Source organism: Gossypium arboreum, chromosome 12, assembly GCF_025698485.1.
Source record: "Gossypium arboreum isolate Shixiya-1 chromosome 12, ASM2569848v2, whole genome shotgun sequence".
Taxonomy (NCBI): Eukaryota; Viridiplantae; Streptophyta; class Magnoliopsida; order Malvales; family Malvaceae; genus Gossypium; species Gossypium arboreum.
The window spans coordinates 102,642,242-102,706,223 of NC_069081.1; the positions used below are offsets into that span (position 1 = coordinate 102,642,242).

Here is a 63,982-nt window from a genome sequence, read left to right on the forward strand (position 1 = left end):
CCCTTGAGAGTTATTGATATTCCCACTAAGTATAAATAAAATTTTCGTTGTGATAATTGGTTTTTGAGTCAGTGTCCACATTCTAAGCCAATCATGATTCGAGAATAGTAAAAAAGATTGTGTTGGTCAAAAACTAAAAAACGACTTATATTGTCTATTCTAAAATATAGGTACTAATATATAACAATTCACTTATTCGAGGTCAACTTTAAAGAAGCAAATGGTAAGAAGAGAACAATATATTTTTCTAAGTATAATATGATTATAGATGCTTTTAATTCGTTTAAAATTTTACTGGCTTAATGGTGCAAAAAGCCTTCAATTTTTTTCAAAAAAAGTAATTAAGTCCTTTTTTTTTCACTCATTTGGGTACTTGAACTTTCAAAATACATAAAAGAGGTCCTCAAGCCTTTTTAACAAAAGCAATTAAGCCTCTACTTTTTTTTTTACACTCAATTAGTATTTGAACTTTCAAAATGCATCAAAAGACCCTCAAACTTTAAAAAAAACAATAAAGCCCACCTTTTATTAAAAATTAGAAATATATAGAAATATAAAAAATTATAAAATTTTATAAAGTCGTAAGGAAATTATACAAATGTAAAGAAATATAAATTTAAGTAAATATTTTTATAAAAATTATCATACAAAAGAAGCATTTTATAATATTTCTATAACTTTTATTGAATTTTTTATCATTTTTTGCCACATGTCACGTTGTGTTGCGACACGTGATAACTTTAATTAAAAAATAGGGTTTGTTATTTTTTATGATTTTTATAAAATTTTACAATTTTTATACGATTTTTATAAAAAATCTAATTTTTATATTTTATTAAAATTTAATAATTTTTCTAAAATTTATTATTTAGTATATTTTTTCTAATTTTTAATAAGAGTAGGGGCTTAATTGGTTTTTGAAAAATTTTGAGGGTCTTTTTATGCATTTTGAAGTTCAAGTACCTAACCGAGTGAAAAAGTATGGGCTTAATTGTTTTTTTGAAAAAGTTTGAGGGCCTTTTTGATGTTTTTTGAAAGTTCAAGTGTTCAATTAAGTGCAAAAAAAAAAGGAGTGACTTAATTACTTTTCTTGAAAAAATTTGAGGATTTTTTACACCTTTAAGCCAAATTTAATTCATTGGCTTTGAGTTTGAACTTTTAGAAATTGTAATTAAGTTTAATTTTATTGATTGAACTTGAGTAATTTACTTAAATTTATCTATTAAAATAAAGTTATATTAATCAATTAAATTTTAGTTTGGTAGGCATTGATATTATTACCGATGCAGGTTCGGACGCTCTAACGTATGTGCAAATTGGTAGGGATATGAATAGTTGTATTAAATTTTTAAAGCAAATTTATTGTTAAATTTTTAGTTTCTTGTTGCAATGATATTTTCCTAAATAATAATATTGTTATTCATAATTTTTTATTTTAATTAATAATGGTTTTAATATTTAATTAATAATTTTTTTATTTTAATTAATAATTTTTATTTTAATTAATAATTTCATTTTTACTGTCACTATTTATATAGTAACTATGGCATACAAGCTTATGGTGTAGTGTTATAACTAAAAAAAGATATTTTACATTTTAATTTTTTCTAAATTAGAAATAATTTTATAAATATTAAATTTATAATTGATTAACAAACAGAGCAGGGTTTAATAGTTAAATATCCAAACAGAGGATTAGTTTTAAAAATAGCACATTTAAAGTTTTTTTTTATCTTTTTTGGCCAGAGTACATATACAGTTGAGAAAAAAACAAAGCACATATAAATATAAATAGTCAGCCATGCAAAACATCACTTTCGTTAAAAATTGTTTCGCCGTTTATTATCGTCCTCTCTCTCTCTCTCTCTGAATCAAAACTTCCATTTCCAAGTTTTGTAATCCGACGTAGGAGCATCCATTTCGATCCCACATTGTCTTCTCCAATCCAAATCCCTCTATTATTTTGGGTAAAAAATGGCGACGATGACGAGCTTGATTGGGTTGATAAACAAGATCCAAAGAGCCTGCACCCTCCTTGGCGATCATGGTGGCCAAGGAATGTCTCTCTGGGAAATTCTCCCTTCTGTTGCTGTTGTTGGTGGCCAGGTCAAAATTCCTTTTTAATCCATTTATTTATTTATTCACGTTTTGTTTTTACACAATTGTCTTCTTTTTCTTTTTTTTTTCAAATGGAAAATCAGAGTTCTGGGAAATCTTCGGTTTTGGAGAGTGTTGTAGGGAGAGATTTCTTGCCTCGTGGATCTGGTAATTTTTTTTTATTTCTTTTCCTGGAATTTGGAATTTTAATAATAGAATTTAAAAAAAAAAGGAAAAATAGAACACTTAAATGTTGGTTCTTGGTACTTAAAAGATCTTTTTTTTTTTAAGTAAACAATTATAATGCAGTTTTATCACTTATTAGTTTAGCTAAATATATCATTTGAAAGGTGTTATGGATCATGACTAAATTGGAAAGGATCCACCACGATCTGTATTCTAGATTCCATATCATGCTTATGCTGTGATTTATGATTAAAAATGACATCCACCCATATACCATGCGAAGTTGGTTATGATGAAGAACGTACTCCTTTCAAAATCTAACTTCTTGTTCTTGCTCTATAAGGCATTGTTACTCGGAGGCCATTGGTATTGCAACTTCATAAGACAGAATCTGGGACTGAATATGCAGAGTTTCTTCATGCACCAAAGAAGAGATTCACTGATTTCGGTATTTCCATCATGGTGCTCGATATTCATTTAAACTTTTGAATTTGTTATCTATCCATCTTCTCGAAATTATTAACTTACTTTTTGGTGTTTATGTTGCTTTCTTGGGTGATCCATGCATGAAATTCATTAACTTCTTTCTGGGGATGGGATAAGTTTATATGTACCAGAGACCGAATAATAGGACTTCTTTGATACAGAAGTGCAACATTTTTTTTATGCTGGGACAGAGTTCTATCCTGTGATTTATAGGATATAGACTGAGTTTGAGATTTGTGTTCTTCTGGATTAATCTTCAGATGCAATGTATATGTCAAGTATTGCATTATGTTACTATAGACAGCTTCTTTTTCCATCACTTTTTGAAGTAACAGTGCTTGCCCAGGAATCCAGTTATTTGATAAAAAGAAAAGAGAACAAAAATCCTTCCATTCCATGATTGAGGTATAATTTATAAAAAGAATTTTTCAGTTGAGTAGAAGAAACAATCATGGCATTCTTGTAAGAGGCTCTGCAGTTGTAGCTCTGAAGGAGTGACATTAATTCGGAATCTTCTATAAAGTCTACCAGCGTAAACCATATTGCGTTGGCTTCATAAATGTTAGGTTTGATTGTTGCAAACCATGACAAGTGTTGCGTTGGTATCCTATTTTGGGTAATAATCAGAGATTGATGGTCATCCCATGCAACAAAGCACTTAATAAGCCTCGAACAACCATGCAAGTAGCTGTGTAATGGTAAATTCAGACTGCAGAGTAATAAGCTTGAACAATTTCCTCCAAGATGAAACTGTTTTCTTTCATTTCCTCACCAACATTATTGTTGCCAGTTTCTAGTTCCTTAATATATCTTCTCCATATATCCATATAATGACTGTTTACTTTAAAAATGATTTTGCTGCCCCATACTTGGTCAGATTTTTTTTTCCATTACTCATTTCTTTTCATGTTCTTGGTTTATCAAAATTCAGGTGATTTTATTATTAATAACGAAAATACTGTTTATGCAGTTGCTGTTCGTAAGGAGATTGCAGATGAAACAGATCGAATAACTGGGAAGACAAAGCAAATCTCTAATATTCCAATTCACTTGAGCATATATTCTCCAAATGGTCTGCACTTATGCCACCCTCTTAACTATACAATGAACGAAGTTTTTCTTTTCTTTTATCAGATAACCAGATACAATAATGCATATCTACTTCCATTATCAACTTGAGCATATATTCTAGTGGATCATTCTACTGAGCACACTAAATTGTGCTCTTATTATAAGATTGTTCCATTATCAACTTTGATGATTTAGTCATCGAAAAATGGAACATGGGTGAATTTTTTTGTTTACAATTATACAGGAACTGAACACATTTGTGGAAATTATGATTCTACTGTCTCCATCCCATTTGTATTGTGATCCCCTTCTCTCTCTCTCTCTCTTGTTAAATATTGCTCAATCAGTTGTTTGCTCATTCCTTTGTTGTTCCTCTGAGGAAAGTAAAATTGGGGACAAGTACGCCAGGTTTTCAAGTTTTAAGGGCCAAATATAACTGGATGTTTTCCTCTCTAAATATATACATGAAATAGAGAATAAAACTGTTTGTCTAAATCATAAATGTAATTTCCATAAATATGACTCTCTTCATCGATTGTTGCTCATCATACACTTTTGAGTACGATCATGTCATGAGGATCATTACCTGTTAACAGATAAAAGTGCATTGCGTCAAAACTCATACCAAGTACTTCCATCAGGAGTTTCTTTGAAGGAAACCCGGTAATGGTGGTGTTCTGCACCTCTTGGTAGTACCTCTTTGCCTGGAACTTATATATGGCTTTGCCACTGTTTCATTTTAACTGTGTGACAGTGTGTATTGTTGCATTATGATTTGGTTTTTGATGAGATTTTGTTCCTATGCTTATTCTTTTAGTTCTTGTTTTCTTAAGTCCCCCGTGGTAAAGTCTTGATTTCCTTTTGGTTGATCATTACGTCTTTGGTTAAGCCTTTTAAGGTGTTTACTGGTTCGATTTCTATGACTATAATGTGTCTGGTTTTATTTGGCAGTTGTCAACTTAACACTTATAGATCTTCCTGGGTTGACAAAAGTTGCTGTAGGTAATAACAATAGTTTTTATTTTTTAACAAACTAAGATTTGATCTCCCTCTAAGCACGCAACACAGAATCATTAATCGTGAAGGACGTGTCTATGGTTTTTGCAGAAGGACAGTCGGAGACTATAGTCGAAGATATTGAAAACATGGTGCGTACTTACGTTGAAAAGGTGAGTTACTTGACTTTCTGATATCTTGAAGGGTGACGTAGTCTTTTCAATGCTAGATGTATTTGGCTCGGATATACGATAATCTTACAACGAACAAGAAAGATGAACTCAATCAAAAGTACGAACCTGTAAGTCTGGGAAACAAGTGATCATTGTAGTCCATTATTTATCCCAATTTGAGAGAATACGATGATTATCTAACACACGATGAAAAGATGGATAGACACAGAATTTGACCAATTAACCCAGGATGGATTAAACTGCTATGTCCTAATTAGTACATTCACAATGATAAAATGGATAGATTAACCTGCTATGTTTAATTAGGAACATATGCACAATGAAAAGATGGATAGACACAGAACTTTTTGTAACCATTTGATTCAGGATAGATTAAACTGGTACATTTCAATTAGGAATAGATGCACAACTATACAATAGATGATTATTAGACTGGTTTAGGCTTCCACATTTCACAGACATTGTTTAACGATCAATTTTCATTAATAAAAGGGTTAAGTCATTATTTGGGGCTTGAATTTGGCAATTTTTTTACATTGGTGTCTGAAATTTTTTTTTGTCCAAGTCCAGATCTTGACAATTGTTTCTACTTGGGATTTGAACTTGACAAATTTTCCCACATTGGGACTTGAACCTTTTTCTTGTTCAAGTTAAACCCTAAACATGGTAATTATTCTCATATTGGGTCCTAAACTTTAGGTTTTCAAGGACTAAAAAAAATTTAAGTCCCAATATGGGAACATTTGCCAAATTCAAGGTCTAACTTGACCAAAAATAGTTAAAAAATTTCAAGCCCCAGTGTGAGAAAAGTTACCAAATTCAAGCCTCAAAATGTGATTTAACCCTTAATAAAATTGTCAACGTGTGATATGTCTCTCTACCATGGAGCAGTGATGGAACTTCTATATCATTCAATCTTCGGGTCTAATAGGTGCCACTTCGCTAAATAACTCATCCTTACAGGGAATATGGCCATTATTATGATATTATAGGATTACTATGTTTTCACCATAAATTTTCTCTGTTTAGATTTATCTATAGGTAATAGGAGCCATTGCTGACTAAGATCGATCAATTATAATCACAAGTTTACCTCCTTAGTTGCTATCAAATTTTCAAATCTGTTTAAAGTGTCTTTAAAGTTCCTAGCATGGTGCCAACCAAGGCTGGTTCTTCTAAAATGGATTAAGATGATAACAAACTTGTTGATCATCCTATCTAAAACCAAACTGAGAATAGATAGATAGTCCATAAACGTTGGTTGATACCGCTTAATACTTCTCCCCATTTATAGGACCAATACTAATAATTGAAACAAATTGGCATCACCTAAATATAATAAGATTATGAGAAACCTCAAACTTAAGTGGTACAATTTACAGTTTTCTCACGTTTAGGCATTGTTGAGCATCCAACCTCAATCCAATTGGAAATAGAAGAGGCACAACTATAATATACGACTTCATGAAACCTAATACTTAAGAGAATTACATAACATTCCCCATTTATAGCTCATATTGCCTACATGTGAACAACCACACTAGGGGTCGTGTACCTTACATACGATTAGGCGAGAAGAACAACATTACAAAACCTAGGTTTTTATACCAACAACCACACCAGAGGCCGTGCACCTTAAATAGGATTAGGCAGGAAGAGTAACATTACAAAACTTGGGTTTAGATACCATGTTCAGCATCTGACCTTAACTCAATTGGTAATAGGTGAAATGAAGGAATGAGAGGGACGCGTGTGGAATAGGATCGCAAAATTGTTCAAGTCGCAGCTCTGGCCTAGGACTCTAAACGAACAGAAAAACACTTAGCTCAACTCAACTTGAAATGCAAACAATCCAAGTCAGAATTAGAAGAGCAGCAACAAAAATCAAGTAACAAAAGAATAGGGAGACCGAATTAAGAATTAAAGCTCTTGAAGGAATCCAAGTCAATTAAGGAAACACTTGTTCTTGATGAATGTCAAACGAAATCAAACTGCCAATTAAGTGAAAACAAACGGTTAGAACATATTTGAAGAATAAAGACTAAAACCGAATGAAATCACAAGAAAGATTAAAGGGAAAGTTCAGATAGCCAAGAACAATTGAAACCCCAGTATTCGAAGTGATTCAGGCGTCATTGATGAAGAAAAAGTTGTCGAATTGATATCTAAATAAAAGAAACAAAACAAATTAGAACTTAAATGAAAACAAATGGAAAAAGAAACCCAACAGCAAAGAAAGGTAGGAGCAGCCAAAAAAAGTCCAAGAATGAGTAGAACAAGGTTTCTCAGAAGAGAATAAATCGTTCTTGAACTCTAAAGAAGCCTCTAAGCATACTGAAACAAAAATAACAAAGCAATTTAGTAGAATGAAAAATTAAGCCGAAACCAAAGTGTTTTGTAACAAAAGATTTCAAACAACAAGAAAAGCAAAAGAACTCTTATTTTTGGATGATTTTCTATAAGAGAAGATAAGAGAATGCCCTCTTGATTGAAACAAGACTTAGAATTAAGTAAATTCAAATATTAGATTCAAAACAACAAGATCGAAATGGAAAAACAAAGAAAAGAAAAGCGATGGAAAAGGTGAGATTGGCCTATAGAAGCCCTAGTAAGCATAGGAAACAAGGTGAATCTTGTAACACCCCAAACCCATCTCCGTCACCGGATTAGAGTTACAGAGTATTACGACACATATTGAAACATTTAACATCATTAAACCATTCATATATTAATCTAAATATCAATAATCAAAACTAAATATTATTCATAGCATAAATACATTTAAGGGCCTAAAATCGAATTTACGGGACCCTAAAAATAATTTGAAAACAACCAATGACTAATTTGAATCAAAACAGAAAAACATAACAAATTTTGAAAATTTTGTTAACAGGGGTCACACGGCTATGTGACAGAGCTCAGACCGTGTGGCTTAGGGACATAGCTGTGTGGCTACCTCACACGTCTGTATGCTCAAACCGTGTAACTAACTGTGGTCGTGTGAAAAATCCTGCACCTATTAATAAGGCACACAGCTGTGTGACAGTCTGTGCTCTAAGCCGTGTGCACCTTAAAAAGCTTCCAAAACAAGACAAACTTTCATCCTAAACTTAGGTACTGAACCAAATCAAAATTAAACATTTCCATGCTTTAAAGACACATTTAAACAAACTTAAAATATGTCAAAACATTCAACCTAAGTGCCTAACCAATATATCATCATTGAAACCACAATTCAATTATCAACCTCAATTCACATGTCACACCAAACTAATTTGCATTCAAGTTCATAAGATCATACATATAGCTAATGTCAAACTTACTATTTCTTATTATTCATTCACATTCATTCATACCATTATTCAAACATTTATATAAGTTTTATATCAAATGACCAAAACAACTTTATATGAACATATTCACACCAAGATTAAAGGCATATACACAAGCAAGCTAATACTAATCTTAAGCATCTTTGCATCAATCTCATATGTAACACATGTAGTAAATATTTAAAACATATAAAAAATACACCTATTACATGTCATATAACCTAAAATAAGCATACCAAAATCTATCAAAATGTATCTAGATAGTGTGATCTTCAAGTTGATCCAATCACCCAACTCCACAAAAAATTATCTACAAGGAACATGAAAAATGACACGAGTAAGCTTCAATAGAGCTTAGTAAGTTCAACGGTTGATTAAATAAAACTTACCGTATAAATATAGCTATTTCATTAACAAGATTAAAAAATAATAAATCATGTCAATCACAATCACTCAACAGGTGAGTTTATACACATAAATATATACAAGTTGCAAAATATATTTATTCACATGAGATCATTCAATATAAAGTCACGATATACATTCAGAAGACCATGTAAACACTTATAAGATTTAATAACATGTCATATAACCATTGGAAAGTTGCTCGATGAACGGTATAAACAGGTTCGGATATGCGGTTAACCATTAAAACACACTAGAACGCTCAAATGAGCCAAGCCAACCAAAAACATACATGAGCACCAAGTGCCAAGCCAGTAGGCTTTACATCTGCTCTCAAAAACACACCAGAATCACTATAAATATAACATGATAGTCCGCAAAAAAAGTTGGACATCGGTATATTCAATAGTAAGTATCAAATCAAAAGTCATTATCTCATCGCAAGTCAACCTCGTACTGCGCGCAATATAACCTATTGGCATGCCAATTGTATCCTATCCGATGTTCAATTTATTGTCTTGCCTTGTATCAGTTTATAACAATTCCAACATATAAAGATATATTTAACATATCACAACTCAAAATTCAATATAATATTGCAAATTATATCTTATAAAACCATATAAACTTACTAGGGCTAAAGCGTAGAATTAGTAAAAGTTTAAGAACTAATCAACAACTTTCCTTTTCCTTAATTATCAACTTGATCTTGATATATAAAATAGTTTATTTCATTTTATTAGCTTCAATTTCATATTTTATTAAATTTAGTACATAGTCCTTTTATTTATAATTTTTATAATTGTCTCAAATTTTTATATTTTATTCAATTTAATCCTTAATATTAAAATAAGCTAATTTTCACAATTAGCTCGTATACTCGTTTTTGCCAAACGTTCAACCCTATATAAACAGCCCTTAAATTATGAATTTTTTTCAATAAAATCCTTCCAATTTCACATTTTATCTATTCAATCCCTAAACTTAAAACGATACAAATTTACTTTACAAAATAGTTCAAATCCATCATTAGGCTCAAGCATAAACATTAAGAAAACTCCAAAAACAATAATAGTGAATTTTTAAAACTTTAACAGTATTACAAATTAGTCCCTAAACTAGCTAAATATTATTACAACGATCCTAAAAATGTAAAATTCATGAAAAATGAATGTCAAATAAACTTACATGCAAAGAAAATAGCAATACCGAAGCGACTTAAAATCTATGGATTTTCGGTGGAGAGACTTAAAATGGAAGAGGTGACAACCTGTTCTTTTCTTTTTTACTTTTATTATTTTAATTATTTTAACTTTATTTTAATTAAAATTCCTTACAAAACTTACTAATGCGGGCCACTATCACCACTTATGGTATATTTGCCATTAAGATCTCCTATTTAACTATTTAAACCTTTTAACTAATAATAATCAATATTGATTAATTTTTACATCCTTTATAATTTAGTCCTTTTTTAATTAACCTATCAAACATCAAAGTTTCTTAACCAAATTTTAATACTATACTAATGATCTCGTAAATATTAAATAATTAATATTTACACACTAACACGTCAGAATTGTGATCTCGAAACCACTATTTCTGACACTATTAAAAATTAAGTTGTTACAAATAGACAATTCCCAACTCTAATTTCCCCTTCGAAGCTTGAAAATGATTTAAAAGTGGATGATCAATGAATGAATAAATGGGGGGAGGGAGGAGATTTGGAGTGTGTCAACTAAGCATGACAACTTATCAAATAACAAACTATTAATATGTGAAAGTAAATCTAAGTGTGAAATTGAGTGAGAAATTTGTCCAAGGGTCTAAATGGGTCCTTCGGTCGAATTTTTACATGTTGATCCACTAATTAATTAAAATTGGATAAAAATTTTAAAATATTTACAAATTGGTCACTTTGATAATTTGATAATTTGATTTGATATTCAAATAAGTCTTTCTTGAAACTTCATTATGGCTTTTGGATATCCCATTGATTGGTTTTCAAGAACTTGGACTTATGATTCATTCACTTCCGAAATTGGCTCTCGTACATGTAATTCATCACACACAAGTTTTAAGATTCGGTTTCTTGAGTGAAGAATTTCAAGATTTGAAATCTTGATTTTCTTGATTCTTGAAATCTCCAAAACTGTATAATTGGACCGAGACTCGTTCCTTGATTTTTTGGAAAACAAGAAAGTGAATTTTGATTTTTTTTTTCTTTTGTATGCGCGTCTAGGGCCTTTGTAATCCCGTTCACTCTTACTTTTAATTTGTTTGACCTTTAATCTCATTATTGAGCCTTGAGGTAGTATAAACTAATTACGTTCATGAATCTAAAATTGGATGTTGAGACACGCATAATGTAGTGAGTCATCTTTAATACAAGCCCACAAGAAACCTGATAGTTTATAGCTGAAGTATAACCCCACTTAACATGCGTGACCCAGACAGTTAAAAAAAAGCGTTTTACACGTGGAGAAAAAGACTGGATCATAAACATCAAAGGACAAACAACATAAAAAATTGTGCAAGAAACAACATTTTGCTTTGACAACATATTATGCCATCAGACTGAGAACAACTGATCTTAGTTTTGGCCCTAATGTCTTCAAAAAACAACATTTAGATTGTCTTTTGGCCCTAATATAACATCTCTTGCACCTTCATTATGTTTCTTACAGAGTTTCAGTTTGAAATTTTCAATTTTGTAGCCTAACTGCATCATATTGGCCATTTCTCCTGCTAATCAAGACATTGCCACTTCAGATGCCATAAAGCTTGCAAGAGATGTTGATCCGTCAGGTATTCTAAAAATTAGCTTTATGCATGTATACTCCTCTGAAGCATTGCTATGCAATAGGAATTGTCCAATGAGCGAGGAGATTAACATTTTTTCATAATATTTTCAGGTGAACGAACTTTTGGTGTGCTAACAAAACTTGATCTTATGGATAAGGGAACAAATGCCGTGGACGTATGTATTTAACCATACATACCGCATCAGTTCCTTGATCATAGAAAGCATGCATAATATCTACTGCAAATGTTATATCTACATAGCAGTTTAGACAAAATCATCCTCAATGGCATGGAACATTATTACCACCTAAGTCCATGGTTTATGCCATCTCTTCTTATTTTCTAAGACATTCCTCTTGGAACTATTTCTTTCATTTTATTTTTCTTTTGAATGTAGTATATACTTGTGTATGGTTGTGTGGCATTGGTGCATCATGATACTAAGATGTAACATCAGTTAGAAAAACTCCCATGTAGATGTTAAACCCATAAACATTATAATTACTCGATATAAGTCTTTCAGGTTCTAGAAGGAAGGGCATACAGGCTTCAACATCCTTGGGTTGGAATTGTTAATCGTTCTCAAGCTGACATAAATAAGAATGTTGATATGATTCTTGCTCGTCGAAAAGAGCGTGAATATTTTGAAACAAGCCCTGATTATGGGCACTTAGCAAGTAGGATGGGATCAGAGTATCTTGCAAAACTATTGTCTGAGGTCCTTTTCAACTTTTTATTTTAATTATTTGAATTAATTTTAATATTAATAACTCACAAAAGCTTGTACATCTCTCTAAATGAGTCCTTATCTTTATTTTTTTATACTCTTCTATTGCAGCATTTAGAGCTTGTTATCAGGCAGCGCATACCAAGCATCATTGCTTTGATAAATAAGACCATTGATGAGCTCAATGCAGAGTTGGACCGTATTGGCAGGCCTATTGCAACTGATGGAGGGGTAAACAGTTTAGATCTTTCAGAACCGGCTTGCTTAGTTTTGAACGGGATACTTCCTCAGTCTAGTTCACTTTAGTTATATTAAATGTATGTACAGGCCCAGTTATACATGATTTTAGAACTCTGTCGTGCATTTGACCGTGTCTTCAAGGAGCACCTGGATGGAGGGTAAGGGTAAAGTACATAATTTTTAGCTTTTTAGTACTCAGCATTGAAACTTCTATACTAGTTCGTCTTGATTTATTTTTTTCCAGTTTACACCCGTAGTTCTTATCTCAAAATTTCTACTTGCTAATTTCAATCTCTAAGTAATGAGAATGAGACGTAATTCTTTAGAACATTCCCGTATTGGGATGTGTCTAGTGATTTATAAGACTTGCAATTAAGGAAACATATCATGCAATCAAATAAAGCTTCAGTTCTGACCTATGACTATCGACTATACTTAGGAATTAGAAAGTCTTTCTACGGTTACTAGTCGGTGTTGTCTGTTTGGCTCTTGTATGGAGTATCTCCAACTCTTAGAGACAGTCAACTATAAAAATTAACATACATAAAAAGTTCTATGACATTACTGTCTTATCTTATGAAGTATATTTTCTATTAATGTGGTTAGCTGTGCCAGTTCCTGTAGTATAATTCTAAAAACAGTAAGTAATTGGTTCAGGCGACCTGGTGGGGATCGGATATTTGGAGTTTTTGACAACCAATTGCCAGCTGCTTTGAAGAAACTACCCTTTGATCGTTATCTTTCATTAAAAAATGTCCAAAAAGTTGTCACAGAGGCTGATGGCTATCAGCCACATTTGATAGCTCCAGAACAAGGATACAGAAGGCTGATTGATGGTGCTATCAGCTATTTCAAAGGGCCCGCTGAAGCCTCCGTGGATGCCGTAATGTTCTTACTTGTGTTGTAGTTGGGATAACTTTCAATTCAGAGTCATGAACTTATGATAGATGCAAACAGAAATTACTTTTACATCGAATAAACACGCTCAAACAGACACATTGTTATTACATTTGGTTCTGCTAAAATAGTCAAGTGATTCCTTTGTAGGGGTAAACGGTGAGCATTTGTGAGTTTTTTTCCCTTGGACTCTTCAAAAGTTCAATCATATGTGTTTCTAGTTGCACACAAAATGCTAGAGAAACTTGAAGGAAATAAGTAGTTACTGAAACTACAAGGTATTATCTACTTGTTCTTACTTTCTCGCTAGGGATGGCAAAGGAAACTACAGATTGAACTTATTATTATTACTGTAGAGATTAAAAAAAGAATAAGACTATATCCGTCAGAGAACTTCCAAGAGGGGAAAAGGTCAAAACCTCTTAGACATGAGAGGGCTTATGCTTTGGCATCCTCTATGAAGGTAGATTTGTAGTAAAGGGTTTTCAAATATTTGAGGTTTGTGTTTCTAAGCTTTTTTTCCCCTCTCCCTCCTATTTGAAATGGTGTAGCTTCTTGAAAAGAGTATCAAACTTGAATAAGGGGACCTATTTAGGATCACATTGTATGGTGTTGGTTTGTCATGTAGACGACCAGGAAGATTTATTAGAACTCTTGACGCATGCTATTTGTGGATGTGGAAATCAAGGGATGAAGACTAGTATTTGGTAAAAAGTTTTTGGGAGTAATTATGTTGATTGAGGTTTGTTACAAATATTTTAGTAATAATTTATTGACTAATGGTTGGTAGAGATAATTTATAAGTATTGCATCTTGTAATAATGCCCATTATTAGGATCTAATAATATCATGCTTTGTGATAATTCCCTGTCTTTAGGAATTTAGCAAGTATAAATAAGATTCTTTTTTTTTCTCTCTCTAAAAAATTCTCTTTCATCCTCTTTCTCAACAAACTCGTTTTCTCCCAAATTTCTCTTTCTTATAGGATTGGTCCTCACAAGTCTAGCTCTAATAAGAGGGTCATTTGAGCCTTTGTTTCTATTTGTGTGTTGCTACTTTTTATTATCAATGTCTATTGATTCTTTTCTAAGTTTGTTAAAAGTGAAATTATTATATGACTCTTATTCTGACTGTTGAATGCCATGTGCTTTGATCTTTAGGTGCACTATGTATTGAAAGAACTTGTAAGAAAGTCGATAGCTGAAACACAGGTAGACAAATCTTGCTGCAGTATTTCTTGTTTTGTGCTGTCAGTGTGAAAGCAGTAGAACTTAATCCCACTGGCATTTTTATATATTTTTTGTCATATACTTTGAAGTCGCAGCAAGCTGTTGAATTTACAAGAAATCTTGCATCTCGTTCACTTCATATTAAAGCGGATTACTATAGGCTTATCATCCGAGGTTAAACAAAATATTTTACCTTAACGAATACACAAGTAATTCTTCTAATTATGACATTTTTCTTGAGTTGGAAGAAAAGAATCTAGATAACGAGGACAATAAAAATGAATTCAGCTACAATGATAATCTACTGCTTCCTTTCAATAAAAATAAAAAGATGATTTCTAAAGTTTCTTTCTGAAATGATTCTAACTACTTATTGGATTACTGTAGATAACATGCAACTTCAATTTAAATGCAGGAATTGAAGCGATTTCCATCGCTTCAAACTGACATAGCTACTGCTGCAAATGAATCTTTGGAAAAATTCCGTGATGAAAGTCGTAAGACAGTTTTACGGCTAGTGGAGATGGAGTCCAGTTACTTGACAGCCGATTTTTTCCGGAAGCTTAATGCTGAACCAGAGAAGAACCTAAACCCATCTGACAAGAAAAAAAATGCAGAACCAGACAAGAATCCAAACCAATCTCACACTGGTGACCGTTTAAATGAAAGTTATCTCAGAAGGATTGGTATATGAACTTTTATATGTTGATCTTTTTTTAGCTCAAATTGACATATATGGTGATCTACGATCCACTAACACTTAATTTAGACAAATATTTCAACAGGATATGACCTTCCAAATACAATTAAAAACTTGGAAAATGTCGAGCCTGCCTGTGTCAAGTTATAGTTCCTAAATTCAAGCTATTCTTGGAATTAAGGAAATTCCTTGATTCTAACATTATCAGTCCATTTTAGTGGTGATGGTTTCTCCTTAAGATGTTGAATTGCTGACTTAAACTTTGTTGCTTGGTACAGGATCAAATGTTAATGCTTATATAGCCATGGTTTGTGATACATTGAGGAATACTATACCGAAGGCGGTGGTTTATTGCCAAGTCAAGGAGGCCAAGAGGTCACTGCTGACCAACTTTTATGCCCAAGTCGGAAGTAGAGAGGTAAATTATTTTAAAATATATTACACTTTCAACTATGTTGCACTAACTTTGTTTGAAGAGGTATCAATGTCTTGACATATTTGAATATATACTCCAACCATCTTTTAAATATGTGAAAAAATCTACAAAAATTGATACCTAAATTCAAGTAACATTCGAGAAATTTGAATTTAAGACTATACTAGTTATTTGTGGGGTCTGGATTCAACTTATATGTTGCTTATTTTGGTATACTTGATTAAGAAATTTAAGGTATACTTTATTGAGAAATTTAAGGTGAGTAAAACTTGATTTGATTCAAAAAATAAATTTATATTTCGAGTTAATCGAATTGAGCTATTCGAGTTAACTCGAATAAATAATTCGAGTTTCGAATTCGAATCGAGTTGAATTTTACAACTCGAATCATTCAAATAACAAATTGGTGTAAATACCTCTTTGTCCCTGCCAATTTTGAAAATGAATAAATTGGTTTCTCTCAAGTCTCCACAAAATTATAAAAAAATTCAAAGTAATTTTAAAATATTTAAAATATTTATAAAATTTCCAAAAAATTATATTTTTTAAAAAATTATAATAATTTTAAAAAATTCTAAAGAATATACAAAGAAAGTTAAATTTTAAAAAAATTAAAATAATAATTTTGAGACCTAAATAAGTTAATTAAGATCATAATAAAGTATCTTCTTTTTTTTTGAAAAATTTTTCAAATATATATAATTTCAAATTTATATGCTCTAACATGGAATTAGTTATATTGTAATATGACTTTAATTTAACATGTTTAATTTTTATAACTCGAATAATTTTATTTGATTCAAAAAAATTCATATCAAGTTAAGATGACAAAATAGGACTCATCAACTCTATTAATACAAAAAATTCCTTAGAGAAATCAAGTTAGTTTCAATGTTATTTAGACCGTTCATTTTTCCCTGAGTATGAAAATATGATCATTTAAATATATGAAAAAGCTTTAAATAGATTAAGGAGACGTCAAATATGAAAAATTAGATTAATTCTCCATTTAGATTGCATTGATTTCTAGAGAACAAACTCATGAATACATATAGATCAATTGCCATGTAGAACGAGGTTGAACCTCAAAAATTATCAAACATACAAAATTTGTCTTTATATAAAAGATCTAACTTAAGAAAATAGTGGGTGAACTAATAGCTACATTACTTGAATTTAGATATGAGTGTTAGAAACTGAGTATGTGGTGAGATGAGTTTGATTAAAATATTTTAAATTTCTAGAAAGATCCTTTGAGTTGTTAGATTTGACTATTCATGCTTGTATTGTGATTGCATATTTTCTCGCTTAAAATATTTCATGATTTTTTTATGGGTTACTATAAATTTTACCATTTCGTATGTATTGGTGTGATGTTGTTATGCTAAAAAAGGTGTGGGGTGCAGAAGGAAAGACTGAGTGCAATGTTGGATGAAGACCCTCAACTGATGGATAGGCGAATTCAGATTGCCAAACGTCTGGAGCTTTACATATCCGCAAGAGATGACATTGATGCTGTCTGTTGGAAGTGATTCCCTTTTCTTCTCTCTATTATTCCCATAGATTTTCTTTTTCTTTTTCTTTTTGGTCTAATTTCTAAATCATAGCAATCTTTTAAAAAAATAAAATTCAAACTGCTCTGCTTCATTTGAATGATAATTGAGATTGATTTGAATATGATAAAAGAATAGTTTTTCAATTGGAAATCGATTAGTGTTATTTTTTTGATATGATAATATCAACTTCGACCGATCCAAAATGCATAAAAAAAAATTTAAACCCAAATAAGTTGAAAAAACAAATCTTCCAAATAAAATGGCCCATGCATATTTCAAATATGCCACCTTCGCGTTATTTATTTTATATCAAGGTAAATTACGCCAATAGTCATCTAGGTTTCATTTCAATCACTCAATTTTAGAAAAATAATAAAATATCACTAACGTTATCAAAAATTGACAAATCAACCATTTATTAACATTTTCTGTTACTATCTTAACTGGACCGCTGATGTGGCAAGTTAACTAGCTGATATGGCCAAGTAACTTGCCACGTTGAAAACCTAATTAACCCAATTAGCTAACGTGGCAAATTGACATGGAATTTACCCAAAATTTACCTAAAATAGGGCCCTGAAAGGGGAAAAAAATTTGGCAAATGGAACCTAGAAAAGCTCTTAGCTATTATGAAGCTTGATTTTTTCCATAGTAGGAAAATTGAAAATCGACAGTGAAAATATTGAGATTGGTATCAAAACTGTTGATTGGGCTAACATCAAGGGAGATCTCATCACGGTCCATTCATCGGCATCGGTTTGGTCGGAGCTCCTGCTTGTGGCGATGTTATGAAGCATCAAATAAAAATTGACGACAAGTCAGCAAAAACAAAAATACCAAATAGTAAGCATCCAAAATCAAACCAACAAAAAAAGAACAAGAATCCCAAATTGGCTTGCATCAAAAGGGAGAAGAAAAAAAATTAAATTAAAAAGAAGAGAATCAAAAGAGAAGAAACCCACACCCATTTCAGGTTTTGTGAGTTGGAGAACTCAAGCCAGTTTGATAATCCGAGTGGTCAAGAGTCATGGTTGGTCGATGAAAAGCTGTGGCCGAAATATGGTGGTGATCAGACGATGGACAGCGAAGATTTGTTGAAGCCTTGTTCGAAGCTTTAAGGTTTTAATCTTGGTATTTTAAAGGCCTATTGGGAAATCTGAAGTGAGATTTGAGAAGAGACAAAGAGGAGCCATTTGGTGATGACAATTGGCCAGATAAGGTCATGAATGACTGCGGCTAGAGTTAAAAAAAAAAAAGAAGAAGAAGAGAAGAAAAAAATGGATAGAGATTCAACAAATAGAAGTGAACTGAGTGATGGCTCTACCTTGGAGGAACAAAACGGTCGTAGCTAAGATATGTCCATTTCTTCTTTTTCTTCTCCTCTCTTTTTTTTTCTGCTACCCAGCTAGGGCTATAAGGTTGTTTAAATGACAGCTAACACTCCATTAAATGTCATGTCACTTTTTCGTTAGGTCTATAATGAAAAATAGTTAAAAGGACAATTTTTTTATTTTTCGAAAGTAATTTTTTGTCAGCTACATCAAAATTGAGTGAATGTTAGTATAATTTACCTTTTATATTATTTGGGTAAAAACCCCTAACCAACTAAGCAAATAATAAAATATTATTATTTCTACAACCCTTTCCTTGTATCATTTTAAATTGTTAATCAAATATCAAATGCACAAAAACTATCAAAAATATATTACTCAATTGAATTTTCAAAAAATATTGTTCAATTAAAATAAATCACAAAAAAACTATTAATTAAATATTATTCAATTGAAATAAATTAAAATATAATGAAGATTGATATCCTTTATCAATGCAAATAAAAATTGTTATTAATATATTCAATTGGAATGTGCATAAAATTAGTTTAATGATTTTAATAAATAGTGATAATTATATCTATTAGTTATGGTCAAGAACAGTAGTGCTACACCTGTAAGAAAACAATTTGGATAAATTCACACTTACTCTAATAATTTGGATACATTTGTACTTTTTAAAGAAAAATAGCTTTTAAATATATTTTTTTAGATATATGCATTTCTTTTTATTTCCTGTTATTCTCACATCTAAATTTTAAAACTACAGTAATAGATAAAATAATTTCTCATTTTAAAATACCAAAATGTATAATCATCTCGAATCCTCCCTTAAATGAGTAAGAAAACTCTATACATATAAAAGGCAGATTAATGTGTATAATCATTTTAAATATATTTTAATCTATGCATTCAAAACATTTTTATATAATATAATCATCTTAAATCCATTAATATAAATAATAATATTTTAATAATTCAATTACAATGAAGAATGATTAAATTCATCACGCAAAAAAATTATCAAAGCATATAAAGTTACTTTATTACACATATAAAGTTTTATTGATTGAGAAAAAAATATGAAGGTGGATGCTAGTAATGCGCCTAAAAAGACATAAAGGGTCATAAAAACTTTTATGTAATGTTATCCGGAAAACACTGAATATAAAAATCAAAATGAAATGGAATATATACAGGCATTAAAAACACACACACAATGCACCAAGAACAAACAAGGCAAACATGGAAGGCGTCCAGTAAAAAATTGTGGAAGAAATCACCTCACATACAGTTGTGTTCGGTAATGGTGATGACCCATGAGTTTTAAGTTCTAAATCATGAATCCAAGTCTTGCCTGCTTGCTAAGCGCAACTCGTGCAGTTCGTTGAGTAGCCATTCCTCCCCCGTCTGTCCGCCTAATACCATGACCCTAGTCCCTCCAACCACACACGTACTATGACCCCAAGCAAATTTCGGTGGTTGCCCAGGAACATTCAGTGTCCTCCATGGTGGTTTCTCCTCTGAAGGATCAAGAAGGAAGAGCTGAGAAGGAGAGTGCAACCCAGCGACTGAACCACCAAATATAATTATCCTCCCACAAGGCATGCTTACTGCAACATGATCAAGTCGAGGAGGAGGTATGATGGCATTTTGGTTACCAACGCTGGTGAAGGCACTACAGTCTAGTTGCCTCCATTGTGGTTCTTCATCCTCCAAATCAATAGTGTAGGCCTCACCTGATCGCAGTTGCAAGTTCCCACTCTTTGCCAACCCTCCGAACATAAGAATTTTAGTTCGACTGTAAACCGAAAGTGAATGACCTAACCTAGAAGGAGGTGTCCATGATGATGGAATCTCTTTCCATGTTGGTTTTTCAGTAGTGAGATCCAGAAGGTATGTGTCACTTAGAAGCACCCCAGCATCCGTACACCCACCAGAAACAACCAACTTAGAACCATCGACCGTACACGAGCTATGCCAAGATCTCGGGAGAGGGGGGGTTCCACCAGATACTTCTCTCCATGTAGGTTGCTTGGCATCCAAGTCAAGAACAAAAACATCATTGAGCAACCCTTGCCTTCCACATCCTCCGAATACCACCAACCATGAACCATTCAGGCACGAGAGAGTGTGGCCCCAGCGCCCAGGAGGAGATGATTCCACACTCACCCGTTGCCACTCCGGATTTGCAGCTTCAAGATTGAGAACAAATGTGTCGTTCATTGGCTGCATGTCGACTCCCTCCCCTCCAAAAAGGACAAGACGGTTCCCTGCGGCACATGCACTAAAGTTGCAACGAGAAGGCTCTACTGCTCCTCCAACAGTCAGTTTCCTCCAACAAACAGCCTCGAGAGTGGTCAGTTCTCGGGCAAGACGTCCCCACCCCAACTTCCTGGTCATCATATCCAGTGTACCAGTGACTTCCTTTCCCCAGGCATTCTGACATACCATCTCCCTCACATGCTCATTTTTAGTTAGTTGACGTATCCTTCTGCAGACGGATCCAATAGAAGCAACATCCCTTGGTGTCAATCGTGATAAAATGTTATAAGCCAAGACTTCATCAGAGAGTTGGAGTATCCCACATATTTCTTGATGATGATTAAACAGTGGATTTCTACTCAAATAAGAGTATTTAGATGACTGATCCAACTGCTGCTTACAAGTCTCTTTGAAAACCGGATATGAAACATGGTTCAGATCCAGTTTTGCTTCGGAATAAACTTGAATACCGATAACATGTGTAACAATTCCATCATCATCACGTATAGGTGCAAGTTTTAACCTGTTCACCAATGGAGTGCCATCCTTCCTGAAATTCAGAAGCTCCCCTTCAAATTCAATACCTTCCTCAAGACATCTTCTTATCTCGGAAACAACAATAGGATCAACCAAAGGGTGCCGTCTTTGAGCACGTCTGTCTCTATACTGTAAGAAACGACTAAAAGAAAACAAAAGAATAAAATCCAAAAAAGGGTCAATTTATATCTTCTGAAATAGGAGCTTTCTAAGAGATGAGAAAAACAACACACAATAAGGAAACATGAAAGGAGTATGCTTTAGGGCATATAGAACAAATCAACAATATTAAACGAATCGGCTAATATTCATGATCATTGAAGAATAGACAATTATTGCAATTTTATCAAAATGATAATTTAATGGAGCAATAAAACTTGTTAAAAATAGCTTCAGTTTCTATATATGATCTATTAGAGTTTAATTAGATCAAATACTCCAATTCAGTTGACGCCTATGTTTCCTGAGAGTATCTCAAGTTGTCTATATATTTACATACTCATAAAATGTAGGATGCTTTTAAAAAAATGAAACATGCATTATTAATGATATTATATAGTGATGAATAAGAACTAGTTTTATGTTAATTTACTAAAATTTTAGCTTCATACCATCAAATGAGTAGAATTAACTCTATTAGATAAACAGTCACTGTCTACATATTCTGATCAAGTTTGGATATTGAAACTTAGAGTAACAAATTAAAAACTCCATAAATAATAAACTTTCATTTAAATTCACTCCAAAAACAGATCCGTGAACTTTATGTTTAAACCCAAAAAACAGAAAAATTTACTTGAGATAAAAAAAAAAATTAAAAGTATCTTACCAGTTGCGACCAAGGACTTCGTCCGCTCGGTAACCCGTGAAAACCTCAAAGACTTTGTTGACATAAATGACGGGAAAATCAGGTTCAAGAGCATCGGAAACAACGAAAGAAGTCGGAACTGTAGGGTAATACATCAGCCTTGGCTTCAAAGGAAGCTCGCTCTTTGCTTCATCTTCATCGTCGCCTTCTTCTTCCCTTCGTTTAAGCTTGTGGTCTTCATCTTTCGATAAACGCTGCCGTTTTCCACTGCTTGGCGTCACTTCTTCTCCTTTAGACATTATTTGCTTTCTTTTTTCCCTCTGTTTTCCTATGGGAATGTTGTGGGCTTTACTTCTCCCATTCTTCGAGATTTGTTTTGCTTTGTTGGAGATATTTTTGGAGATATTTATGTGTATAACTTTTATTACCCATAATGCCCTTCTTTACCCTATACTTTTTGCAAATCTTGCCTTCATTTGAATCGAAAATACAAATTAATATTTTTAAGAACTAGGAACATCCCAACTCTGGATATTTGCCCCTTTATTTTAGAAAAAAGAAACTGCGGATACACCTATTTCAAGCCTACCTAAATAAACTGATTTGAAATTTTGATACACCAAGAAATTTTACAAAATTTTTAAACGTATTTAAATCTTTAATTCGTTGAGATGAAAAATAAATTAAATAACGAGACTTTAATTTAATAAAAATGTTGAAATCTGAGACTATATGTATATTCTCGTAACTCTAAATTTATTATTTTTATTTTTCAATTTTTAATTTCGTTATTACAGTTATTCAAATAACTTTATATACATCTATTTTTTCAAAATATTAAATTAGAAAATGACTAAATTAGAGATTATAGTTTATATATTATTTATACGATGGATGAGATTATAATGTTAAATTGTTTTGAATCATCATTCTGTTTATTTTTATTAAAAATCTCTTTTAAAAAATTACCTTTTATTAGTATTCAATATGGAGTTTTTTATTTATCAAAAACTATTGAGTTTTTTAGTGTTACTGAATAATTATAAGATCAAATTATTACAGTATAGTCGGATTAAAATTTGTAAATCTAAACTAAAATATTAAAAAAAAAACTAAATAGACTAAAATCTATACATAGTAAAAATTGAAGGCTCGCGTATATAATTTCATATGATTAGTCTCAAATTTAAAATGAATAATAATTTTATATTTTACCGGTGGAATAAAAAGCTCACAAGCAGATTTAGAATATTATTATATATGTCTTTATAAAATAAAAATAAAAACGCATGATATCTTAAAACTTAATTTTGGAGCTTTTTTATTCCCTAGCATTGTATAGGGTAATTACTCTTTTCAAATATCAATTAAAAATTGTGATAATTTCTTAATCCCACTTATGAGATTAAAAATTCATCACCAATTATCAAATAATTTGTTTAAAATTCTTTTAATTTTATGTAAATGATGACGTTAAATTTTAGTGACCATGCATTTGGAATTTGTTTTTCTATTTATTTCTTAAAATTACTATAACTATATTGTTTTGGCATAAAAATTGTTTTATCTTGAATTTTTTGGAATTAATAAGTTGTAATAATTATTTTCAATAAAAACCGTGATTTTGAATTAAACACCGAGAGTAGCAATTTGGTAATTAAACGATACCTAAGTGCTAAGAGATAAGAGGGAGAGTCCTCGTCTGTGTAGTGACAAACACGTGGCGAAGTGAAATCCAAGAGAAAAATATCACGCCGACCCTGCCACATCATCAATCTCAACAGAAGAAGATATTTATTTTAACCACGGTTCTTTCCTCGGTTGACTAAATGAATTAATATATAATTTCAACTTGAGTTTCATAAAAAAATTAACTCAGTAGCTGTAAACGGCAAATTTTTTATTTTTATTTATCAATTTTAATCTTTTAATATTTAATTTAAATTCTAAAATTGATTTCATCAAACTTTATAATTTGAACAATTAATTTTGTCAAATTAAGTCTATAAAAAATACAAACAATCATCAAAATATATTTAACAATCACAGTTAACACTAAATTTATTTTATCAAAAACTAATGAAAATTTAAATCTATTAATATTAGTAATCAACTTTTATCAAATCAATTATAGATTTGAATTAAACATTAAAAATAACAATGTTATCTTTATGTACCAACATATATAATTTTACCAAACACGTGAGGCTAAAAAAATATAGTCATCACATTAAAAAAAATCATACTTAAATACCAAATGATGTATTGAAATAATACATACACTTGTTTTACTCTGCATGTAATATAATCATATATTCCATACAATACATTATACTAGGAACCATCACGTACAATACATCATACGTCAATTCGCCAAATTCTCAATTATATAATAGTTAATGACCACACTTGCAACATTATATGCACACACAATTCGCTTAATCTCCATGTTCATTCACAATCATGATTATAGACACAACGTAAAGTAGACACAAATATGGTTTAAGTAAGCAACACATATCAGCAATCACCCAAAAGGTTGAGTACAAAAGCTCACCTTACTTCATTTGTTCTCAATAACTTAGCTTATCCAAACGCCTGAGCGTCTTTTGTCCTGTCAACTAAACATAACAACCATTTATCGATTAATTTGAAAGTATTCAAATCTTAAGACCCATAAGTATACAAAAACTTTTTCAAGAACTCTTACTCCTTTTCCCTCTAATTTATGAGTACAAAGAGGCTTGGGGCTTACCAACTTATTGAATTCTTGACTTCCCAAACTTTTCAGAGCAACTAAAGAAGACGTTACAAACTAGAAGGAGATTACTAGCTAGCTTCCGGAGAATTCTTTCTTCTCCACACACATAGTCAAAGTTGCACTGTCTTCTTAGTCCATTTTAACCAATCACTATTAATTATTTTGTCTCCCACTAGGGAGATTGCCGATTTCAAACTAACTAAACCAGAATTGGGATCCAACTGACCACAATTCAGCCACCAAAATTTTTAATTTCCTCGATGTAGCCCAACAATTTGCCAACTCATTCAATTTAATCCTAACTTTTCTTAATTTTTGAGACCAAAAGATAACCGGGTGACACAATAACTATCTTAGAATATTAAAAAATATATTGTCTCGACATCGGACCCAAGCTCATGTGCCCCAAAAAATGAAATCAAATAACTAGTAATTTGTATTAATATTCTGGAAAATTAAAATTATATTATTGCAATACAAAACTGAAGCCGAAGTGCTCCAAAAATAAAATGATAATTTTTATAACTATTTTGAAAAATTAAAAAAACATTGGTACAGCACTAGACTGAAGCTCAAATACCTCAAAAATGAAATCAAATAACTAGTAATTTTATAACTAGTCTAAAAAATTTAAAAATATTTTTGTAGCACCAAACTTAATCGTAAGTGACCCGAATGTCAATCTTTTTTTACTACAATAAATACACAAAACCCTATGGGTAAACCCACCTAATTAGTATACTAATCCTTTAACCCAATTTACTCATATTTTGATATTTTTATATATTTTTTATATTGTGTTTCTCTTTATGACGTGAGATTACTAGCATTCTAAACTGCTAACACTCACTTATTTGTTGGCGTACTACATTTGACACGACATTAATCTCTACTCAACTTAGAAAAATATCAGTAATGTTTATAATACTATATATTTTATGGCAAGTCACTACAGGAAAATAGGGCTTTAGCGGCGTTTTTAGTGGCGTATGAACAAAAAACGCCGCAAATATTATACATTAGCGGCGTTTGCAATAAAACGCCGCTAAAAACTTAGCAATAGCGGCGTTTTTGGTCCAAACGCCGCTAAAAATTGAACAATAGGGCGCTTTTGGAAAAACGCCGCTATAGGTTGAGGTTTTAGCGGCACTTTTGGTAAAACGCCGCTATAGATCGAGGTTTTAGCGGCGCTTTTGGAAAAACGCCGCTATAGATCGAGGTTTTAGCGGCGCTTTAGAAAAACGCCGCAAAAAAGTAATTTAGTTTATAATATGGTAAACTACTTAACTTGTGTATCTTGGATTTTTTTATAATATAAATCTAAATAAGATAAATATAAATTATTATTTTAAAAAATATATATATCAAAATGGGTTAAATCCCAAAAGTATACATGAACAACGGTTTAGTGTGCAATAAGTTAAATCGTAAAAGCATAAATTATGAACACAATTATTGATATAACATCATTTTATATTTATATATTGCATACATAAATATTTATATTTATTCAATATAAAAATATATTGATGTATTTATTTTTAAAATGTGTATGATTAAATCAAAATTAAAGTCTCAATTATACATTTAAACCACAATTAGAATTTCACATCTACAATTACACATTAAATCGAAATTCATATATAATTACGATATGTATCTCTATCAAAATTTAGGTGTATACATATAATTAAATATCTAATTATGGTTTAAGGGTTGGGGTTAAGGGTTTATGGTTTATGTTTTATGGTTTAGAGTTTAGGAGATAGAGGTTATGATATAATGATTATTATTTTGGGGTTTAGAATTTATGATTTAAGATTTAAGGTTTAATGTCTATGGTTTAAGGGTTTAGGGTTTATGATATAATGTTTATTGTTTTTGGTTTAGAGTTTATGGTTTAGAGTTTGTAGTTTTTTGTTTTATAGTTAGGATCGTAGTACTGTTCATGGTTTTAGGGGTTAGGCTATTAAGGTTTAAGAGTTAGGATTTTTGATAAGATAACAAAAAATCAAATTATTTTTGGGTTTAGGTAAGTAATAAGATTCTTTTTTAATTACTTTTATCCCTTGTAATATATATATATTTAGGGTTTAGGATATAGGTTTATAGTTTGAGGTTTAGGTTTAGGGTTTCTTGTTGGAAAATTGAAGCAACATTTGGATTTTATTGAAAAAATTTTAAAAGTAAAAATATAGAAAAACACATGTCAAAATGAAAAAAAATACTATTAATTAAAATAATTTTAAAGTTATTTTTGGGTATATGACTGATTTTTTAATTTATATATTAATTAATTTTTATATAATTATAAAAAGATAATATTTGTTTTAATATATTAAAATTATCAATATAGTTTAAAATATTTAAGAGATAATGATAAAGTTTATATATATTAAAACAAAATAATAAATTTTTAGCAGAGCAAAACGACACCATTTTGTATAAAGGAAAATGACTTTTTGCGGCATTTTTATAAAAAACGCCACAAAAGATAAGCAATAACAGCGTTTTTTATAAAAACCCCGCAAAAAATCTTACACAAAACTGCGCCGTTTTATTACCCAAAATGCCTTAAAACTTTTTCCCTAAATCGGCTCTCCTTTCCCCCCCCCGGAAATCCCAAAATCTCTTTTTTTTCCCTCCTTTCTTTTTCCCAAAATCGGTTCCCTCCCCCTCCCCAAAATTAATGGCTGAAGAAGCAGCAGTAGCATCGACGCCGCCTCAATCATCTGTAAGGGGGAGAGATGGTGAAATTGAGTATTCAAAAAAATGGGAAGGTGTTGTGTTTGGGAGCTGTCGCAGGGGGAGACGTCGACGAGCGGCAGCTGGACAACTCATATAAACCCCATAGCAGAGACCAAAAACCCTTTCCCCATGCAAAAGCAAAAGCAAAGATTCCCCCAAAACCTCTTTCCTTTTGTTCTTCTACATGTACCTTTAAGACGTGGCGTTGCGTCCTCTTGTTTCGATTTTTCTTTTAAATGACCTTTTCTCTCTGTTAGTTTTTGCTGGTTCATTCATTCAATTTTCGGTTGTTTTTGAATCAGACGACCCGAATTTACCCGAAGGCAAAAGAAGAGCTTTACTCCCTGTCTAGTTTCATCTCTTTTCAATCAATTCGCCTCCTTTTAATCTTCAAGGTCCCTCATTTTATGTTTCTGTTTTTCGTTTTTTTATTTTTATTTTCTGGCAATGGTGGTTCGATCAAGATCTGGTTTTTAAGAGACTTTTATTTCTGCCCATTCATATTCCTTATTCATTCTTTATTTTCTTTATTGAATCTTTCCTTTTTGTTTTAATAATTGTACTAATAAAGAGTCTCTCAGTACAAGTTCAAGCATTTCCAAATTTTATTTGAATTGGACAATTTCGGGAACTTCAAGTTTATAGAGGGTGTTAGCTTTCATTGCTTTTGGATTTCATCTTTCTACTTTAATCTAAAAATCGAACCTTTGCTCTTTACAGTAATTGTTCTTTCATTTCATGTATTTTTTGAATCCCAATCAGGCGCTTAAATTAGTAATAACTACATACATAGATCCAACAAAAGCTCAAATTTGTCTCTTCTTGACAACATCTTTCTCATTTTTTTCTTATTGTTCAAATAATCAGAGGCCTTTTTCCTTTTTCCTTCTACCAGTGGTTGACTGAAGGGGAAGTGCTGGATTGGTTAATGTCAAATCTTTATAACCGGGATTTCATTCTAGAATTTGTCGGTGTGGGTATAAATTCTTTTGAGATTTGGCCATTACATGCACATGCACATGCTTCAACTTACTTAAACATCTTAAATTTCAATGTTTAATGGCATTACGCATATCATATCATTTTGCAACTTCCATTTCCTTAAGTCAGTTTGCTGAGACAAAAGAAAAACTGGGTCTTTTTTGCTATTACCATGTATGGTCTTTCAGCATAAATTAAGTGAGAACTTATTAATTGTTGCATTTACTTTTAAAAGAACTTTTGAGGTAGCCTTTTCTTTTGTTTTCTTCAATGCAATTTCCTGCAGTTTTTATGCGTTTAATATAGAAAAAATTATCAATACTATGAGACACAGGTATAACAACTCTCCTTGTTTTCTAGATTCCACTGGTTTTGATTTATTGTAAGGAGATAAATAGGATTTCATGCTGGCATTGTTATATTGTAATAAGGTGTTGTGAGGCTTGCCAAAGATATATTCTTATCTTTTATAAATGCTTTCTCTTATTGTCAGATGGAAACCAAATTGCACCCTTTTGACTCAGTAGAGGTAAGCATCTTAATATTGACATATACCATGCCAAGTTAGTTTATAGTTCCTGTTGACGCCTGAGCTTGAAGAACTTGAAACTTTTTCGCCTTGGTTTTTCTTTGGACTATGTTTTAGTATAACTTATTGTGTATTTCTTAATTCATTAAGTGCTCACATTGGTAATCTGTGTGGATTCAGTTTCTTCATTGTCGTCATCTAAGGTGTGTATTATGTTTGTGTCAAGGATAATGAATTGCCTTCCGGAAAATTAAAAGATTTGCCTCGTGGGATTATGCACACTCGCTCAGATTTGGAACTAAGGCCTCAATGGAGAAAGAGTTTACGGTCAACGGTGAGATTCAAATTATATGCTGCATGAACTTGATTTTGGTTTTGGTTTTGGTTTATCTTTCAATGGATAAAGTAATGACTATTGTTATGTGCTGAATTTTTTGTTATTCGTGCAAAAAATCAAATTGTTTACAATTATATTTGGTACTTAATTTTTATTAACATGCCAAATAATACTTTTTGTATCAAATCCTTAAATATGTTTTTCTTTTTCCATTTTCACTTAATGACATTGTTATTTATCTGGTGCTTTCTCTTTGTTTGCAATTGGAGCTTTTATGTACTAGTTGCTGTCAACCTTTTCTTTATAATTTGAGAATCTTTTATTTATTAATGGGTCATGGTAGAACTGGAATTTGTATGCTGGAACTCATATAAAGATTAGGTATTCAATTTTACAGGTTTTGTTATGTTAGAGCCTCCTAGTACTGGTTTTACCAATTTAAATTGCGATTGTTGCATTGCATCTTGGTGAGTCCTGTATATTTAAATTTGTTTATGATTGGTGGCTGTGATATATGTACCGCATGTTGGGTTTTTAATTTCTTCTGTGATTCTCCACTATGTTTACTTAGTTGTTACATTTTTTGTTCAAGTCCTTTCAATAGTTCAATCTATGTTATGCATCAATTTGTGAACTGTATTTGTTTCATTAGTTCAGTATTGGAATTTGAGCATTACTTCTTTGCATTTTTTAAAGTTGATAAAGTCTTGAAAATGACTCCGGCTAAATCCTTCTTTTATTTGTTTATAACTACTGATCATCTTGAGGTTAGCTTCAATCAAATCTGAGGTGTTCTCTTTACTGCACCAAGAAGAAACATAAGTTATTTTCCTTAGTTTGCAATGAAACATCCCCATAGCATGTTGCCTTTATTCCCACCACCTGCTGCTAATCATACACTTTATCATGTTGCATTATCAAACTTTGAGACCGTGCCATTATTTCCTTTTGCCATATAATTTTGTTAAAACAAATTACATTTTTGCGTGCTTGGACTCTTGAGGATGGAATTATTGCTTTCATTTTGTACCCACCTCAGCTCCAAGCCTAGCCCCAGACCTTATGTGTGCCTTTTACCAATATCCTAGTTTCTAATGTACTTTATTGCAATATTGCAGTGGACAGAAGGGAATAAGTCATAAACTATTGGATTATTCCAGTGAAATAAAACAAAAATAAAAATGCGATGCATAGGCTACTGCATCTGCCTATTAGCACTAAGCTTTACAAATCTTGGCCAGAAAAAAATATTTCCTGTTTCTAAATTGTTTTGTGAAAATGCAAAAATTGCTTCATATTAAATAGTTTTAAATATTTATTATGTAAAATAAATAACAAAAATATTATAGTAAGATAGTTTCTTGTTCAATTATTACATCTATTGTATTATCATCTTTAAATGTATACATTGAGTCAGCTTTAAATATATAAATTCTTGGGAAATTATTACACAAGTAATATATGCAAGTTTTTTTTTTTTTTGTCTATTTCTGCTAAGCTGTATGGTATAATTCGTGTCGTGAACTTTGCAGGACAATCAAATAACTGGACCATGGATAGCTCAGGGAGTGCTGTTGGTAGGAAAGAAAGTGGAATAGTTCCACCATTGGATATAACAGGAGGTGATGAAAGTTGTATCATTGTGAATGAAGCTGAACTTCATTGTCATCCTCATAGGCAAGGCAAACAAAAATTGAAAACTACGGTCTTTTTGTTTTTCTTTCTTTCCATAAATGTAAATGTGCTTAAAATTTATTTAAAAATTCTCATCGACATAAATTTTCATAAATTGTATTATCTCTCTGTTGCTGGTAGATTGCCCATTTATTTAAACATAATATTTAAATTCAAAATTTAAATTCATTAATTTTTATATTTAGTTTTAAAGTTAAAATTTTAATAGAAAATTTAATTTAATTAATATTTTATTTATCCTTAAAATTATATAGTTTAAAGTTTTAAAAATAAAATATAATATAGAAAATAAATATTATTTAATAAAAATATATATTTTTTAAAGGTTATATTCTTTAGCGGCGTTTGTGAGAAAAGCGCCGCTAAAGGTTTGTTCTGTAGTGGCGTTTGTAAAAAAAGTGCCGCTAAAGGTCATGGTTTTTAGCGGCGTTTTCTGGAAAAAGTGTCGCTAAAGGCCATGGTCTTTAGAGGCGTTTGTGAAAAAAGCGTCGCTAAAGGTCATGATCTTTAGCGGCGTTTATTTAAAAAAAACGCCGCAAAATTTTGCGACGGCGTCTATAGCGACGTTTTTTGCATCGCTTGTGAAAACGCCGCTAAAAGTCTGTTCTCCTGTAGTGAGTGGTGGTCAATTGCAGGACTTGACTGGGAGAAATTAATTTGCTAGTGCCACTTATCTAAAATTACCATTAATAGCCATAAGTGATTCCAACGACTTTTGGGAGTGCTTTCGTGGGGAGGAGCTAATTTTGGAGATTGAGAGTTGGTACATGCTGATCACACCAATTGTCGTTGCAAGGTTTGATTGGCGACAGAGTCAATCATTTCACCTAGTTTAGGACCAAATGGAGATTAGATGGTGGCAACTAGAGTACATAGGCCTTTAGTAATGATAGCCTAATATATTTAAGCTACCATAGGGCATGAGGATGTGACTTGTAGGCCCCCTGATGAGACTTAATAATATCTTACGTGTAACTTTAATTTCTAATATAATTTAATCTTTATATAATTATAATGTTATTAGTTAATTTAAATAGTTAATTTTAATAAATATTTAATTAAATTATTAACGTGAATTTTTCTTAAATAAGTATTATTCTAACAAAAAATATTTCAACATGATGAGCTAGAATAAGTAAATTAAAAACCTATGTCACTATTAAAATTGTCTAATTATTTGGACAAACTAAAACATGATTAATTTTTCCTCTTTTAGTAATTATAGCATAATAGTAAATTTGTAGCTTCAATTTACTATGTTTATATTTGGAATTTAGTCTTTATATTTTGTAACACATAAAAAATGTTTTTACATGATAAGGTGAAATGGATTTTTAAGAACATTTCAACTTTGATGTTCTATAAAAAATAATTAAGAGTATCATCTACTTCAATTAACTAATAATATTACGTTGAATAATCGAATTATGTAAAGATTAATAAACCCTAAAGTTAATCTAGTACAGATGCATTAACCAAAAATTGACCTCACAGTCATCTGTGATTTGATTTAATAAAAATATTTTTAAAAGATAAATTTAATATAAACAAAATGGTGTAAGTGACTATTAATTGATCGGAATTGAAGCAAGGATAGCTTTTAATGCTTTTAATTTAATAACATATAATTTAAATTGATTTGTAATAATTTATCAATTTACAATATGAAATTTTACTATAATTGTAAGTGTTACAGGACTAAAACTTTTATCTTGTAGTCCGTGCGGCTCTAGATGATTTTTTTGTTTCAAATATATTTAAGTCAATCTAACTCTCGTAAAATGAGAATTTTCACACTCTAAGACATTAAAAATAAAACGGAAACAACTTAAAAGATAAATAAAACTCAAAATAACAAAATAATCACATAAAAACAAAAGCATGTCAAGTGTTTTAGTAAATGTTCTCAATATATTCGTTAACTTAAAAAATATGATACAATGGATGATTGCAAATGAGAGAGAGATTCTCTATTTATAGTTGAGTTCCCCAAATCCAATAGTATACCTAATTTTATATCGACAGACGAGATCGAAACATATCTACAATTAAGAGATTTAAATAATTCTCAAAATTACAAAATTAAATCTTATCATATTACAAATATTTTAAGATTACTTTTCCTATTTATCAAGATAATCCTAATTTTTCATAAGTACTTTGTCGGGCTACCAATGCTTCAAGTAGATAAATTTCGTCATTTATTATTGAATCAAGTTAGCTCAAATGAGTCAAATGAGTCCCGTTTAATATATTAACCTTCATGAGACGTTATTTGTATAATAGTTACGAGCTTTAAACGCGAAGTGTAAAATAAGTGGGTAATATAAATGCAATACATTCATAAATATAATACAAATATAAAACATTTTACTAAAAAATAAAATAAAATTAATACAAAGTAGAAAAAAATTGGATAAAACCGAATGATAGCGGGAGCGATAATAATGAATTGGGAAATTGGGATGATTTTTTATCGCATACGTCATTCCCTCCAAATCCCTCCCAAGTTTCCCTCCGAATAAGCAAAATAAATGCTCCTCCATTTTGGTTCCTCCCTCAGCTCCTTAAAACTACATCTATATCCCCATCCCCATCTCATACCAATGGCCGCCAAAACAATAACTGATTTCTTTAACCCAAACCCAGCCCCAGCCAAGCGGCGGAAACTCTCCACTTCTTCCGATCATCAACCATTTTCCTCTCTCACAGCCGACCAAAAATCTCGGATTGAATTAAACAAATGCCTTGCCATCTCAAAACGCAATCTCAAACTCTGTTCCCAAAAGGTTGAAGGATCAGGTTATGTTAAGCTGGAGGAGCTTTTAGTGGAGGACACTTGGCTTCAGGTCTTACCCGGAGAGTTTCAGAAGCCTTACGCCCTTAACTTGTGCAAATTTGTGGAGGCCGAGTTATCCAGTGGCGCCGTCCCTATTTTTCCTCCTCAGCACTTAATTTTCAATGCTCTCAATTCTACTCCGTTTCACAGGGTCAAAGTAGTTATCATTGGTCAGGTAAAATTCCATAGCTTCATGTATGCCATCAATTTACACTCCATCAACGGGAGACTTGATATGGCAGTTGGTAAAACCTCGAAAATAGAGCACCATTTTGTTTACTTATGAGCGTATGGATTTACCCATGTTACTCGAGTTTGGGCGTGTCCACATGAGTTTAATTTTAAGAAAAAAATGTATTTGGAGACTTCTTGGATGATTAAATCCTTACACGCTCTAATATGTATTGGATACCAATGTTTGGTAGGGTTTTGTATTAAGGAATCAGGAGTTTGAAGTAACATAGATTTTTTACTGATTTCAGGACCCATATCATGGACCTGGTCAAGCAATGGGGCTTTCATTTTCAGTGCCAGAGGGAGTAAAAATTCCCTCAAGCCTGGCGAATATATTTAAGGAACTCAAGCAAGATCTTGGCTGTTCAATTCCATCTCATGGGAATCTACACAAATGGGCTGTTCAGGTGAAAATTGCATACTTTATATCAAAATGCACTGATAATTGAACCCATAAATGAAGAAAATATGGATTTCTTCTCATAGTAACTTCTTCTCTAATTGTTTTTATATCTTGTAGGGTGTTCTTTTGCTTAACACGGTTCTCACTGGTAATTTTCTTACCCATATTTCAGATTGTGATATTATTTTTATGTGAGATTACGATGGATTCTTATGAATTTGGTCATGGAAATATGTACACTGCATTCATGACAAAGATGATTATGGCAATGGTATGGTGAAACATCATTTAACTGTAAACTCCATAAGAGCTAAAAAGAGAACTATTCAGCAACTGCAAATTGTAATAGCTAGTTTATAAAAGAAGCAAGATAAACCTTTTAGGAGAAGTCTGCATGACTCACGCTTTCAAATTAGATCCAGGTACCAGTTTATCAAAGTGTTGTCTCTTTAGGAATTTGCAGGGGTTGTGAAGATTAACATGGTTACCTTGCTTGTTCATATAACAGAGTCATGGTCATGTTATACAAATCTTAACTTAGGGAATGTTTTGCTACCTCTCGGCATCATCTCCTTTGGAGATTGTTAAGTGGTTCAATATTGCATCTCTTAAATATTGGATTTTCTGTGATATAAATTAAAGTTGGCCTTCCACTTATTGCTAATTGGTTTTAGATCGGGTGCTTAACATGGTATCAAAGTCAAAGCTTTGTTATGTTGTTGATCCAATGTGGTAGACGGCCCTTTGTAAGGTTGTCCTTGTGTGTGTTATGTGAGCTACTCGTGAAAAGGAATGTTGAGTGGTGTTATACCACATATGTTAAATATTGGGTTTCCCAAGATCGACAATTGGATGCTTAACTGAGATGAAGCTGTCCATCTCTTTTTTCTAATCTATAGCATTCTTTGTTTTTTGTTTTCATTCTTGATATTTAGTAAGGAAGCAGCAAGCTAATTCTCATGCAAAGAAAGGGTGGGAGCAATTTACTGATGCTGTTATTAAGACTATCTCACAAAAGAAGGAAGGTGTTGTTTTTCTTCTATGGGGGAACTCTGCTCAAGAAAAATCCAAGTGCGTCTTTGTTTCAATTCTATTCCTTCCCTTTCCACACTTCCTTTTTATATTTGTAAATTCGGGGAATTTTTTTTCTTGCAGAAGTTAAATTCTGCTCTTCAGCTCATTTTGAAAGAATAATTCCTTTCAATATCTTATATAAGTTTAGCGTCTTGCATGCACTTGCCATTTTAGGGCAGTATGCTAGTGTTAGTACAACTAAACATGGGTGTGGGTTATGCTATTCAAATTCGGGTATGAGTGTTAAATGTGGTTGTTGAGCATGAATATTTCAAGAAAAAGAAGTCGGAGCAACATTGGTTGAAAATAGTTGAAATCTAAGATATTTGTTATTTGCTTTATGTATCCTGCTATGTTGGTATGTTTAAGAGTGCACTGCAATGTCAGGTATAAAATGTGCACTGTTCCAATAGGAAAACTAAAACGTTCACCATTATAATATTGGCAAACTTGGTCACAGATTGATTGATCAGACAAAGCATCACATTCTCAAGGCTGCTCATCCTTCTGGTTTGTCTGCAAATAGAGGCTTCTTTGGTTGCAGGTTAGTACGGGTCAAAACAAGTTCACTTTGTGATTTGCACATAGAGTCTGCTGGCTTTGTTATAAATAATTCAGTTTTTGGATTCCAAGGTATTGGTTGGTTTATTATTGGATTTTATGGTTACAACAATGGGCCAATTGAACTTGGTATTAAATAACTATGTTACTAGGGCTTGGGTAAGAGTGTTGGACATGAGTATGTTCCGACACAGGTATATATACTTTTTTTTTCAAGATTTCCATGTATTTGGAGGATCCTTGAAAGATCATATTTCTGTATCATTGTCCTGGATATGCGTTGGACATGGGCATTGAACATGTGTATTTGAAGAAAAATGGAACGTTGGAGCAACACAGATAAATAGTAGGAACGTACAAAACTGAACAGTGATTATTGTTCGCCCTTTTGAATTTGTTTTTACAAGCTATATAAAAATATCACTTATCAATGACTAGGGTTAAGTCCCCATCTTTTTATCTAATTATCCATATTTTTTAAACAGGCATTTCTCTTGCACAAATCAGCTTTTGGAGCAAATGGGAACTGCCCCTATAGATTGGCAACTTTGATTTCTGACTGACCTTTTCTGCAGACATTTTGTGTGCAAACTAATCTATAGCCTTCTACTTGAATTTTGCTAGAAAGACAAGCTTTGGGGATTTGTTTCGGGAATTAGGTTGTGATTTTGCAATAGGCACATTTTGGGATGGGGTTTATAACAGTTATGTGATCCTCTACTAGCTTTTGGAGCATATTTGTATGCAGAAGTCACCAAAGATTGTGCAATGATATCATGCTCATTGCTATTTGCTAACCTAATATTCTCTTTATTTATAGGGTTACTAAATACTTGATCTCTAATCTCTTAGAAAGCTGAGTTAATGTATGACTATCGTTATAATGTTAACCTACTTCCAAGTTCTCGTTGTGCTAGGAAGAGGTTAAGTTTACAAAATTTGACCTACACTGGTAGTTTTAGGGCTCAAATTAAGACCTCATTATCATAGCAATTTTAGTTCAATCGAAGTAATAGAAGACCTCAACACAGATCATAACCAATAACAGCATAAACTGTAAGGTGAGCATATCCATATACAATTCTCCAACTTTTCATGTTTCTTAAATTATGTTCAATATTTTTATTGATGCATATCAGAACTTGAGCATGAAAATATAATCCTCTAATGGTTATCCAAATATACCAAATTCTTAAAAGAAGATTGAACATAGTTTGTCTCAAACATTCACACCGAAGTTTGAATAATATAGATATCCACTACTTATTTCAAACTCAACCCATATAGAAGTTTAATCTAATCACATATAACAGAATTATTAGACTTGAAGTGATGATGTGTATATCTGTTAAGCTATAATAAGAACATGATATAGATGCATAGCAACTTATTAACTAGCATGTAAAATTTAAAAAAAAAAAAAAAAAACAACGACAACAACAAAAATCAACTTCAGTGCATTAAAAATAAATTTTTATATTTAACCTTTCATTTTAAAGAGATTCGGAAGGGAAAAGAGTTTCTCATTAAAAACTAACAAGTTGCAAAAATCCCTGCAAAACGATACAATAAGCCTCATTTTCAACCTTTTTCTTTTCCATTCGATCTCTCTTAAAATTGCAAAACATAATGAAAAGTATTGAACTCTTGATTACTCATATACATAGCTTAAATACCCAAAATACATGTAAATATATATGTAAATTGCAATTGATCCAATAATATATATAATTCATACAACAAATCCCTTAACAACATGTTTGGTTGGGGAGAGTATGAATGCATTATAGCTCAATTCAGCGGGCTTATCACCAAACTATTGTTTGGTTGATTGTAATTGCCTATTACGGCCCCTGTTGAATACGGGCTTAATTAGGGAAGAGAGAACATAGCTATTCCCTGCCCTTCCCACTGAATGGGTGATTTAGGGTGTGTGAAATAAAAAATTAGCCCCAAATGTTTCAATTTTACCCTCACCATTCTGAAACCTTTCTCACTCAACTTGATAGCCTCTCTCACTCAGCCTCTATTACTTGCTTCGCCTCTGGCCACTAGCCCCAAACTCTTCTTGGGCATGCCATAAAGAAAGGCAAGAAGAGAGCTGCCTTTGTTTTTCTTCATTCTGAAACCTTTGTTACTCAACCCGATAGCCCTTCTCACCTAGCCTCTATTGCTTGCTTCGCTTCCGACCACTAGCTCCAAACTCTTCTCGGGCATGCCATAGAGAAAGGCAAGGAGACAGTCGCCTCTATTTGTCTCTCTCTAAATAAAAATTTTCAAAGGCTTCTCCTTTCTTTCTTTCTTTTTTTTTTAACAAACCCAAAAGTTTTAACCCTATACAGGTATTTTTCTTCACATAAGCTATGATCCTTTTCCTCATATGTTAATAACTTAATATCATTCATTTACTGGGTTTTAGCTCTTTTAGTTTTATATTGCACCATTTAAAAAAAAGACCTTTATGCTTTTTTTATTAATGGATGATTTCTTTTTTTTCTTTCTTTACTTCATGATTAAGTATATAGGCATTGTTGGTTCATTCTAAGAGGAAATTGGATGTTGTTTTATTTAGGGTTTAAATTGTTAAAAGCATTAATTAGTCAAAGGAAAAGAAGTGTTTTTAAGGAGGATTTGGGGTTGCCTGTGTTCTTCTGTTGTTCTTATTGATTTGTTGTGTAAAAGAAAGCACTAGGTGTTAATTGCAATGTATTTGATTAGTTTATTTTGTGGGTGACTGATTTTGTTGTCATTTAGAGTATGCTAAAGTGAATGGTGAATTGCTTACTAAAAGAGGAGAAAGGTTTTATTTGTTTAGGATGCAAATCTATCATTTGTGCTTTTAGGTTCCTCTTTAAGTTATTCAGCAAATTTGTTTTGACAAATTCATCACACACACTTTGCTCCATGTTTGATTATTGTTCCTTTTTAACTTTCCTTATTAAGAAAAACTTTAAGATAGAATTCTTTTACTGTGCCTTCAGTGGTACCTACAAACATAATTGAATAAGTAATTAATGGATTTCTTGGAATAAGCTTTGTCACCATGAGTTTCTAGTTTAATGTAACTTTTTTCCCATAACAAAGCTAAGCAGAGCAAGACTATGAATCCAAGTTAAAAATCATTGAAACTAAGCAGAAACTCATTCATAGAGTGGTGTTTGGACCAATGATTTGGTCTAATTGTTAGCCGATGAATCCCTAGACTATGAAACCAAATAACATAAATTCCTTCAAATTTGAAATGTTTTTCATCTCCTATTTCACATTATGAAATATTCCTATTTAGCTTTTTCTTCTTTGCTGGGTTATGTTATTTATTTGTTTTTTTTTTTTTCGTTGTGTTATGGGCATGTTGCTTTACTTATTCAAACATATTGCTTTATTTGTTTTTCTTTTTTTAGTACTGAACTTGTCTTGTTATTTTTGCCTCTCAATCCCAGCCTCCCTTGCTTTCTTCGCCTCTGGTCACTAGCACTTTTCCCTTAGTTCTTTGGCTTGCTTGCACCACTCACAGTTGAGCCTCTTGTATTCACTGGATCACTGTAAGTTCTTTAGCAATTAAATTCTTTGATTTTTTTTATTGTTATAGAGATTATTATTGAAGAACTGTGAACCTTTTAACTTAATTCTCTCTAATATGATACTGGCCAAGGTTGTTTACTTTACCACAAAAAATTGCATTACCAGAATATAAAGCCAGCAACACTTCGAGTTACTAGAATAATTACCATTTGTCATTTAAAGAATTCTTCCATAGTTCTAAGATTATAAGCTCATTGGAAGAAATAGGAAAACCTACTTTGATATTCTCATCTTATAAAACATCCTTCAATACACTCCGCTTCAATTATTGGATAGCATATAATTCTGACAATGTCTTATTTGCATTTAACTCTTTAACCTATTTTTCATCTTTGATAAGTGCTAAAAGTAACATATTTTAACCTCGTTCTTAATGTGATTTTGGATGATTATTCAATGTTAATTGTGAATTTTATGCTTCTAATCCTTTAAATTCATGTTTTAATACTTGATAGAACATTTTGGAGCAAAATGCGCGAAAATCGGAGCGTCGGAGCAAGCTACAAGAGCTATACGGGCATGTGATAGGCAGTGTAAATTTCACGGAATTACGCACCGAATAGCGAAAAGTCATAATTTTTAAGTTTTTCTAGCATTCTGAGACTTATATACGAAGATAATAAGAATATAGGAGGGATCCATCTTAGAATACTCAAGAAAACAATTCGAAGAATACCATTGAAGTCGATTTTGAAGCATATTTCTGATCCATCAAAATTGAAGATTCCCAGTTGATTTCTTAGGAAGTTATCATGAGTTTTCTTATTTCTTGTGGTTATATTATATCTTGAACGTTTTTATTTTCAAGCATGAATTAATTTTTTAAATATCTAGGGGAAATGATCCTTATTATCGATTTTGTCATTTGATTTTTATTTTTACACAAAAATACTTAGTTTCTTATTTTGAACTATGTGTGTTTAATTATTGATTTAATATTTTTAGAGTATTGATCCATGTTTGATGTGCTTAAATTGATGATTGAATAGATCCTGTTTAAGATTAGATCTTGCGTAATTGAGTAGAATTGCGTACAATATTAGAAATAGGACAACATAAATTTACCAGATTAGAGTTAAATCTAATAGGAGAATTCATAGCACGAGTTAATGCGATAATAATGTTTTAATTAGAAAGAAATTTCAACTAATCAACTTAGAGTTGGTTTCTTTTATGCTCGAAAGAGATATTAACATAATTTAGGGATTTCTATGAATCAAGGTGTTAAGTAAAAAATTTGTGTAATTTAGATTGATAGTGGCAAATGAGATCTAGGTGAATTCTTTTTTAGTTATTGTTTCATTTTTTGAATGTTAATTGATTATTTTTCCTAGTTAATTTTAGTTTTTAAATCAATTACTCGAATTATTCGGTTAAATAATAGAAAAACAGTAATTACTAGTACTTTTAGTCTTCGTGGAAATGATATCTTTACTCATGTAGCTATACTATTAATTGATAGTTGCCTATGTCTTAGTCAAATTTTTAATTAGTTCCGTGAACATCAAGTTTTTAGCCTTGTTGTCGGAGACTAGAATATAATGAAAACTTTATTTCTATTAATTTAGCCTTTTTTAATTTTAATTTTAATATTTTTTGTTTTTAATTTAATTGTTACATTTTAATTTTTCTTTTGTTTGATTCTTCCAGGTTCCATTGGTTTATAACTAGAGGTAACCCATTGGAATCGTTAATTCTTTATAGTGAAATCGAAAAAACTGCTCGCAGAAATTGTAGAGAAGTTAGAGAAATAAGGCAAGGTTAACAGATTTTAATAGATGATAAAGAGCAAAATGACATTACTGTGGAGATGGATAATAATCCTGTTAATCTGCAACTTCCTGTACGTCTTGTTTCGCGGACTATATATGACTATGCTAAGCCTACTTTGATTGAGATTGAATCGAGTATTGTCAGATCGACTATTACTGTAAATAATTTTTAGATTAAGCCTAACACAATTCAGATGGTGCAGTTGTATGTTTAGTTTGATGGGTTGTAAGATGAAAATCTGAATGCTTATTTAGCTAACTTTTTGTAGATCTACGGCGTATTTAAGATCAATAGTGTTACTGATGATGTCATACGTTTACAGTTGTTCCCATTCCCTTTGAGGAACAAAGCGAAATGGTGGTTGAATTCATTTTCACGAGATTCCATCATTACTTGGGCTCAAATGACTAAAAAGTTTTTGTTGAAGTATTTTCGACCAGCTAAAACAACAAAGCTGAGGAATGACATCTCTTCTTTTACTCAATTTGAGCTTGAGACATTGTATGATACATGAGAAAGATATAAGAATCTTCTGAGAATGTGTCATCATCATGGATAATTGTTGTAACAACTGGTTAAACTCTTAATAATAAGACACCTGAGGCAGCCCAAAAATTCATTAAGGAGATGACCCTGAATAATTATTAGTGACTAGTTATGAGAATAAAGCCTACTAAGGTAGCTTGTGTTTTAATATAGATGTAGTTGTTATGTTGGCAAGTCAGGTGGAAGCATTGAATAAAAAGATTGATTGTTTTAGTTGCAGTAAACAGGTGAATTCAGTAATGCAATGCAATGTGACTATAGCGAGGATAATCAATCCGGAATGTTTGCACTTCAAGTCTAACATGGAGCATGAGTAAGTTGACTTTATAAATAATCATTCTAGACTTCAGAATAACCCATACAACATCAATTATAATCTAGGATGGAGGAATCATCCAAATTTCTCTCGAAGTGGGCAAGGAAATCAAAGGTCACAACCCTCTTCGGGTTTTCAGTAACTTTATCAGCAAGAAAAAAAGTTGAATTTGGAAGAGATGTTGACTAAATTTTTTTCAGTGTCAAAATCTAGATTCCAAAACACTGAAACGACTTTGATGAATCAACAAACATTTATTCAGGGACTTGAGAATCAAATTAGCTAGCTTGCTAAATTGGTTTTGGAAAGACAATAAGTAAGTTTACCTAGTAACACTAAAACCAATCCAAAGGAGCAAGTCCACGCAATCATTGTACGAAGTGGAAAGGTGTAGTCAAGCTTGAAAAGAAGTTAAATTTAGAGGTTGTTGAGAAAAATAATGGGGTTGAGGAATGCAAGAAAGAACATAACCTAGTGGTCAGAGAATACAAACTACCAATTCCATATTTGGTAAAGTTGAAGAAAGACCGCATCAATGAACAAAATGATAAGTTTTTTGAACTTTTGAAAAAATTGCATATTAACTTACCTTTTGTTGAGGCCCTTTTACAGATGCCTAAGTATACAAAATTTTTAAATGAGCTGTTAAAAAATAAAATGAAGTTAGAAGAACTGTCCACTGTGGAGCTCAATAAAGAGGGCTCGGCCATTATTCAAAACAAACTACCGACCAAGCTTAAAGATCCAGAGAGTTTTACTATTCCTTATTTTATTGGTAGCTTAAATGTAGAAAAAACTTTGGTTGATTTTGGTGCTAGTATAAATATAATGCCTTATAAAATGTTCAAACAATTTGGTCTTAAGGAACCAAAACCCACTAGGATAAGTATTCAATCAGCTGACAGATTGATTAAGTATCCTAGGGTTATTATTGAGGATGTACTTGTTCAAGTTGATAAATTCATATTCCTTATTGATTTCATTATATTGGACATGGATGAGGATATTGGTGTAACACCCCTTACCCGTACCCGACGCTGGGATAAGGTACGAGGCGTTACCGGACAAACATACAAACATTAAACTAAAATACGGGCCATAAAATTTCATTCATATTTCAAAGCGTTCATTCACTTACACATAGTCCCTTATTTGAGTTTACGGAGCCCAAAACATACTTTAGAAAGGGTTCGGGACTAAACCGAGAACTTACAAAAATCTTGTAAATTTCATGCTTTAAGGCTCCACACGCCCGTGTCCCAAAGTCGTGTTCCATACACGGCTGAGACACATGGTCGTGTCTCTGCTGTGGAATATACCTAGGCTATTTTCCAAGCTTTGGTCAACCTTGATCTCTTACACACTTATACAAAATCAAAAGCATATAACATGGTATTCATTTAATGATTAAACATCCTCAATTAAACCATAAACATAGCATTTGTATGTCATCATACATGTGTCTCTCATACTCATTTTACCTTGTTTATTATAGTACCACTTATACATTTATACCAAGATTATCATCTTATCAAATATCTTCACTTAATCATCAAGCATTCATATTTAAAGCTAGATCATATCTTTATAAAATACCACAATTCAGATCATGAGAATAACATGTTTGCTCTGAAACATTTCAATTCAATTCCATACCCAACAAGCATTACATTGAGACTAGTCATATATATATATATATATATATATATATATATATATATATATATACATGTCATGATACATAACATTCTCTTTCTGTTTTCTTATAAACACATATCATTTATTTCATTATATCAATATTTCATATACCATAGTTTCCATGTATTCCACATATATTTATTTTCCTCCTCCTCCTCTTCATTCCACATCCTTAATGTATATAGCATTCTTGTAAGTACGATTTCACAATTTACTAATAAATGTTCACATTAAACTGTCCACACGAGTCATAGTCACTTAATTATTTATAATTCAAGCTACAGAGCTCTAAATTAAGATCCGTAAATTTCTCCTGAAACTAGACTCACATATCGTTCCACCATAAAATTTTCATAATTTTTGGTTTATCCAATTAGTACAGTTTATTCATTAAAATTTCCCCTGTTTCACTTTCTGACAGTTCTGACCTCTCTTCACTAAAAAATAATTATCTCACAGTACAGAACTCGAATAATGTTCTTGTTGATTTATCTTGAAAATAGACTCATTATGGATTTTAAAAATATAATTTTGAGCCTCTAATTATTTTTCTCCAAATTTTTGTGATTTTCCAAAGTCAGAACAGGGGATCACGTAATCATTCTGAACCAGTCTCACAAAAACATAATATCTCAAAATATAGGAATCATTTGCTTGCTCTGTTTCTTTTATATGAAAATAGACTCATTAAGCTTTAATTTGATATCTCATTCAGTCTCTGATTCAATTTATACTAATTTTGGTGATTTTTCAAAATCACGTCACTGCTACTGTCCAAAACAGTTTTATTGCTAATTCACTCTTTCACACTTTGTATTAACCTCATTTTAACATACATATCACAAATCATTTTCACCGCATTTCATACATCACAAGTATAGGCCCATGATCACAAGGTCACCATAAAATCATTCTCATGTATAACTTACTTGTTTATAACCTTACCACATCCTGGTCACTTAATGAACACATCATTCACATAACCAAGTTCCTGCATTTATTCATCACAAAACTCACAAAGCAATACATAGAGAGTCTCCTGTTGAACACTTCGGACCAATCCTCGATACTTGGTGGTTTCAGCACATAGCTCCACCCATCATATAGTTCGGATCTCTTGTACACATGGTGAACACTTAGTACCACCCATGTGACCTAGCCAGTTTATCTCGTAGCTCTCTTGTCTACATGGTGTCCTTCACTTGGAACCACGCATGCGACCTAGCTACATATATCCCGTAGCTCTCTTGTCTACATGGTGTACACATAGTATAACCCGTGCGACCTAGCTACATCATAATGTCTCGTAGCTCTCTTGTACACATGATGTGCACTCAAGACCATACATGTGACCTAGCTACATACCATCTCAGATCATCCAATCTTCCAAGGTTCAACCGGATTTCTCTCTTTTCCAACAATTTCACCAATCAAGTAATTATCCACAAACATATTTCCAATATTATTATAAAATATCATAATACAAGTAATAGTGATGTATTACTTACATATAAACTTACATCTCATTTAATATCAAGGCAATAACATTAAATTACACATTGCCTTATTAAAATCATATGAACTTACAATTTCTCATAATATCCGTAATCATAGAAATCACATTTATGTATGATAATTCAATGCACTTCATGTACCATAGACATATTTTTAAATCAATTCATAAACCGGGCACCATAAACATTTAATTTAACATAATTCAATTAATTCACTAAATTTAACTTTCAAATATAAATTACAAGATTATTGTCAGTATTATTATCATACCAACTTACATACTTTCAACACCTCGGAAATCATAGTAAATATATCAATTTTACATTGAAAAATGCATAAATTAATGCTTATTATACATATGAACTTACCTCGATACTAAAACGACCATTTTACCAACTTTCCCAATTTTCGATTTTTCTCTCATTCTAGGTTCAAATCTCATTTTCTGGGATCTAAAACATCATATTTTACTTATTTAATTAATGTACTATTCAAAACAGTCCTTAACTCAAAATTTGGAAAAATTACAATTTTACCCCTAAACTTTTGCATATTTACACTTTTGCCCTAGGCTCGGGAATTAAACTTCATCCCTTATTCTTATGTTTTATGACATGCTAATCATTTTTCCCTTCTATGGCAACATCAAATTCTCACTCTAACATATACTTATGACTATTAGGTATTTTTACCGATTAAGCCCTTTTGCTCGTTTTCACTTAAAACCGAGTAGCACAAGTTGTCTAACATAATTTAAAACCTCATATTGTATTATAAAACACCAGAATACACAAATTTTAACTATGGGTATTTTTCCAAATATGAACCCTAGGTTGAATTATTGCTAGCATAAGCTAAATCAAGTTACCGGGACTCAAAAAACGTAAAGAACTTAAAAAACGGGGTTAGAACGGACTTACAATTGAGCTTGGGAAGCTTGAAAACCCTAGCCATGGAGTCTCCCTTGGTATACACGTCCATGGTGAAGAATATGAGCAAAATTGGCTTTTAATTTTGTATTTTAATTCATTTTACCCCTAAATGACCAAAATGCCCTTACTACTAAACTTTCCAAAAATTCCATCCATGTCCAATTTTTGTCCATAACTTAGAAATTGGTCAAATTTATATTTAAGACCTCCTAATTAATATTTCAAAGCAATTTCATACTAGAAACTTCTAGAATGCAAGTTTTGCAACTTATTCAATTTAGTCCCTAACTTCAAATTAAGCACTTTATGCATAGAATTTCTTCACGAAATTTTCACATAATCATGCAATCATATCATAGACCTCAAAATAATCATAAAATAATTATTTATATCTCAGATTTTGTGGTCCCGAAACTTCTGTTCCAACTAGACCCAATTTTGGGCTATTACAATTGAGGTGTCCATAATCTTAGATTGACCCTTTTTAGCCACTGCTAGAACTATTATTTATGTGGATAATGGTGAACTTGTGTTGAGGGTAGGTGATGAAGAGGTTACTTTTCAAACACGTGATTTTGTGAGAGTTTCTGGTGAGCGAGATGATACTCGTTCTTCTATTAATGTTAGTAATCATGTATCTCAACATGCTTTGCAGGAAATCATTCATGAAGACATGTTAGAACTATATCTTGTTCAAGGTGATAGAAATCAAGGGACAAGTGAAGAAAGAATGGTGCAACTCGATGAATTAGATGAGTGGCGAACAAAGACTGATGATAACCTGAGAACGTTCAAAGAGGTAACAAAGCAATGCCATGGTATGCATTTAAAGAGGACAAACCAATTCAAACTTAGAGACAAAGTGCTGTTGGACAATTTAGATCCACGAATTTTCCCTAAAGATCTTAATTCAAGATGATCAAATCCAATTGTAGTACAAAATGTATTTCCATACAAAACCATTAAGGTAACACACCCTGATTACGACACATTTAAGGTAAACAATCATCAACTTAAACTTTATCTTGGTGGTAATATTGATAACGAGAGAGAGAAGCTCCGGCTCCAAAATCTAACTTAACCGTGAACTTGAAAAGGAAAGTCGAGTTTAGACTTTAAATAAGCATTTCTCGGCAGGTAATTTGAATTTTTTTTATTTCGTTTAATTTTGTTCCATGCTTAGTATGTTTATTTTTATTTCTTAAAAAAATAAAAAAAATGGTCAACACGGTTTAGGGTAAACCATACGGCCTGACGACACAGCCATGTAACTTACATGACATGGGCACATGCCTATATGCACACGGGGCAAAAAATCTTAGGAGCCACACATTTACAGAAAGTTACACGACCTGGAGACATAGCCGTGTGACTCACACACCCCTTGGCATGGTCATGGAAGAAGCGAACAATAAACCCACATGACCTAAATGAACCCACACGACCTCACACGACCGTGTGACACATATGGCCTAAATACACGAGCATATCATGAACCATGTGACTACTAGAGCTAACTTTTTAATTTTTTTTGTGACACATACTGTCTGAGTGGATTCACACGGTTTGGTGACATGGTTGTATGGTGCACACGACCTAGACATACAGGTCGTGTGAACACTGGAGCAATTTTTAAAAGTTTTTGATAGGCCACATATCCTCATAGAGATAAATGGCCGTATGGCTTACATGGCTTGGCACATGGCCGTGTACCATTTCTTTTAAAGTTAGTTTTTTTCTTTTGTTTCTTTACTACCCTATTTCATCAAACCCAAATCCTAATCGTTGCTCTATCTTCGTCGTCATCACGCATCCAAAAGTCCCTCAAACTATCTTTATTTTTATTTGTTTTTATTTTATTTTTCAAACATATATGTTTTATTTTATTTTATTATGCACTTTATTGTTATTTTTTTGGCTATTTTTCTATTTGTTTTGTCATCTCTTTATCTTATTTTATTTTTGTTTATTTTCTTATTAGTGTGCTTAGAACCATGTACTTAATTTAGGATGTCCTACATTTCTAGATTTTACTATTCTGGCGAAATCATCTAAATTCAAGGCAATTTTAGTTCTTTCCTCTCTTTTGATATATTGCTTCTTATGATTATATTTGTTTGTACATTGAGTGTAATGTACATCTTAAGTGTGGGGAGGATTTTATATATTTATGTGATATAGGCCTTGAATTGTTTTTTTGTTTAAGTAATTTTCTCACACCTATCATTAAAGTTAATTTTTTTAATTTGGAGTTTTTATTGATTCTGTTTTGTATTAATTTGTGGATTTTTGTGTATTATTTGATTTATATTTTAAGACATGAGAGGGTCAAACATGATAAGCTATTTTTTAGAAATTACTATTTTAGGTTGTCTCCTGAATTGAAGCATTATATTGAAATTTTAAATTTACACGTTTGACATCAAAATCATAATTTTTTGTAAGTTTTAGCATATATTTTTTGTGCTTATTTTATTTTTAGTTGTGAGTAAGTTAACTTGATTTATTATTCTAAAACTTGCTTCGATTATACATGTCGAAACTACATTATTGATTTGATATATTGAGATGATAGAGACATTTAGGATTTAACCTGATTAACCTTTAAACAACTTACTTTGTAACATCCTGATTTTGGGTTTAGTCGGGACAGTGATTTTGGGACCAAAAATTCGATGAGGAAAATTTCATTTTTATTATATTTTTATGGTCTACGATTTCACGAAATGATTTCGTGAAAATTTCGTTCGAAAGATGTTTGGGCACTCAATTTAGTAAAAAAGACTAAATTGTAAAAAATGCAAAAGTTGAGTTCTACATGTTAGAGGTATCAAATTGTTATGAAATTTTAAATGGGAGGTCCTTAAATGATAATTAAACCATTTTATAACTTGTTGGATAAAAATGGCCTTGATTGGGTAAAATTAAAGAATAGTAAAAAGGACATTTTGGTCATTTAGGGGTAAAATGAATTAAAAGACAAATTTTAAACTCCAAATGTGTCCCTTTCCTCTTGCTACAGTAGAATGTACCAAGAGCAGCCATGGTTAGGGTTTGGCCAAACTTCCAAGTTTAATAGTAAGTGATTCCGAGCTCCGTTTTTAATGTTCTATGTATTTTTGAAATCCCGATAACATGATCTGCTCATTTCTACCATTATTTTGAGCTAGGATTTATGTTTAAAAATTTACCCATGAATGATATACATGTATTTTGATGTTTAATGGTAGAATATGAAGCTTGAAATTTGTTAAACAACTTTTGCTAAGCGATTTTACGTGAAAACGAGTAAAACAGTATAATCAGTAAAAATATCTAATGTTCATAAGTACATGTTAGAGTGAGAATTTTATGTTTCTATAGAAGGGAAAAATGATCAGCATGTCATAAAACATAAGAAAATAAGAAGATGTTTAATTTCCAAACCTTGAGGCAAAAGTGCAAATATGCAAAAGTTTAGGGGTCAAAATGAAAATTTGTAAAAATATGATTTTTAGACCCATATGAATAGTGTGACTAATTAGTAGGCTAAATGTGATATTATAGATCAAGGAAATCGAGATTTGGGCTTAAATCGAGAAAATACAAGGTTGTGGACTAGAATGGTAAATTGCCATTTCTAGATTCGAGGTAAGTTTGTACGTAAATAATTTATCTATTTTTTTTATTTTATTATATCTTGTTATCATATGAAATGTGGCTGCCTATAAAATGATTATTTTTTGTAAATTGCAAATTGAAAAAGGACTATGAATAAATTGTAACATGTTAGAAAGTGAGGAATTTCCCGGTTGAGCCTTCGGAATAGAAACGATACGAATGATCTATTGTGAGGTCACATGTGTAGTACTAAGTGCAGGCTACTACGTGTACCGGATAATTGGTCGCATGTGTAGTACTAAGTGCAAGCTACTATGCGTACCCGATAACTTCGATCATATGTGTAGTACTAAGTGCAAGCTACTACGTGTATCAGATGGTTAGGTCACGTGTGTAGTACTAAGTGCAGGCTACTACGTGTACCAAATAATTGGTCGCATGTGTAGTACTAAGTGCAGACTACTATGCGTACCAGATAGCTTTGGCTACAAATGTGAAAATATGTGCAGGCAACTGAGTATCAGTTATTATTCCGAAGAGTTCAACGAGAAAACCGATTAAGTAAAAATACATGTGAACATGATTATATGATGAATAAGTGCAGGTATATGTTTAAGAAAATTTTGAGCAATATGCTCGATATTTGAGTGAACTTCGTTAAGACAAAGTGGATTAAGTGAAATTATGTAAGAGTGAATTTTAATAGTAAAACAGTGTTGGACAACAGCAGTTGTGTGACTTTGAAAATTCACCAAAAATTGTGTAAGTTGAATTAAACTTCAAATAAATTATGTAATTAAAGCTTAATGAGTCTATTTTTATATAAAGGAAACAGGGGAGCAAAAGAGTTGTATATTATGTGATATTCTAATTTTTGTAAGACAGTATCAGAATGAATTCGAGATCCCCTGTTCTGACTTGTAAAAATCATTAAAAATTGTAGAAAAATAATTATGGGTTATAATTTATATTATTAGAATATTTTATGAGTCTACTTTTAACGGGAACATTATCCAAGTCTCGTACTATGAGATAAATAAATTTTAGTGAAGAAAGGTCAAAGCTATCAAACAACGAAATAGGGGAGACTTTGAATAATAAACTGTACTTATTGGATGGACCAAAAATTTTGAAAATTTTATGGTGGAAAGATATATGAGTATAGTTTCTGGAAAAATTTACGGATCTTAATTTGGAGTTCCGTAACTCCAGATATAAATGATTTAGTGACTGTGACTCAAGAAAGCAGCTTAACCAGAACATGTTTAAATGTACAATTGGGTTAGTTTTACTATGGAATGCATGTTATTAAATTGCTTATTATTATTTCATGCGAGCTTACTAAGCGTAAAGATTAGCCCCTCCTTTCCATTTTTTTTAGTGTTGTCAGGTTAGCTCAGGGTTGGAGATCGTCGGAGGCAGCATCACACTATCAAGCCAACACATTGACAGTATAAACACATATGCTAGAATTATCAAGTGAGTGGCATGTATAGGGACCTAGTTTTATAACATGCGTTATTATAATTTGGCCAAATATATTGGTCTTTAGTGAGCTAATGATTCTAACTTATAAATCTAGCTATTTATGTTATGTTTGATATTGGTGATGTGCATATGCTTGTTTGCCATACATGGTTGGTAATATGTTATGTGTTGTTATGAATGTTTAAGTTCGTTAACGCCTCGAACCCTATCCCAACGTTGGATACGGGTGAGGGGTGTTACATACTTGTTGTATTATCACTTAGTAAACTCCGTTGATGCTAACATATCTTTTTACTTAACAATCGTTCATCTTAACCTATAAACCACATTAATGTTGTAACATTTTTTGATTGACACCATTTTTATCAAGATTCGATTTGGTTAGTTGTCTGACTATGTTTCATCATTTACATTTATGAAATTTCTCTTTGTTCTAAAAAAACCAAAAAAAAAAGGAAAGAAAAAGAAAAAGAATTAAGCTTGAATCGTTAATCTCATCTTTTGTATAAAAACTCATATCCACTCTTTTTTTTGTTGATGTATTTTTTTTTAATTCAGCAACTGATTTTTTTTGTTTGGTAACTTATTAACTCGACTCTTGATTGTAACAAACTTTTATGACCTTTTCTGCACTTTTAACCTAAGCCCCGCTACAACCTTGTAAAGACCTTTTAATTGGTGTGTCATATCATTCTATAGTTGTAGAGATTTGATTTTCAAGCAAGCCTATAATAATAGCATTTCTGTTCGACTGTTGAGCGCACATTACTTGAACTTTAAACACCTTGAGTGCTTGAGTGAACCTTAGTAAGGGTGTTCATTCTTGTTGAGTTTGAATTTTAAGTTATTATTGAGATAAGGAGAGACACCTATGTTTTTATGCCTTAAAAGTTTCTACTTGAATTGTTTGTGTTCTTTAGTGTCATTTTAGTTTGAGTTTTCAATGCATGCTTATCTGTTGATTATCCTAAGACATTGTCAGTGGAAACAATAAATTATGGGAAGTTAACTTGAATATGGGTTGAGAACTTTGCTTGAGGATAATCAGATGCTTAATTGTGGGGATATTTGATAAGTGCTAAAAGTAATATGTTTTAACATTGTTCTTAATGTGTTTTTGGTTGATTATTCGATGTTAATTATAAATTTTATGCTTCTAATCCTTTAAATTTATGTTTTAATTTTTGATAGAGCACTTGGGAGCGAAAAATGAGCGAAAATCGAAGTGTTGGAGCAACCTACAAGAGCCACATAGATTAAACCATTCCACATGGCCAAACCACACGACCGTGTGACCCACATGGGCATGTGGTAGGCTATGTCAATTTCATAGAATTGTGCATCGAATAGCGAAAAATCACGATTTTTAGGTTTTTCAGGCATTATGAGACATGTATGACAAAAATAAGAAGATAGGAGGGACCTGTCATAGAATACTCAAAAAAATAACTCGAAAAACACCATTGAAGCCGATTCTAAAGCAAATTTCTGTCAAGATTGGATTTTCTCAGTTGATTTCTTAGGAAATTATCATGAGTTTCTTTATTTCTTGCAGATATATTGTATATTGAATGTTTTTATTTTTAAGCATGAACTAATTTTCTAAATACTTAGGTGAGATAAACCCTATTATGGATTCTATCGTTTGATTTTTATTTTACGCAATAAATACTTAGTTTCTTATTCTTAATTATGTGTGCTTAATTCGTGGCTTAATATTTCTAGAGTATTGATCCATGTTTGATGTGTTTAAATTGATGGTTGAATAGACCCTGCTTAAGATTAGATATTGCGTAATTGAGTGGAGTTGCATACAATCTTAGAAATAGGACAACATAAATCTACCGGATTAGAGTCAAATTTAATAAGGGAATCCATAGCATGAGTTAATGTGATAATAGAGGTTTTAATTAGAAAGAAATTTTAATTAATCAACTTAGAGTCAATTGCTTTTATACTCGAAAGAGATATTAGTATAATTTAGGGATTTCTATGGATCAATGTGCTAAGTAAAGAAATTGCATAATTTAGATTAATAGTAATAGATAAAATCTAGGTGAAGTCTTTCTTGGGTTTTGTTTCACTTCTTGGTTGTTAATTGATTATTTTTCCTGATTTGTTCTTTGACATGTTCGTTAGTTAATTAAATTAGTTAATTTTAGTTTTTAAATCAATCACTCGAATTATTCAGTTAAATAATAAAAAGACTGTAATTACTAGTACTTTTAGTCTTCGTAGGAACAATATCTATATTCACTGTAGCTATATTATTAATTGATAGGTGCACTTGCTTTAGTGAAGTTTTTAGTTAGTTCCGTGGACATCATGTCATATATATATTTATTTATATTGACTTTGAAGGCTTTCTAAGCATTGTTTTTTTCTCGTTATAGTTATTCTTTTTAGCTTTGCATTGTGTGCTTTCAAGATATATGATGATATTCTATTTTAAAATTGATTTATACTATGTTTTGAAGATATGTAACACTTAAATATTTTGCAATAATAGCTCAGTTTCCTTTAATAGTACAAAGTGTGAGGCTAAAAAGAATTGACCTTGCATTGATAGTATGGTTGCAAATATTGAGAGTTGCGAGTTGATTCTTAGTTTTGTTGGGTCCTACACACTTGTAGACCAATGATTAGATTATACAGTTTAGATTTTTATGCTCAAAGATATTATGTGAAACGACTTGTACATGCTAGTGATGAGTTTTGTATTGAACAAATTAGGATGAATAGATTTGCTTCTTTTTTGTATTTTTAATTATGTGAGATGTTATAAACTTTAAAGGATTAAAGTCATCAAGGAACATGCTTGTAGATGAGCAAGTGGCAATGGTCTTATATATTTTTGCTCATCACCTTAAAAATTGAGTTGTCAATCATCACTTTAATAGGTTTAGGGAAAACTATTAGTAGATCATTTCACAATGTATTAAATGGTGTGACACGCTTACGAGATGTATTATTTAAAAAGCCAGAGTCAGTTCTAACTAATTCTACAAACATAAGGTGGAAATGGTTCAAGGTATTTGATTGGGTATATGTTATTTAGAAATAACTCACTTGATTTAGATTTCAATATAGTATCCTGACTTAAACTTTTACTTTTTTTGAAGAATTGTTGTGACAGCTCTAATATGGCCCTAGTCGGAAAGTGGTTTCGGGACTACAAAATCGAGTCCTAAAAATAATTAAATGTTATATTCTGTGTTTATTTCATGTGAAAGTGCATGTGTGAAAATTTCATGCTTTGATTTTGCCATTTGTGAATGAAATTATGAAATAGGACTTATGTGAAAATTTCTGAAAATGCTATAGGCTAATTTGTAGTGGCCAAATAATTTGTAGAGCAAAATAGGAGGATTTGCATGTCAAACTTCCCACTTTTATGTGTAGTGGCCGGCCATCTTGTTAATGGTAGACAACATGTGCAATTTTTTTATTGAAGTTATGACATAAGTATGGCACAATTAATATATGTCAGATATGTGTCATAAAAGGCTAAATAATAAGAATAACAAAAGGATGGAAAGGACAAAGTTTGTCCATCTTTGTTCATCATAGTCGAAAATAGGAGAGCAAGAGAGGAGGAAGCTCTTGAAAAATTCGGTCACTTGGGGGAAGAAGATGTAAGGTAAGTTCATGGTAGTTTGCTTCTATCTTGATGTTCATGAGTTCTTCTTGATTCTACCTTAACTCATAAAGCATATTTTGATTTATGGTTGTGTTGTGAGCATTCGGTCATGAATTGAAATGAGGGAAATTGTTGTTGTTTCATGTTCTTTTGATGAAAAATGGAAGATAGGTGAAGTTGAGCCAAGCAAATGAGCATGCATGTGCCTTAGATGCTAAGGGGGAAAATCGGCTAACATGTTATGTGTATTATGGCCGAATGTGAACTTGGACAATATTGAGTAATGTTTGTGCTTTAAAATGATGAAATGGAGATTATGCTTAAGTGAAGTTATAGGTATGTGATGATTGATTTGTGATATGCATGTTTAAATAACATGCATGCAAGTTATGTGTGAAAGAGTGAATTGGTAATAAATCTGCTTGGAACAGCAGCAGTAACGTGATTTTGGAAAATCACCATAAATTTTAGGAGATGAGTTAGAAGCTGAATAAATTATGTAATTAAATCTTAATGAGTCTAGTTTCTTATAAAAGAAACCATGTAAGCAAAAGAATTTCCGATAATGAGATATTTGAAGTGATGTGGGACAGGGTCAAAATGACTTCTAGATCCCCTGTTCTGTTTTTATAAAATCATTATAAATTGTAAAAAAATGGTTGTAAGATGAAGTTTATATTCTTAGACTCCTTAATGAGTCTAGTTTCAAATGAAATAAACGAGAACATATTTTGAGTTTTGTACAATGAGAAATTTGATTCATAGTGAAGAGTGGTCAGATTAGTCAAACAGTGAAACAAGGGAAACTTTAAGAAAAATCTGGTATTGATTGGCCAAACCAAAAATTCTGAAAATTTTATGGATAAAATATATATGAGTTTATTTTCAAGGAAAATTAATGGAACTTGATTTGGAGTTTCGTAGCTCCAGTTATAAATGATTTAGTAACTGTTGCTCAAGAAGACAGCTTGCAGTGAAATTATGATTATGTGGTAAACATTGACAAAAATTTGTTAATGAGTTGCTTATTGATTTCTTATAAGCTTACTATGATCAGTAGGTGTGAAAGTCGAATATATATATTATATTTTTGAAAGTGATGCTTGAATAGTCGAATAATGACTAGTTTAAAATCTTTGAATTTAAGCTCAAGAGCATAGAGGGGCAAATTCGGATAAGGGAAAAGAGAAAATAATCGAATAGCCGTTGTAATCGTTCGGCAATATTCAAGGTAAGTTCTTAAGTGTTTAAGCTTGATTCCTTTTTATATGCCTAAGAGTTATATTAATATGGCAAAGAGAATGTAAATTTTATTTAGTTAATGTGCCGAATATGTAATGATTTAAGGCTATAAGCCGATTATGGCTATTATGCTTAAGCTGAATTGGATTTGGAAATTTGATGCACTAAATGAGTGTTACAATGAATAAACTATACCGTATATGTGCTGGTAGAGATATCACGATTTGTGATTATTAAATATCTAAAGGAAACCATGATGTGTATAAAATTATTATTATTAGTCCTTTATGGTAGCCGAATGTGGCTTGGTACTAAAGTGATTAAATGTGAACTTCGATGAGGTAAACTATTAAAAGTGTGGTGCTATAAGACTATGGGCTAATACGATATGTGGATTCGTTCCGTAAAGTAAATTATTCAGGTACAAACAACCTAATTAAGTACATGTGAATTAAATGAATTTGATGATTGATGTGAATCGAACATATAAGAAATGGTTTCATGTTTATGTTCAACTATGAGACCTTGTGTTAATCGACAATTGATTTCGTTCAATACATTAAGTTGGTCAGGTATGCGATATGTACTTATGCATGTTAAATCGATTGGAATTGAATCATGAATGTGAATTGAGAAGCATAGGTAAAAATGCCTATGTCATATATGTGAGTAAGGGTAAAAATATCGTAAATTATCGATAAGGATGGGCTATGTGCGGAACCATCTTATAATTGCTAATTTGAAAGGTTGTGTGCGAATCAGTGAGCAAGATATATTGTATTGAGATGATGCTTCAGTGAAAATATACATATGTTCTTTGTGTTGAATGAATATTAAATTAAAGTTATGAGTCGTATGTGACTAGCATATCTAGTCGAATTTGATACTATTAACTGATGTACTAAGATATGTGTTCCAAAGTGGAAATTAAACCCTATATGGTTGAAAGGATGAAAATATTTGTTCATAGATATGTGTTTCAGTTATACATGATTGAAGTATAAGTTATGAAAGTGGGAAAGAACTAGTGAAATGTTATTCGGGCCTTTGAGCCTAGCAGGCTATAATGCCGGTGAAATGTTATTCAGGCTTTTGACCCTAGCAGGCTATAATGCCAGTGAAATGTTATTCAGGCCTTTGAGCCTAGCAGGCTATAATGCGGGTGAAATGTTATTCGGGCCTTTGAGCCTAGCAGGCTATAATGCGGGTGAAATGTTATTCGGGCCTTTGAGCCTAGTAGGCTATAATGCTGGTGAAATGTTATTCGGGCCTTTGAGGCTAGCAGGCTATAATGCCGGTGAAATGTTATTCTGGCCTTTGAGGCTAGCAGGCTATAATGCCGGTGAGATATTATTCGGGCCTTTGAGCCTAGCAGGCTATAATGCCGGTGAGATATTATTCGGGCCTTTGAGCCTAGCAGGCTATAATGCCGGTGAGATACTATTCGGACTTTCGAGCCTAACAGGCTATAATGCTGGTGAAATGATATCGGCCTCGAGCCTAGCGTAAAATGCCGATGATTTGAGAAAAGTCTAAGACTAAGGTACCTCGTGTTAGATTGAAAATGAATATATTCAATACGTTAAGTGGGCAGTGCGCATTATGTACTCATATGTGAGTTTGATTTGAAGTGAATCATAAGTGTGTAATGTGATACATATGTGAACAAATGTTATAACTATATCTATGATCATGATACATTTGGTCAAGATGTGAAAGTATGTAAAGGTATTTGATTTATTTATGTTATATGAATTCAGATTAAGTGTTATAAGAATGGTGAATGTGCATTATGTGCATGTGTATATTCGGCCAGATGGCAACATAACTAGAATATGACCGCTTGAGAAATTGAATAATCGAAGTATAATTGCGTTTATTTGTTTGCATTGCTTAAAACTTACTAAGCTTATGAAAGCTTACTCCGTTGTTACATTCCTCTGTTGTATAGATTGTTGACTCCAGTTACCTGCTCGGGTTGGAGTTCACCGGAGATATTATCACACTGTCGAGCTCACGCTATTGGTGTAAGTAAATCCTAGTATTTCGAGTCTATGGCATGTATAGGGTTTTAATGTTGAGTATGTGATATTATAATTTAGCCAAAGGTGTTGGCTTGTATTGATAAAGCGTTTTGGTTGTGTGAATTGGCCTATATTGGCTAGTGATGTTTTGGGCCTCGTAAGCCCATATATGGGACAGATTGCATGTGAAAGGAAAAATTTTAAATTGATTGAAATTTTTCGGCACGGTTTTTGTGTAATTGACTGAGTTTAAGTCGAGTAACACCTCGAACCCTGTTCCGGCGAGGGATTCCGGCGAGGGGTGTTACAATTGTTTAGGTGCTTTAAATGGAACCTATATCAAGATTAGGGTTCCATCAGTTGATAAATCTAGATATCAAACTCGAAAATGTGACATAACAACAAATATGTTAGGTGTTTGTACACTTGATATGCAATTTGTTTATGTTCTTCTTGGTTGTGAAGATTTTGTTGCTGATGGACGAGTTCTTCGAGATGCCATTACTAGTAGGTATGGACTAAAGTTCCTCATGGTAAAGTATAGACATGGAGGAAGTTTAATTATTTTCTCAGAACGTACTAATATTGAAAACAAGAAATTGAGAAATGGTGTTTTCTTAATATAGGTTATTATTATCTAATTGATGCTGGTTACAAAAATTGTAAGAGATTTCTTACACCTTTTACGGGACAAAGATATCATTTGAATGAATGACACCAATGCCACCAACCATGTAACACCCCTTAACCCTAAGCTGTCACCGGAGTAGGGCTACGAGGCATTACCGAACTTATACACTAACATTTATACAAAACGGAGTCATAAACTTTACATTCCAGATCAATATTCATCAAATTTCATCATAAAGTCCCTAATATGGGCCTACGGGGCCCAATATATGTTTTAGAAGTGATTCGGGACTAAACTGGCAACTTTCAAAATTTTTCCTTAAAGATAGGGGCACACACCTGTGTGGCCTGGAACATGGCCATGGGGCCAGGCCGTGGGCAGATCTGACTTATTCACACGACCGTGGAACTAACCCGTGGGCAATTCTGACTTTGCCATACGGCCTAGGCACACGCCCATGTGACTTGGTCGTGTGAAAGCATGATTTTTCACCATTTTTAAAATATTTTCACATGCTAAACACATCTATTTCATGCCCAAACATTTACTAATAGTTCTTAAATTAAATATCATTCATTATGCCATTCAAACTTAGCAAATATTCATTTATTCACATCAATACCTAAATTCATATCGAAATTATACTAAGTTATCATACTAGTCAAACTCATGTAAGTTTAACTTCCAAAATATACATATTTCATACCATGTTTCAACATCTTTCATACACATTCTTTTCAATTACAAAATAAAATCATATCAACCTAGGTACATGCCATTATACCAAAAGAAAGGTACTTCGCCATTTTGAGTTCAGGATTGGCTTGGATTCCGAGTCCTTAGTTTCCTTTCATACCTAGTCCTGCGCACGGAAACATACCGTACGCTGAGTATACACTCAGTGGTATTTCTATAAACTAATACTCAAACAAATAATAAGCTATGTATATACATTGTAACTCAAACTTTTTACTTTCATAATTCTTAATAGTTTCGTCTCTTACATTCAATTTATATCTTTTACATATCATTCAATGTCTTTCAACATCGTATATCAGTCTCAGTCACATAAACGATAACAGTCAATCTTCAGTACTTTTATTTACCCCTATTAACATGACTCGGACCTGAACGGATACACGGATCCAACCCACACTCCGGGGATAATGTATAGTGTTTCTTCGGCCGAAATCGAAATACACTGTAGGGTAACAGTAACAGTAATAGTCATAGTCAGGTACGAAGTACCTCTTCGGAATGATCCAGAACAGTCACAGTAGTCGACACATATAGTGTCTCATCGACACACAGTCGGAATATCCCTGAACACTTCCAATCCTATGGCATGCCAATTATATCCGACTAGCCCGACACTGTTAATAGGGTATTCAAATCATTTCATTTTGACACAGAAACAGTAACAATTTTCATCATTTCATTTATCATACACGCTGACAATTAAAAATAGCAATTACTTTTATTAAATCATTAAGCATAGTTTATAGAAATACAAGCCGAAATTCTCGAGTTTACTCGATATCCTCGTTCACTTTCTCTTTTCCCTTTTTCGATGATGTTTCCGGTGCTACGTTGGCTACATAAAATTTAACATTTAAAATTATCAATATATGTTATTTAATAACACATTCTTTAATATCCATGTAACTTTTACTATATTTCCTATTAGGTCCTACCACCATAACCATTCTTTTCTTCAAATAATCTTATAAATTTCATTTTGTACCTAATTTAAACAAGTTTTAACTCTTAATATTCAATATAAAGCATCAATTCTACAATTTTAACAATCTAATCCCTACTATAACAAAACTTATATCTATCTTTACAAATCAATCATTTTCCCACTTTTAACTTGAATTTCTATCAATTAAACCAATAATTCATCAATTTATACAACTTAATCAACATCTAAAAATTCATTAACTTTCTAAATTTCAACATAACTCAAATAATATTTCTTCCTAGGATTCCATAGACACCAAAATTACAAGAAAATGGACTAAATTGACTTACCACTTAAACTTCAAACATCAAAACCCTAATTTTCCTTTCTTTTTCTTTCTTTCTTTCCCTGCTCTGTTTCATCCCTTTCTCCTTTCTTTTTCTTTATATTTTATTTCTTTTATTTTCTTTATTCTTTTATTATTATAACATATATATTATATTATTAAATTATTATAATTATTATTTATTTACTTATATAATAAGTAAATACATATATACTCACACATTTGTACTAGTTAAATTAATACACATGTATTTATACTTACCACACACTTGTCACCTTATGGTATAATTTCTAATTTAATCCCTTGAATTTAAATTAATACACATGTATTTATACTTACCACACACTTGTCACCTTATGGTATAATTTCTAATTTAATCCCTTGAATTTTCTCTATTCTAGAATTAAACTTTTACACTATATTCAATCTAGTCCTTTCACTAAATTAGCCTTGATTAAGCTAAATTTACTTAACCAAAGTCTAATTGACTACACTACAAGCTTCGTAAATATTTCTAATAAATATTTACAAATTCATGTTGCGGAAATTATGACTCGAAAATTTAAATTTTCGATAGCCGTAAATTTTAGGTCGTTACAAACCAAGTACTCCAAAAGAATTTTTCAATATGAAACATGCACAACGCGCAACGTTATTGAAAGATGTTTTAGTTTATTAAAACTTAGATGGGGTACACTTAAGAGCCCATCATTTTATCATGTGAGGGTGAACAATCGAATCATTATTGCTTCTTGCTTACTTTATAATTTTATTCAAATTGAAATGAGTCTTGATCCTATTGATGCGATGCTAAGAAAAGGTTTAAATAGTAATGTGATAGAGGATAATGAACCTAATATAATCAATATTCATTCAACTAATGCATGGGCAAATTGGAAGATGAGACTAGCAAATCAAATGTTCAATGAATGGAAAGCATCTAGAAATTAATGAGGCTAAAAGTGCTATTTGAAAGACTTTATGTTATTTTATTTATCTTTGATGTTGTGTTTATGGTATTTCTGTATTGTACTGGACTTGTATTAATTGAATTTTTTTTATCTATTAATTGATTGTGTGGAATTTTCTTTAAAAGTATGTCAGGCTTTTCACAATCAACTGTAACATTTTCCTAAAACTCTAGAGGAACCAAAAGGAAATGGGTTTCGAAAGAAGATGCTGCATTGATTTCATGTATGATAGACTTGCACAATGTTGGAACTTTTAATGCAGATACGAGATTCAAGGTTGGTTATTTACTTAAATTGGAAGAATGATGGAAATTTTTTTACCTCATGCAATGCTAAAGGCTAAACCTATTCTTGAATTAATGATTAAAACATTGAAAAAGGATTGGGCAATCGTTTACAATATGCTTAGAGGAAAAGACATGTTGTAAATGATTTTAAATTTCAATTCCATTACTGCCCTATTCCATTCCTAGAGAATGACTATTCTATTACAATCCTATTCTATTCTAGTGAACCAAACATGTTGTAAATGATTTTAAATTTCAATCAGCATGATCTTAACATTAGGAATTTATGTTCATGTGGAGGGGATTTGGGAAAGATAAGAGAGAGGCATCATTTTAGCTTTAACCAGTCTTAATGCAGAGGAGTATGTTATTTTAATACTTGACAATAGAATGACATGAAAGAGCCCAAATGAGAATTTTGGTAGAAGTTAGGAAGTGAAAAGAAGCTTTGTGGGGTAGAGGCAGAGTTAATTGATTGGAGAGGAAAATCTGAATTTTCAGGAGCACCAACTCCATCAGGGAAGATATGATAGGTGGCCAGTTCTTCGAATATATTTTGCTTGTTGCTTGGTTTTTGCAACTTCAATTTCAACTTTTGTTGTTGTACACTTCTTCCCTTTCATGTGCCTTGCAGCAACTAGTTTATTCATAAGGATGTTGTAACGCCCCTAACCCGAATCCGTCACCGAAATAGAGTTACAGAGCATTACTGAAGTTACCGATTTATTTATCAGATATTTTGTTTCATCTAACGTTCATATTTGGAACCAATTAAAATCAAACATATTGTCCCTTAAACGTACTTATTTTTCTCGATATGTTTTACTTGAATTTATTACTCGTCTCACTATACTTAATTTCCTTGTATCAACTTATCAAAGATAATCACATATTTACATGTCATGATAAATATCATTCTCTTGTCATTTCTTCATAAACATAAATCAGGTAATTCAATATATCGATATTTCATGCATTTAAAAATACAATTCAAGTTACACTTACCTCGTTGCTTGTTCATGTTTATAATTTCATTAATCCGATATCTTTTCTTTTCCACGTTCAATTCTAGTATTCGAGTCATCCGGATCTTTATAAATAAATTTGATCATTATTTTCATTTATTTCACGTTCTAATACGTTCAATTAATGCTCTAAATAAAATTACCATTTTACCCCTAAATTTTTAATTAATGACGATTTCATCCTTAGGCTCAAAAAAATAAAATTCTTGCAATTAAATC

At 31.8% G+C, this 63,982-nt stretch overlaps 4 protein-coding genes and 1 long non-coding RNA gene across 8 annotated transcripts; 4 read left to right on the plus strand and 1 right to left on the minus strand.

Moving 5' to 3' along the window:
* The first annotated feature begins 1,767 nt into the window (after window positions 1-1,767).
* Window positions 1,768-17,505, plus strand: LOC108478695 (phragmoplastin DRP1C-like). Of its 2 annotated transcripts, XM_017781168.2 has the most exons (16): window positions 1,768-2,106; window positions 2,202-2,265; window positions 2,627-2,731; window positions 3,740-3,841; window positions 4,792-4,842; window positions 4,948-5,009; window positions 11,488-11,578; window positions 11,686-11,750; window positions 12,099-12,293; window positions 12,414-12,533; window positions 12,630-12,700; window positions 13,200-13,425; window positions 14,600-14,650; window positions 15,084-15,354; window positions 15,647-15,786; window positions 17,211-17,505. In XM_017781168.2, the coding sequence occupies exons 1-16, from the start codon at window positions 1,975-1,977 to the stop codon at window positions 17,334-17,336; spliced, it is 1,872 nt and encodes a 623-aa protein (XP_017636657.1). In that variant the 5' UTR covers window positions 1,768-1,974; the 3' UTR covers window positions 17,337-17,505. The 2 variants fall into 2 exon arrangements, with proteins under 2 accessions (XP_017636657.1, XP_017636658.2); XM_017781169.2 differs by lacking the exon at window positions 4,792-4,842 and having other exon boundaries at window positions 17,211-17,489.
* A 2,206-nt stretch (window positions 17,506-19,711) lies between these two features.
* On the minus strand, window positions 19,712-22,905 carry LOC108476684 (adagio protein 3-like). The gene is made up of 2 exons (XM_017778954.2): window positions 22,323-22,905; window positions 19,712-21,635 (listed from the first exon to the last, which is right to left on the minus strand). The coding sequence occupies exons 1-2, from the start codon at window positions 22,598-22,600 to the stop codon at window positions 20,030-20,032; spliced, it is 1,884 nt and encodes a 627-aa protein (XP_017634443.1). The 5' UTR covers window positions 22,601-22,905; the 3' UTR covers window positions 19,712-20,029.
* Window positions 22,906-27,640: 4,735 nt separating this feature from the next.
* LOC108477255 (uncharacterized) lies at window positions 27,641-31,510 on the plus strand. 3 transcript variants are annotated; one of them, XM_017779749.2, is made up of 6 exons: window positions 27,641-28,014; window positions 28,113-28,205; window positions 28,706-28,783; window positions 29,285-29,320; window positions 29,547-29,654; window positions 31,190-31,510. In XM_017779749.2, the coding sequence occupies exons 1-6, from the start codon at window positions 27,835-27,837 to the stop codon at window positions 31,253-31,255; spliced, it is 561 nt and encodes a 186-aa protein (XP_017635238.2). In that variant the 5' UTR covers window positions 27,641-27,834; the 3' UTR covers window positions 31,256-31,510. The 3 variants fall into 3 exon arrangements, 2 of the variants coding, with proteins under 2 accessions (XP_017635238.2, XP_017635239.2); XR_008275735.1 differs by having other exon boundaries at window positions 27,642-28,205; window positions 28,706-28,787; XM_017779750.2 differs by lacking the exon at window positions 28,706-28,783 and having other exon boundaries at window positions 27,644-28,014.
* Window positions 31,511-33,772: 2,262 nt separating this feature from the next.
* LOC108479961 (uracil-DNA glycosylase, mitochondrial) lies at window positions 33,773-37,295 on the plus strand. Its single transcript, XM_017782837.2, has 6 exons — window positions 33,773-34,366; window positions 34,674-34,832; window positions 34,946-34,976; window positions 35,764-35,899; window positions 36,363-36,446; window positions 36,949-37,295. The coding sequence occupies exons 1-6, from the start codon at window positions 33,887-33,889 to the stop codon at window positions 37,013-37,015; spliced, it is 957 nt and encodes a 318-aa protein (XP_017638326.1). The 5' UTR covers window positions 33,773-33,886; the 3' UTR covers window positions 37,016-37,295.
* A 915-nt stretch (window positions 37,296-38,210) lies between these two features.
* On the plus strand, window positions 38,211-40,955 carry LOC128285167 (uncharacterized). The gene is made up of 3 exons (XR_008275598.1): window positions 38,211-38,805; window positions 39,904-40,005; window positions 40,501-40,955. It is a non-coding gene; the product is annotated as an uncharacterized LOC128285167 (long non-coding RNA).
* The last annotated feature ends 23,027 nt before the right edge of the window (window positions 40,956-63,982 follow it).

Bases quoted from the DNA above. Each gene is read 5' to 3' on its own strand.
- LOC108478695 (XM_017781168.2), top strand. From the start codon at position 1,975: ATGGCGACGATGACGAGCTTGATTGGGTTGATAAACAAGATCCAAAGA. The intron at 5,010-11,487 runs GTGAGTTACTTG...TCAATTTTGTAG, and splicing joins TGCGTACTTACGTTGAAAAG to CCTAACTGCATCATATTGGC. The intron at 13,426-14,599 runs GTAATGTTCTTA...TTTGATCTTTAG, and splicing joins CTGAAGCCTCCGTGGATGCC to GTGCACTATGTATTGAAAGA.
- LOC108479961 (XM_017782837.2), top strand. From the start codon at position 33,887: ATGCTCCTCCATTTTGGTTCCTCCCTCAGCTCCTTAAAACTACATCTA. The intron at 34,367-34,673 runs GTAAAATTCCAT...TACTGATTTCAG, and splicing joins AAGTAGTTATCATTGGTCAG to GACCCATATCATGGACCTGG. The intron at 35,900-36,362 runs GTGCGTCTTTGT...ACTTGGTCACAG, and splicing joins TCTGCTCAAGAAAAATCCAA to ATTGATTGATCAGACAAAGC.
- LOC108476684 (XM_017778954.2), bottom strand. From the start codon at position 22,600: ATGTCTAAAGGAGAAGAAGTGACGCCAAGCAGTGGAAAACGGCAGCGT. The intron at 21,636-22,322 runs GTAAGATACTTT...GTTTTCTTTTAG, and splicing joins GAAGTCCTTGGTCGCAACTG to TCGTTTCTTACAGTATAGAG.
- LOC108477255 (XM_017779749.2), top strand. From the start codon at position 27,835: ATGGGAAGGTGTTGTGTTTGGGAGCTGTCGCAGGGGGAGACGTCGACG. The intron at 29,321-29,546 runs GTAAGCATCTTA...GTTTGTGTCAAG, and splicing joins ACCCTTTTGACTCAGTAGAG to GATAATGAATTGCCTTCCGG. The intron at 29,655-31,189 runs GTGAGATTCAAA...TGAACTTTGCAG, and splicing joins GAAAGAGTTTACGGTCAACG to GACAATCAAATAACTGGACC.